We start from the raw sequence: 72,089 nt of genomic DNA, 5'->3' as shown, positions 1-72,089 counted from the left end.
ATTGGACAATTTACACCTAATTGAACAATTATATACACAATATCACACACATTCACACATTTGGCTGCCCAATTACGTACTTCACACACTTAGGCATTACTATAGTATTTCACATAAAGCTATTTTATTGGCCAACTTTTTCATTTGTCACACATTCATTCTATCCATATAGACTTATAATCAATCTCTAGCACATAGCATTGAAGTTCATCTCAAACACACATATATACATTTAATAGGGCTAAAACTCAAAATTTCACATATTCACATTCATGAGCTTATGAACAAATATTTGTTCATATGGAAACTTATATTCAAGTACAAAACCATTATAACACAAATTTATTACACCAATTTTTACAATGGGCTTTTACATGAAATCTCTAATCTCAACCTAAATCCTTCCTTTAGCACCATTAATGTTAGAACCTAAAAATTGTAAATAACCACAGGTGAGATCAAAATCTTAGTAACCAAAATAGCTTATTAAATGCTCATTAATATATAACCACATATAAGTAAACAAAACTGAAATAATAGTTTATATAACAGTAGTAAACATAGTTTTTCCCTCTTTTAAACATTTTCACGCAACCACAACTACTAGCATGATCAACTATCTACTAAAGCTCCTCGACTTGAAACCATAGGCTCTAATGTATCAATCACATATTGACCTGAGAGCACCTTCAATGGTAGAAATACCCAGCTAAAGGTATTTTATCCCACTTCTAAACTATAGTTTCACCCTTCACACATGTGATAGGGATGCCATTGACTTCTCACCGCACCCTAATGGGCACTGGGGACTTGCTAGACTACTCGAATGTCCAATGGTAATAGTCCCAATATTATGCTACACTAGATTTTCCATAGTTCCAGCCAGATATAATTTGCTACACTAGATGTCCTATATGCTAGGCCAACCATATAGGTTTACTTACTTACATCTTTACACACACATACCACATATACCTAAGTGAACTCCCACCTCCTATGATCATGCTTTTCACACATGAACCACTAATTCTTTATGTTTTGCACCATATATATAGATGTATGTATCTATATAATTCATTTGAAACCAACAATCATTCAACATTCATTTCACAATTTACTTTTACAATGTAAAGCTATGCATAGAAAACTTACAAAACATTGAATTCATAATTACACATTTTCTTTCACACAGTTATAATAGTAAATAAACATAACAAACTATATGGTTACCTCAACTCTTCTATTCTAAAGGAAGGTTACTCGTGTTACACTCTTTTACTTGCACTTCTTTTGCTCTATTCACACGCTACACATGAAAATGTACAAAAAATTGATACCTTATGTCAATTGCCACAATGACTAATAGTATCAATTATAGCAATTAAGCACCTAAATGCTATCATTTCCCTTATTCAAATGCATCTCCACCTTCTATACATAATCTATAACCCTCCCCTATATCCATTAGATATAGGAAAAGATTAACTCAATCACCACCATAATAAACTAAATCATAATCAATCACTTTGTTTGAAAAACTTAGACCTAAGACTTGTTTTACAAAACCATCAAAATCGTAACATATCACAACCTTATTCTGTTGAAATAAATCATATGCATTCATATCAATCATTTCACACTTTAAAAATAAAGAATTAAGGTCTAATTACAGGCCATGCCTTAAACTTCTCTGTACCATGTGCCATGGTATGATATGCCATGTGTTGTGGCGCACATACCAGTTTTTGCTTAAATGACAAACTTTTGGCATGCGTCATTTTCACATACAACTTTAAAGCTAACTAATGAGACAGATTTCGACACAATCTAATAGTCCAATCAAAATTCGGACACCCAGGTGCAAATCTTTGTATAAAAAAATTAACACACCTAAGCACTCAAATCAATCCTTTAATCTCATTAGACCATTCTAGGACTTAAACCAAGTCCAAAAGGACCTATTACACCTAATTGACCACAATATATCATATATATACACACATATCAAAATTTGGCTATTCAATAGCCCATTTTGACCTTCACAAACTTTTCACCGCTTAGCCTAAACTAGCTCGCTTGGCTATTTTCACTGCAATATGACAACTTTACATATTCACAACATATTTATAACTAAATCTTAGCCCCTGTCAATAATTTCACCACACATTTCCACATATAGCTAAGATTCTTTCACCACACATTTCCACATAAAGGTTAAGATTCATAAAGTCACTACAATTAGTCACACTTCACAACTTAAACATTCATGCAATTCCTTATGGCAACTTATATACATAACATAAAGAAAAGTAATGTTCATTACACAAAACTCAGAGGCTGCACGGCCATGACACTACTCTGCTGGTCCTAACCCTTTCCCTGTGCCTTGATCACTACTTTGTCTTGTAAAAATGAAACCACGATGTGAGATAATAATTTTAGTAAAAGGATAACTCTCTACTATTGACTATCACATGCAACTATAAGAAAGTATAGCATAATATACAATTAAACATAGCATATAACATATGTTTACTCTAAATTTCATTTATATAAATCATTTCACTTCTTTACCACCATATTCATCAATTTTTACCACTTTTTAGCATATAGCATGATCATTACCGACCGAACCTCCAAATCACCCCGACTTGAAACTATAGGATTGACTTAGACTAATATACACTCTTATTAACCTTGAGCTCACTTTCAGTGGTAGAATCACCTGGTCAAAGGTGTTCTATTTCATGTCTGGATTATAGTTCCTTTAATACAAACAATGGGTGTCGTTGACTCCAACACCACATAGTCCAAATCTCCAACACTGCACCTCAATAAGTACTAAGAAAATAATTTCCAACACCGCACCTCAAAAGGTACTAAGGAGATATAATTCTCTAACATTGCACCCTATTGGGCACTAAGGAGAATAATGCCATATAGTCTTTCTCTACATCTCCACATGGGTGAACTCTCACCCCTATAATCATGCTTTCCATACCAATCATAGCATTTATATTCATACATGTATCCTTAATGCATAATATATACATATACATACACACATATAAAGTATGAAAACACATGTGTTAACTAGCCCATTTGATCAAAAGCCCTTTTCATGTAACATTCACACAATGCCATAAAACATGCTTAGTTAAAACAATTTTCATACACTAAATAGCATACTTTCACACAGTTATAATAAATAGTCAAACAAAAGTTATTTAGTTACCTCAACCTTCTATCACTAGAAAGGTTACCCGTAGATTTAACAACCACTAACGCTTCACTACAAGCCTCTTTCCACACTCTACCCATGGATTATGCCAATCTATACACAATTGGCATTGTTAGTCAATTGGTTTAATTAACCCAAAAATACTTAATTATCAATTAAGGCCATAACTAGCCATTCATTCTTTTCTACTTAGCCATTATAGGTTCATTACCACTTAATTACTGTAATATCTACCTTGACATTACCAAAATTTACCACACAATCACAACAAACAATCAAAATTAAGAGCAAGGATTTGCTCCTAATCTCACATTATCTATAAGGGTTAAAACTAATAATTTTTTTAAAAATAATTGAGGAATAATTGGGATCCCATAAAAACCCTTTAAATTGATAGTTTAAGCTCAAACTTAATGATTTATATAGGCATTAGAAGCATGGAAAAGTTTTGGGAAGCAAACTACTTCAAAATAGGGCTAAAAATGTCATTTTTAAGTATTTTAGTCCACGCGCCACCACTCATGGTCCATGCGCCACAACTTGTGGCATAGAATGCCATGTTTTCTCTCTATACCATGCACTGTGGCTTGCATAAAATGTGCCGTGGCGCACTTGTCCATAATAGCAATGCTGTCATGATAGCTTTTCTGGATGAACTTCAAACACACGCCATTTTCACATCTGATGTCTGATTGGAGTGATTCAAGTACCCACGTAAAGCTTATTCAATAAGCTAACTAATGGTACAAGTTTCATTACAATCTGACACCATATGGAAATTTTAGATACTCGGATGCAAAAGTCAGTTTTTCAAAGAAATTTTCAACCATCCAAGTATCCAAAACTCATAACTTATACCATTAACCCATTCTAAGGCTTGAACCAAGTCCAATAGACCATAATATACTTGAGTAACCAATCAAACACACAAAATATATCAAACATAAAATTTGATCACTCAATGGCCATTTTGCCCAATATGGCCAAAATGCACAATTAGCACTACAAGCACTATTTGGCCTCTATTGCCACATAATACACTACCAATACATTATCACCACTTAGATAAAACATTCCTTGTACTTGTATTAGTATTTTAGCCTATCACCATAAAAACTCCCACATATTCACATCACATACTATATTGGGCTAAAATACACAACAACATAGTATGAAAGTGCAACCTGTAACATCCTAAAACTTCAAATCTAGAAAAATAGATTAATTAAGGGATAAATTAGTTAAAAATATGATTAAATTATTTAATTATGTTTTGGGTGGCTAATTGGATTTTTAGGTCATATTTAGCTCTAAATTAAGATAGGATGAAAGTCGAATCAAGTTGGGAGGCATCGGGGGGAGAAAAATCAAGTTGTTACTTGCTGTACCATGAGCCACAGCTTACATGGCATGTGCTGTGATGCACGGTACAGCAGGCAACTTAAATTTTCAAGAATCAGTAGAAAAACTCAGATTTGGTGGTGGAAAACCTAGAGCACGAAGGAGGCAACTTTGGGCACTGCTAAGATATCAATTTAGAAGGATTTTAAAGATCATATAAGCCTTAAACTCTTGGGTAAGTTTCCTACCCTTCTCCTCTACCTTTTCATCTCATTTTCCATAGGATTTAGAAGAGTGAGATTTTGATCTAATGGGATTGAGCCATGGGTCAATGTTTTGAAGGTTTTTATTGACTCTAAAGGTTTAATTTAGGTTTATTTATCTTAGATATGTGGTAATATGAAGCTACTTTATTGTTTAGTTGAAGTTGGATCAAGCTTTATCTTGATCATAGGGTGTTGAAGTGTGATAAGTTGAGATATTGAATTTTATGTTGTGATAGAATTAAAAGGAGACTTGAAGGGATGAAGTAAACAAATTCTAATCTTAACAAGTCTATTTATTGAGAATTTGAGTGAGAAGTAGGAGAATTGGGAGGTTATTATTAGCTAATGGTGCTTGTGTTGATTAAAATTAACATATAGTACTTGTTGTTATATGTTGTTGTAGATTATGGTGTGGGAAGACTTACCTTGACATAAGAAGAGAATTAGTACCATGGGTAACCCTTTCAGTAACAAAAGGGTTGAGATAACTAGATAATTTGCATTGTTTATTACCTTGTATAAGTTATTCTCAAGTGCTTTTCTATGATTTGTTGAGTATATATGTATAAATTCTTTAAAGGTTATCTATTTTAGAAAAAGTGGATTATTGGTTTTGTAAAATTCTATGTTTTTGAAATTAATGGAAAGATTTTGTTATACTTGCTTGGAAAGTTGATTATTGATGGTCAAGTGGAGATATATAGTGAAATGTGGCATATTAAAGGGTAGGAGGTCACCCTAGTGGAGATAGTGAAGATTTAAGTCCATATGGCATTGCTAACACCTCGGGACGTCAGGTGTAGCATTTACTCTCCTTAGTGCCCGAAAATAGGTGCGGTGTTAGAGACTTATTATCCTTAGTACCCAAAAGGGTGCGGAGTTAGAGACTATGCTCCTTAGCATCCGTAGGATGCGGTATTGGAGTAACGACACCCAATTACTTGTAATAGGGGGAAAGAGTAGTTTGAAAGTAGTTTAGGATACCTTGGCCAGGTAGTCCTACCATGGATGGTGAGCTTAGGGACCATACATGTGGTTTGGTTCCGTAAAATAGCTTACTGGTTTGGTCAGGAGTATTGGAGGACCAGATGGTTAAGGATCATGCATGCAAATTTATGGTGATATTATATGATGTGATTATATTACTCATTTTAATACTTGTTTATAACTTGGCTTGTTAATCAATAATGTAGATTATCTTAGTTACTGAGTTTTGATCTCACCCCATGGATTATCATTTTACAGGTGCCACCAGTGAGACTGAGCTAAGGAGGGAATCGAGTAGGGGCTAGCATATCTGTTATACTCTTTGTAAAGCCTGATTTTGGTTTGAGTGGTGTACATAAACTTTTTATATGAAATTATATGTTGCCAACTAGGAATGCATATCATTTTGATTGGTTGCACTTGTTTCATACTATGTTATTGTGTATTTTAACCCAATATAGTATGTGATGTGAATATGTGAGAATTTTTATGGTGATGGGCTAAAATACTAATACAAGTGCAAGGAATGTTTTATCTAAGTGGTGATAATGTATTGGTAGTGTATTATGTGGCAATAGAGGCCAAATAGTGCTTCTAGTGCTAATTGTGCATTTTGGCCATATTGGGCAAAATGGCCATTAAGTGGCCAAATTTTGTGTTTGATATATTTTGTGTGTTTGATTGGTCACTCAAGTGTATTGTGGTCTATTGAACTTGGTTCAAGCCTCACAATGGGTTAATGGTATAAGTTATGAGTTTTGGGTACTTGGATGGTTGAAAATTTCTTTGAAAAACTGAATTTTACATCTGAGTGTCTAAAATTCTCACACAGTGTCGTATCATAACAAAATATACCATTAGTTAGCTTATTGAATAAGCTTTATGTGGGCGCTTAAATCACTCCAATCGGACATCGGATGTGAAAATGGCGCACGTTTGAAGTTCGTCTAGAAAAGCTATCATGACAGCATTGCTGTCATGGACAGGTGAGCCACGGCACATTTCGCGCAAGCCGTGGTGCATGGTATAGTGAGAAAACATGGCATTCTGTGCCATAAGCCACAGTGCACAGACCACGAGCCGCGGCACACGGACCAAAACACTCAAAAATGACATTTTTGGCCCTATTTTGAAGTGATTTGCTTCCTAAAACTTTTTCATGCTTCCAATGCCTATAAAATCATTAAGTTTGAGCTCAAACTATCAATTTAAAGGATTTTTATGGGATCCTAATTATTCCTCAATTATTTTTAAAAAGAGTATTAGTTTTAATCCTTATAGATGATGTGAGATTAGGAGCAAATCCTTGCTCATAATTATGATTGTTTGTTGTGATTGTGTGGTGAATTTTGGTAATGTCAAGGTGGACATTACATTTTGGTATCAGTTTCTCAGGTTATGAGATCTGGTTGTGGTGATGTGTCTATTGCATTCATTCTCATTAGTTGGCAACTTTACGTACACAACTCTTTCCCTTTGTCTCATTTCCTTTACTTCCCACTAATTTTCCTTTTCTACTTGGTTTCTTCCTGAGGAGGGGAGAAAATGGTTAGAAGAAGTAGTCGAAATGTCAGTAATTTACTAAAAAATAACGGGCCTATACTAGAGGTATAACTAGAGATACAAGTGGAACAACAACAAAGGCCTCAGGGTAATGATGCAATTCTAGAGGAATTGTGGGATATGATGAGGAATATCCAGAGGACTATTCAAGACCACGATGTTCTGCTTCGGAATAGAGGTCGTGAGGAGGAATAAAGGAGGTAAGAGGAAGCTCATGAGAGCATATTAGAACCATCTCATGGTTCTGGTAATAGACCTAGATCGTTTGGGACAAGAGCGGATAGAGATGTTCAAGGGATGGCTATTAATCGAGCATGGAGGACTTTCCCTCGATTTAACCCTCCAACCTTTAATGGAACTATGAAGGAAGAAGAAGTGGAGAAATGGATAGAGAGAGTTGAGACCATCTTTGAGGTGGTACTATGCTCTACAAAACAGAAGGTGATCATAGCCACAGTGTATTTAGTTGAGGATGATAAACACTAGTAGAATTCTGCATGACCAATAGATGGACGTCAGCTAATATGGGAACAATTCAAGGAAATGTTCTTTGAGCATCATTTTCCTCCAGCATTTAAAGATGAGAAAGAGGCCGAGTTTCATGCATTTTGGTAGGGAGATCTTGATGAGGAAGCATTTATTCAAAAGTTTAATCAGCTGTCAAAGTTTTCTACTTATCTGAATGACACAAATGATAGCGAGTGGAAGGCCAAGAGGCTTTTGGAAAAGATGAGGCCTGAATATAGACAACAAATTGCTCTGCTAGGAGTAACCACATACGCTGACATGTGTAATCGGCTCCGATTGCAGCAAGAAAGGGTCAGAAAGTAGAAGTAGAAAAGAGATGAGATAGTCATGGGAGGTTCTCGTCCTCCTTAAGCCCTTCGGGTGGAGTCTTTAAGAAGACGGGTTGTAGCTTGAGTAGTTCTGAAGTATCAGATAAGAAGAGCTTTGTTAGAGGATCTAGACTTGTGGAACATTTTAGAGGGGTGGATTTAGGAGTTTTGATATTCCACAAGCATCCCGACAGGCTTTTAATTTGCCTGCCCTAACCTTGAGTACAGCTCGACCACCACCATGTGCTAAATGTGCACGATCACATCTTGGGAGGTGCTGGGCATGTTTTAAATGTAGGAAATCTGGTCATCTAGCAAGACAATGTCCTGAGGGAAGAGTGGAGATGGCAGAGCAGAGATTTACCATTCCAGGATGAGTCTACATACTATCTCAGGAGGAGGCAAGAGCGTCGCCGAATTTGATAAAAAGTATTATTTTTATCTGTGAGCAGAAAATTGAAGCATTGTTTGATTCTGGTGCTACACATTCATTTATTTCATATGAATGTGTAGAGGGGTTGGGACTTCCTTTACAAGAATTGCCTTGTGTGATTAAAGTGTCTATACCATCTAGGTCATCTGATATGACTAGTAAAGCATGTTTGAATATAGAAGTGAGGTTTGAAAATCATTCGACCACTTTAGATTTGATCTGGATTCTTATGAAGGGTTTGGACGTGATTATTGCTATGGATTAGTTGATGGCAAATAATGCTACCTTGGACTGTGCTAGAAAGATAGTTTTGTTACTAGTACATACTACACCGGCTAATATTCCTAGTGAGTCTAAGTTCTTATCAGTGGTACAAATAGAGAGATTGATGCAATAAGGGTGTATGGCTTATATGGTTTTCTTCTCAGTGCATGGGGTCTACGATGGAAGTATTGATAAGATTGGGGTAGTGAATGAATTCCCTAAGGTATTTACGGATGATATGTCTGGTTTTCCTCCAGAAAGGAAAGTAGAGTTCACCATAGACCTAGTGCCAGGAACTGAACCAATCTCAAAGGCACCATACCGGATGTCACCAACGGAGTTAGCTGAGTTAAAGAAGTAGATAGAGGAGTTACTTGAAAAAGAATTTATTAAACCTAGTGTATCACCTTGGGGATCACTTGTGCTCTTTGTTAAGAAGAAGGACGGTAGCTTATGGCTTTGTATTGATTATAGACAGTTGAATAAGGTGACGGTGAAGAACAAATATCCTTTACTAAGGATTGATGATTTGTTAGATCAATTAGTGGGAGCTTCGATTTTCTCAAAAATTGACCTGAGGTCAGGATACCATCAATTAAGAGTGCGCTTGGAGGATGTGCCCAAGACGTCTTTTCATACCAGGTATGGGCATTATGAGTTTCTAGTCATGCCATTTGGGTTAACAAATGCGCTTGCGATTTTCATGGACTACATGAACCGCATATTTAGGCCTTACCTAGATCAGTTTGTTGTGGTATTCATTGACGACATTCTAATATATTTTGAAAATGAGGAGCAGCATGCGAAGTATTTGAGAATTGTGCTACAAATTTTGAAGGATAATAAGCTCTATGCCAAGCTTAGCAAGTGTGAGTTCTGGCTAGTCTGATTTTTAAGACATGTTGTGTCAGCAAAAGGGATTGAGGTAGATCCACATAAAGTGGATGCGGTGTTGAAATGGGAAAGACCTAGTTCCGTGATTGAAATATGAAGTTTTTTAGGATTGGCTGGATATTATCGAAGATTTATCTAGGGATTCTCCTAGATAGCTTCATCATTGACTAGGTTGACCCAAAAAGATCAGCCATTCATTTAGGATGACAAGTGCGAGATCGCATTTTAAAAGTTAAAGGAGAAATTGACTACGGCACTGATATTGATTATTCCTAATCCACGATTGCCATATGAAGTGTATATAGATGCATCTTTAAAGGGTCTGGGATGTGTGTTAATGCAAGATGAGCGGGTAGTGGCTCATGCCCCTAGACAGCTCAGGCCACATGAAGAAAATTACCCTACTCATGACTTAGAGCTTGCTGCAGTTATGTTTGCACTAAAGATTTAGCGGCATTATTTGTATGGAGCAGTGTTCAGTGTTTTCAGTGACCATAAGAACTTGAAATATTTAGTGGATCAGAAGGAACTTAATATGAGGCAGAGAAGGATGGAGTTCTTAAAGGACTACAGCTTTGAAATTAAATACCATCCAAGGAAAGCAAATATAGTTGCAGATGCCTTAAGTCGAAAGTCATTACATGTTGCTTATCTAATGGTGCGAGAGCACAAATTGCTGGAATCCTACTTGGATATTCAACATGACTCACCGAAATTTACTTTGTGTAGCCTACATTCTACAGAGATTACTAATGAATTTTTGAGAGAGTTAAGGATAGCACAGCTTAAGGATGAGTATCTGTTCAAAATTCGAGAAGATGTGGAGGAAAGGCGAACCACAGACTTTGGTTTCAATGATGATGGATATGTTATATATCGAGATCGGGTTTATGTACCAAATGAGGGTGATTTGAAAAAGAAAATTTTGAATGAGGCACAAAAGAGTAGATATACAATTCACCTTAGAGCAATTAAGATGTACCAGGATATTAAGCGGTATTGGTGGAGGCCTAGAGTGAAAAGGGATGTTACAGATTTTGTGTCTCGGTGTTTAATTTGTCAAAAGGTTAAAATCGAGCATCAGAGGCCAGCAGGAATGTTACAGCCACTACAGATACCAAAATGGAAGTGGGATAGTATATCTATGGATTTCATTTTGGGATTACCAAGGACCCAATCTAGTCATGATTCTATTTAGGTGATTGTAGATAAGTTGACAAAGTCAGCCCATTTCTTGGCAGTGCGAATAAGTGATTCATTAGAGAAGTTGGTAGAGATCTACATTCGAGAAGTTGTGAGATTACATTGGGTGCCAAAGGACATTATCTCTAATCGTGACCTGAGGTTCACCTCGAACTTTTGGAAAGCATTGCAGAGAGCAACGGGTACTGAATTAAGATTCAGCATAGCGTATCATCCACAGACTGATGGACAGACAGAAAAGACTATATAGACTCTAAAGGACATGTTAAGAGCTTGTGCCTTGGAACTAAAAGGCAATTAGGATAGCCACCTTCCTTTGGCTGAGTTTGCCTACAATAATAGTTTCCACTCCAATATAGGGATGGCTCCTTATGAGGCACTATATGGAAGAAAATGTCAATCTCCTCTTTGTTGGGTTGAATTGAGTGAGAGAAGCATTATGGGTCCTGATCTTGTGGATCAAACGATGCAAAAGATTCAAATGATAAGGCAGAAACTTCTAACGGCTCATAGTAGGTAGAAGAGTTATGTGGATAAACGGCGAAGGCTGTTAGAGTTTGTGGTTGGTGACCATGTTTTTCTAAGAGTTTCAACTGTGATGGGAATCGGGAGGTCAATTAGAGCAAAGAAATTATCTCCTCAATTCATGGGTCCATTTGAGATTCTCAAGAAAGTTGGGTCGGTTTCCTACCAAATCGCCTTGCCACCACAATTATCTGGGATTCATGATGTTTTTCATGTTTCTCAATTGAAGAAATATCAACCTGATCCATCTCATGTGATTCAACCCGAAGAGGTAGAGCTGCAAGAGAATATGACGTATCGAGCTGAGCCATAATGAATAGTAGATGTTAAAGATAAGCAATTACGGAACAAGACTATTCGACTAGTTAAGGTGGTGTGGAATGGAATGGCTCCTGGTGATGTTACCTGGGAGATAGAGGACAAAATGAAGCAGTAATATCCTTATCTATTTCCCTAGGTATGTATTATGGTTGTTCTTGAATTTTGAGGGCAAAATTCCTTTAAAGGAGGGGAGAACTGTAACATCCTAAAACTTCAAATCTGGAAAAATGGATTAATTAAGGGATAAATTAGTTAAAAATATGATTAATTTATTTAATTATGTTTTTGGGTGACTAATTAGATTTTTAGGTCATATTTGGCTCTAAATTGAGATAGGATGAAAGTCGGATCAAGTTGGGAAGCATCACGAGTAGCAAAATCAAGTTGTTGCTCGCTGCGCCGTGAGCCGCAGCTTGTGTGGCGTGCACTGTGGCGCACGGCACAGCAGGCAACTTAAATTTCAGGAATCAGCAGAAAAAATTAAATTTTTAGGGTTGAAAACCTAGAGCATGAAGGAGGAAACTTTGGACGCTACTAGGGCATCAATTTGGAAGGATTTTAAAGATCATTTGAGCCTTCAAACTCTTGGGTAAGATTCCTACCCTTCTCCTCTATGTTTTCATCTCATTTTCCATGGGATTTGGAAGAGTGAGAATTTGGTCTGATTGGATTAAGCCATGAGTCAATGTTTTGAAGGTTTCTATTGACTCTAAAGGTTTGATTTAGGTTTATTGATCTTGGATATGTGGTAATAGGAAGCTATTTTCTTGTTTGGTGAATTTTGGATTAAGCCCTAACTTGATCATAAGATGTTGAAGTGTGAGAGGTTGAGATATTGAGTTTTATGTTATGATGGAGTTAGAAAGAGACTTAAAGGGATGATGTGAACAAATTCTAATCTTAACAAGCCTCTTTGTTGAGAATATGAGTGAGAAGTGGGAGAATTGGGAGGTTATTGGTAGCTAATAGTGCTTGTGTTAATTGAAAATTAACATATATTACTTGTTGATATAGATTGTGGTGTGGGAGGACTTACCTTGACACAAGAAGAGAATTAATACCACGAGTAATCCTTTTAGTAACAAAAAGGTTGAGGTAACTAGATAATTTGCATTGTTTATTGCCTTATATAAGTTATTCTCAAGTTTCTTTTCTATGATTTGTTGAGTATATATGCATAAATTCTTTAAAGGTTAACTATTTTAGAAAAAGTAGAGTATTGGTTTGTAAAATTCTATATTTTTAAAGTAAATGGAAAGATTTTGTTATACTTGTTTGAAAATTTATTTATACATGGTCATGTGGAGATATGTAGTGAATTGTGGCATATTAGAGGGTGGGAGGTCACCATAGTAGAGATAGTGAAGATTAAGTTCATATGGCACTGCTAGCACCTGGGGACGTCAGGTGTAGCATTTTCTCTCCTTAGTGCCCGAAAATGGGTGCGGTGTTGGAGACTTATTCTCCTTAATACCCAAAAGGGTGCAAAGTTGGAGACTATGATCCTTAGCATCCGTAAGATGCGGTGTTGGAGTAACGACACCCGAATTACTTGTAATAGGGAAAAACAGTAGTCTAGAAGTGGTTTAGGACACCTTGGCTGGGTAGTGTTACCATGAATGGTGAGCTTAGGGACCATACATGTGGTTGGGTTCTGTAAAATAGCCTACTGGTTTAGTCAGGAGTATTGGAGGACCAGATGGTTAGGGATCATGCATGCAAATTTGTGGTGATATTATATTATGTGATTACGTTACTCATTTTAATACGTGTTTATAACTTGGCTTGTTAATCAATAATGTAGATTATCTTAGTTACTAAGATTTTTATCTCACCCCGTGGATTATCATTTTACAGGTGCCACCAGTAAGACTAAGCCAGGGAGGGAATCGGGCAGGGGCTAGCATATCTGCTACACTCTTTGTAAAGCCCGATTTAGTTTGAGTAGTGTACATAAACTTTTTATATGAAATTATATGTTGCCAACTAGAAATGCATATCATTTTGATTGGTTGTGTAATGTCCACCTTGACATTACCAAAATTCACCACACAATCACAACAACCAATCATAATTAGGAGCAAGGATTTGCTCCTAATCTCACATTATATATAAAAGGGTTAAAACTAATAATATTTTAAAATAATTGTGGAATAATTGGGATCCCATAAAAACCCTTTAAATTGATAGTTTGAGCTCAAACATAATGATTTAAATAGGTATTGGAAGCATGAAAAGGTTTTGGGAATCAAACTACTTCAAAACAAGGCCAAAAATGTCATTTTTAAGTGTTTTGGTCCGTGTGGTGTGGCTTGTGGTCCGTGTGCCGTGGCTTATGGCCCAAAATGCCAAGTTTCCTCACTGTACCGTGCACTGCGACTTGCGCAAAATACACCGCGGCGCACTTGTCCATGACAGCAATGCTGTCATGACAGCTTTTCTGGACGAACTTTGAACGCGCGCCATTTCACATACAATGTCTGATTGGAGTGATTCAAGCACCCACACAAAGTTTATTCAATAAGTAACTAATGGTACAAGTTTCATTATGATCCGACACTGTATGAGAATTTTAAATAGTCAGATGCAAAAGTCAGTTTTTCAAAGAAATTTTTGACTATCCAAGTACCCAAAACTCATAACTTATACCATTAACCCATTCTAAGGCTTGAACCAAGTCCAATAGACCACAAATTAGGGTGTCCTTACTCCAACACTGCATCCTACAGATGCTAAGGAGCATAGTCTCCAACTCCGCACCTTTTTGGATACTAAGGAGAATAAGTCTCTAACACCGCACCCATTTTCGAGGACTAAGGAGAGTAAATGCTATACCTAGCGTCCTGAGGTGCTAGCAGTACCATATGGACTTAATCTTCACAATCTCCACTAGGGTGACCTCCCACCCTCTAATATGCCACATTTCACTATGTATCTTCACATGACCATGCATAAACAACTTTTCAAACAAGTATAACAAAATCTTTCGATTTACTTCAAAAATATAGAATTTTACAAAACAATACTCCACTTTTTCAAAAATAGTTAACCTTTGATGAATTTATGCATATATACTTAACAAATCACAGAAAAGCAACTTGAGAATAACTTATACAAGGTAATAAACAATGCAAATTATCTAGTTACCTCAACCCTTTTGTTACTAAAAGGGTTACCTGTGGTACTAATTCTCTTCTTGTGTCAAGGTAAGTCTTTCCACACTATAATCTATATCAACAAGTACTATATGTTAATTTTCAATTAACACAAGCACTATTAGCTACCAATAACCTCCCAATTCTCCCACTTCTCACTCATATTCTCAATAAAGAGGCTTGTTGAGATTAGAATTTTTTCACATCATCCCTTTAAGTCTCTTTCAAACTCTATCACAACATACAACTCAATATCTCAACTTCTCACACTTCAACACCTTATGATCAAGTTAGGGCTTAATCCAAAATTCACCAAACAAGAAAATAGCTTCCTATTACCACATATCCAAGATCAATAAACCTAAATCAAACCTTTAGAGTCAATAGAAACCTTCAAAACATTGACTCATGACTTAATCCAATCAGACTAAATTCTCACTCTTTCAAATCCCATGGAAAATGAGATGAAAACGTAGAGGAGAAGTGTAGGAATCTTACCCAAGAGTTTGAAGGCTCAAATGATCTTCAAAATCCTTCCAAATTGATGCCCTAGCAGTGTCCAAAGTTTCCTCCTTCATACTCTAGGTGTTCCGCCCCAAAAATCTAATTTTTTCTGCTGACAATTGCCTTAAACTAGACTTTTGGGTTTTTCAACCAACTAAATCCCAGAATTTAAGTTGCTTGCTGTGCCGTGTGTCGCAGCGCACGCCATACAAGCCGTGGTTCACGACGCAGTGAGCAACAACTTGATTTTACTCCCCCTGATGCTTCCTAACTTGATCCAACTTTTATCCTATCTCAATTTAGAGTCAAATATGACCTAAAAATCTAATTAGCCACCCAAAAACATGATTAAATAAATTAATCATGTTGTTAACTAATTTATCCCTTAATTAATCTATTTTTTCAGATTTAAAGTTTTAGGATGTTACAATTACCACTTTACAACACTTCAAACAATCCCATTTCACTTTTACACAACTTTTTACTCTAATTTCTCTTTAAGCTTAGAGCAAATAGAGCCTACAGCTTTAAAGCTCTATCGTTTAATTGCAAACCAGTTAGAAAGCTCTAACTTAACTACGAAGAGCCTTTTTATTACTATAAGGTAAGAAACAAACCCCTTAAATTTTCTTGATTTAATTTCTCTATAACTCATACTAAGATAAGTTAGAGTAGACTTGGAGGTAAGGGTCGTATTAAGCTTACCCAATAAGTTACTAGTTGGAAGTGCCTTCCAACACTCCAAAAATTCTTGCCCTAGCTAACCTTTTTTCTTTCTCCTCTCCCTTTCATGATTTCATGACTTTTGAAGTCATTTTTTAGTCTATGTACCACAGCGCAAGCAGCCTTGTGCCATGGTGTGTGGCACAGTGAGGAAAATCCTCATCACACAAGCGTACTTTGCCTCGAAATGCAATTCTTTCACCCATATCTTTCTATTCAACATCTCAACGAGTCAAATTATCAAGCAATCATCTAAACTCCTAAGCATTCACTAATCACTAATTTACCCCTAGTTAATAGCTAATCGCAAGATTAAGAAATCAAGATGCTACATAGTCATCACTCAATACAAGAATTAACACTCTCATTTCTAAATTTTCCCCATTTTCCTCTTTGTAAATTCAACCAATTTAAGCCTACAGCTTTTAAGCTTTATTGTTTAAACTCAGATCATGTCGCAAAGTTTTAATTTAATCTCAGAGTACCATTTTATTAATATATAGTAAGAAATCAACTCCTTGAAACTTCCAAATTCAATTTCTCAATAGCTTAAACTAAGAGAAAATAGTATAGAATCAGAGGTTAAGGCAGTATAAGACTTATTCGATAAGTAACAAGTCAGAAATGCCATCCTTGCTCCTGAAAATGGCTTCCCTAGTAGAGGTCCCTCTCTTCACCATTCCTGCATGCTCTTATCCTCTATTTCTTTCTATTTTTTATAAGTTGGACATGTTCTTATCCATTAATTTTTTACACCATACGTCATAGCACTTCTATCATTAGCCACAGTGAGTGGCATAATGAGGAATGTAACATCTTGATTTTTCAATCCAATAACTAGTTGCTAATTAAAGGTAAATTAGTAATTAGTGAGTGATTAGAATTTTAAAGGAAGGAATGATCTTTTGATTAATTGGGATGTTAAATGAACATATATGGTGAAAGAATTGCATCTCGGAATGAATTGTGCGTGCGAGGTAAGGATTTTCCTAGTTGTGCCACCCGTTGCAACACAAGCTGTATGTGCTGTGGCATATAGACTAAAAAATGAGTTTATAAGTCTGAAGGAGACTTATAAAAAATAAGGGAAAATAAAGAAAACCAAGCAAGGAAGGGAAAAAGGAACAAGTCTCTATTAAGGCATGAATTTTTGAAATCGAAGAAGAATTGTTAGACCAATAGCATATCAGGTAAGTCTTGTACTACCTTTAGCTTTAATTTTATTATAATTTCTCTTAGAATAATTTATTGAGAAATTGAATCGAGGGATATTAAGGGGTTTGTTTCTTAACCATCTGTAATGAAAAGACTCTCGAGAATCTAATTAGGGTGTTGCAACTGGTGTAGGGTTAAATGAAACGGCTTTAAAGTTGTAAGCTAGAATTTACCCTAGACCTAATAAAGTTAAGAGTGAAATGGAGAAAGAAGTGAATTGGGGTTTATAGAAGTAATAGAAAGTGGTAAAAGAGTGGTGATAGTCTTAGATTGACTAAGCTAAAGTGAATGAATGGCTAGATATAGCTTAAGGTAATAATTAATTATTTTTGGCCAGATTGGTTAATTGACTAATAGTGTCAATTGTGTAGATTTTCATATTATATGTGTAAGTAAGCAAGAAAGCATGTAGAGAATCATAAGGCATATAAGAAATCCACAAGTAACCTTTCTTGTAATAGAAAGGTTGAGGTAATTGAATAACTTACTCTATTTGACTATCTATTATAACTGTTTGTAAGTATTATAGCTATTGCATAAAATTATTTTAAACGAGCATGTTTCGAGATAGTTCATGATTATGCATGAAACAGATTTTAATTGTTTAAGAAAGTAAAAACATGCTACTATATATTATATATGTAGTTTTAAATGTAAACTTGTGTTTGGCACGCAAGCATGATCATAGAGGAGCGAGAGTTTACCCATTGGGAGAAGTACCATATTGCAGATTCTCCTTAGTGCTTGACTGGGTGTGGTGTTAGAGAATTTCATCTCCTTAGTACCTATTGAGATGCGGTGTTGGAGATTGTAATGCCCTCACTGACATTACCATACGATCCTCCACTCAATCTACTGATCAATTTTAAATAATTTATTTTGGAAACTTTGGCATCCCAATTAAAACATTTCTAAAATCATTTCATAAATTACTTGAATTATAAAAACCCTACATAGTAAAAGCAATATGCAAAAGTGCATTGAAAACTAAGAAAATATGTGCATTTAACCTAATTGTGTTAAACAGGGGCCATGGGCAGTGGCACGTCCCACATGCACCATGTAATGTCCACCTTGACATTACCAAAATTCACCACACAATCACATCTAACAATCTTAATTAGGAGTAAGGTTTGCTCCAAAGCTCACATTATATATAAAAGGGTTAAAACTAATAATCTTTTAAAAATAATTGAGGAATATTTGGAATCCCATAAAAACCCTTTAAATTGATAGTTTAAGCTCAAACTTAATGATTTATAAAGGTATTGGGAGCATGGAAAAGTTTTGGGAAGCAAACCATTTCAAAATAGGGCCAAAAATGTCATTTTTAAGTATTTTAATCCATGCGCCGCGGCTCGTGGTCCATGCGCCGTGGCTAGTGGCACAGAAAGACAAGTTTACTTGTTGTACTGTGTGCCACGGCTTGCGCAAAATGCGCCACGGCGTACCTGTCCATGATAGCAATGCTGTCATGATGGCTTTTCTGGATGAAATTCAAATGCACACCATTTTCACATCCGATGTCCGATTGGAGTGATTCAAGTGCCCACGTGAAGCTTATTCAATAAGCTAACTAATGGTAAAGTTTCATCACGATCCAATACTGTATGAGAATTTTAGACACTCGAATGCAAAAGTTAGTTTTTTAAAGAATTTTCAACCATCCTAGTACCCATAACTCATAACTTATACCATTAACCCATTGTGAGGCCTGAACCAAGTCCAATAGACCAAAATACACTTGAGTGACCAATCAAATACATAAAAACATACCAAATACAAAATTTGGCCACTTAATGGCCATTTTGCCTAATATGGCCAAAATGCACAATTAGCACTACTAACACTATTTGGCCTCTATTGCCACATAATACACTACCAATACATTATCACTACTTAGATAAAACATTCCTTGCACTTATATTAGTATTTTAGCCCATCACCACAAAAATTATCACATATTCACCTCATATACAATATTGGGCTAAAATACATAACAACATAATATGAAACAAGTGCAACCAATCAAAATGATATGCATTCCTAGTGGCAACATATAATATCATATAATAAGTTTATGTACACCACTCAAACTAAAATTAGGCTTTACAAAGAGTGTAGCAGATATGCTAGCCCCTGCCCAATTCCCTCCCTGGCTCAGTCTCACTAGTAGCTCCTGTAAAATGATAATCCACGGGGTGAGATAAAAGTCTCAATAACTAAGATAATCTATATTATTGATTAACAAGACAAGTTATAAACAAGTATTAAAATAAGTGACATAATCACATCATATAATATCACCATAAATTTGCATGCATGATCCCTAACCATCCGGTCCTCCAATACTCCCGATTGAACCAGTAGGCTATTTCACAGAACCAAACCACAAGTATGGTCCCTAAGCTCACCTTCCATGGTAAGACTACCTGGCTAAGGTGTCCTAAACTACTTCTGGACTACTGTTTCCCCTATTATACGTAATCGAGGTGTCGCTACTCCAACACCGCATCCTACGGATGCTAAGGAGCATAGTCTCTAACTCTACACCCTTTTAGGTACTAAGGAGAGTAAGTCTCCAACACCGCACCCATTTTCTGGCACTAAAGAGAGTAAATGCTACACTTGGCATCTCGAGGTGCTAGCAATACCATATGGACTTAAATTTTCACTATCTCGACTAGGGTGACCTTTTACCCTCTAATATGCCACATTTCACTACATATCTCCACTTTACCATGCATAATCAACTTTCTAAACAAATATAACAAAACCTTACCATTTACTTCAAAAATATAGAATTTCACAAAGCAATACTCCACTCATTTTTAAAAATAGTTAACCTTTAAGGAATTTTATACATATATACTCAACAATTCATAGAAAAGCAACTTGAGAATAACTTATACAAGGTAATAAACAATGTAAATTATCTAGTTACCTTAACCCTTTTGTTACTAAAAGGGTTACTGTGGTACTAATTCTCTTCTTGTGTCAAGGTAAGTCTTCCCACACCACAATCTACAACAAGTACTATATGTTAATTTTCAATTAACACAAGCAACATTAGCTAATAATAACCTCCCAATTCTCCTACTTCTCACTCAAATTCTCAACAAATAGACTTGTTAAGATTAGAATTTGTTTACTTCATCCTTTCAAGTCTCCTTCTAATTCTATCACAACATAAAATTCAATATTTCAACTTATCACACTTCAACACCCTATGATCAAGATAAAGCTTGATCCAACTTCAACTAAACAACAAAGTAGCTTCATATTACCACATATCCAAGATCAATAAACCTAAATTAAACCTTTAGAGTCAATAAAAACCTTCAAAACATTGACTCATGGTTCAATCCCATCAGACTAAATTCTCACTCTTTCAAATCCTATAGAAAATGAGATGAAAAGGTAGAGGAGAAGGGTAGGAAACTTATCCAAGAGTTTGAAGGCTCAAATGATCTTTAAAATCCTTCCAAATTGATGTCTTAGCAGTGCCCAAAGTTGCCTCTTTCGTGCTCTAGGTTTGCTAACACAAAATCTAATTTTTTCTGCTGATTCTTGAAAATTTAAGTTACCTGTTATGCCGTGCACCGCAGGGCATCCCACGCAAGCTGCAGCGCAGTGAGTAACAACTTGATTTTTCTCCCCTTGATACTTCTCGACTTGATCTGACTTTCATCCTGTCTCAATTTAGAGCCAAATATGACCCAAAAATCTAATTAGCCACCCAAAAACTTAATTAAATAAATTAATCATATTTTTAACTAATTTATCCCTTAATTAATCCATTTTTTTAGATTTAAAGTTTTAGGATATTACACACCATAACATGTGGTATAGAGACCATAGTTGCCTGCTCTATGCCATACACCGCAGCATGTCGATACATGTGCCAAGGTGCACACACCTGATTCTAGTGTCACATAGCAGTTTCTAGTACGAACTTTAGATGTGCACTATTTTTTCATCCAATGTTCAATTAGGGTGGTTCAATTGCCCACACTGTAACACCCAAAAATTTTAAGTCTGGAAAAAATTGACTAATTAAGGGATAAATTTATTAAAAAAGATGATTAATTTATTTAATTATGTTTTTGGGTTGCTAATTTGCTTTTTAGGTCATATTTAGATCTAAATTGAGTTAGGATGGAAGTCAGATCAAGTTGGGAGGCATCAGGGGAGCAAAATTAACATTTTTCTTACTACACCATGAGTCACTGCTTGTGAGGCATGCGCTGCGATGCACGGTACAGTAGGCTACTTAAGTTTTTAAAAGTCATCAGAAAATGACAGTTTTTGTGGTGGGAAACCTAGAACACGAATTGGCAAGCTTTGGGTACTGTTAGGGTATCATTTTGGGAGGATTTTGAAGACAAATTGAGCCTTTAAACTCTTGAGTAAGTTTCCTACCCTTCTCCTCTACCTTTTTATCTCATTTTCTATAGGATTTAGAAGTGGAAGAATTTGCTCTAATTGGATTAAGCTATGAGTTTATGTTTTAAAGGTTTCTATTGACTCTAAAAGTTTAATTTAGGTTTACTAATCTTGATCATATATGGTAATATAAAGCTACTTTGTTGTTTGGTGAAATTTGGATCAAGTTCTAACTTGATCATGGGGTTTTGAAGTATGATAAGTTGAGATATTAAGTGTTATGTTATAATAGAGTTAGAGGGAGGCTTAAAGGTATTGTGTGAACAAATTGTAATCTTAATAAGCCTCTTTATTGAGAATATGAGTGACAAGTGGGAGAATTAGGGGGTTATTGGTAGCTAATACTGCTTTTGTTAATTGAAAATTAACATATAGTACTTGTTGATGTAGATTGTGGTGTGGGAAGATTTGCCTTGACACAAGACGATATTTAATACAATGGGTAACCCTTTTAGTAACAAAATGGCTGAGGTAACTAGATAATTTGCATTATTTATTACCTTGTATAAGTTATTCTTAAGTTGTTCTTGCATGATTTGTTATGTATATATGTATGAATTTTGTAAAAGTTAACTATTTTAGAAAATGAGCGGAGTATTGATTTGTAAAATGTCAAGTTTTTGAAGTAAGTGGTAATATTCATTATATTGGTTTAGAAAGTGGTTTATGCATGGTTAAGTGGAGATATGTAGTGAAATGTGGCATATTAGAGGGTAGGAGGTCACCCTAATGGAGTTAATAAAGATTAAGTCCATATGACAATACTAGCACCTTGGGATGCCAGGCGCAACACTTACTTTCCTTAGTACCCAAAAGGGTGCAGAGTTGGAGACTATGCTCCTTAGCATCCATAAGATGCAGTGTTGGAGTAACGATACCCCAATTACTTGTAATAAGGGGAACCAGTAGTCCAGAAGTGGTTTAAGGCACCTTAGTTGGGTAGTCCTACCATGGATGATGAGCTTGGGGACCATACATGTGGTTTGGTTCCGTAAAATAGCCTACCGGTTTGGTCGGGAGTACTGGAGGATCGGATGGTTAAGGATCATGCATGTAACTTGTGGTAATTTTATATGGTGTATTCATTTTACCTGATTTAAAGCTTGTTTATAACTTGACATGTTGATCAATAATGTAGATTATCTTAGTTATTGAGATTTTTATCTCATCCCGTGGTTACCATTTTACAGGTTCTACCGTTGAGACTGAGCAAGGGAAGGAATCTGGCAAGGATTAGTAAATTTGCTACATCACGAATAGTAATGCCCAATTTTGGTTTGAATGGTGTATATAAACTTGTTATATGATATTATATGTTGCCAATTAGGAATGCATATCATTTTGATTGGTTGCACTTGTTTCATACTATGTTATTTTGTATTTTAGCCTAATATTATATATGATGTGGATATATGACAACTTTTATGGTGATGGGCTAAAATATTAATACAAGTTCAAGGAATGTTTGATTTATGTGGTGATAATGTATATATAGTGTATTATGTGGCAATAGAGGCTAAATAGTGTATATGGTATTAATTTTATATTTTGGCCATATTAGGTGAAATGGGCATTAAGTGGCTAATTTTTATGTTTGGTATGTGTTTGTGTGTATGAATGTCCAATCAAGTGTATTTTGATCCATTGGATTTGGTTCAAGCCTCAAAATGGGTTAATGGTATAATTTTTGAGTTTTGGGTACTTGGATGCTTGAAAATTACTTTAAAAACTAACTTTTGCATCCGAGTGTCTAAAATTCTTATATGGTATCAAATCATAACAAAACTTGTACCATTAGCTTATCACATAAGCTTCGTGTGGGCACTTGAATCACTCTAATCAGGACATCGGATGTGAAAATGGCGCATGTTTAAAGTTCGTCTAAAAAACCTGTCATGATAGCATTACTGTCATAAACACGTCGTGGTGCATTTCACACAAGTCGCAACGTATGGTATAGTAAGGAAACTTGCTTTTCTGTGCCACAAGCCATGGCACATGGACCACAAGCCTTAATGCATGAATCAAAATACTCAAAAATGACATTGTTGGCCCTGTTTTGAAGTGTTTTGCTTCCCAAAACTTTTCCATACTTCCTATATCTTTATAAATCATTAAGTTTGAGTTCAAACTACAAAATTTGAAGGGTTTTTATGGGATCCCAAATATTTCATAATTATTTCTAAAAGATTATTAGTTTTAACCCTTATATATATAATGTGAGATTAGGAGCAAACCTTGCTCCTAATTATGATTGTTTGTTGTGATTGTCTAGCAAATTTTGGTAATGTCAAGGTGGACATTATACACATGAAGCTTGTTTTAAAATCTAATTATTGACACCTGTTTTGTTTCAATCTGATATCTAGTTTATAAGTTAGACACCTAAGTGCATTTTGATCATTTTATGTCAAAATTTGTCACTCAAGTATCACTAATTGAAACCATATGTCATCAATCACTTCTAAGGCCTTGACTATATCCAAATGATAATATACATCTGATTGACTAATTACATAAACAATATAACACACATACATGTAGTTGGCCTATAAACGGCCCATAAAACACTTTTTGGGAAAAAATCACATTTCTTAATGTCATTTATACAAGGCCAAATTTTCCACATATATATCTCATATATTACCATGCTATAACCCCATATACTCAATCAATAGCCCATATGGCCATTCTCACTGTTTATACACACAAACACACAAAGGTGCTAGGATTTCAAAATCACACATACACATACATATTCACAAGTCATGCACAAGTGTTAGTTCGTATGGCAACTTATATGCACATTTACCACTACTTATATACAAAATTCATTACACTGATTCTTACAAGGCTAAATGAAGAAATCTCTATTCTCGACCTAGTTCCTTCCCTTTTGTACTACAACTACCAGAACCTAAAAAATATAAATAACCACGGGTAAGATCAAAATTTTAGTAACTAATATAGTTTATTTAATGTCTATTATCACAAATAACCATGCCAAAGTAACAAAAACTAGAGTAATAGCAATTATATTTCAAAGTATATTGGAATTTCATCTTTTTAAGGTATTTCCACATAAATACCACACTAGTAAGATCATCTAGCCACCAAACCTCTAATGCTCCCTGACACGAAACCATAGGCTCTACTATTACATCCATTTGCATCAAAACACATCCTAAACCCTTTAAAGAAGCATCAGTGTACAGAGTGTACGGCACCACAGGGTCAGAAGTAGTCAATACTGGAGTAGTGGTTAACCTCTTTTTCAATTCTTGGAAAGCAGCTTCACATTTGTCAGTCCAAATAAATGGGGCATCCTTCTTAGTTAGCTTAGTTAAGGGCATCGCAATTTGCGAAAATCCCTTAATAAAGCGACGATAATAACCTGCTAAACCTAAAAAGCTTCGTATCTCTGTAATAGATTTTGGCTGTTCCCACCTCATCACTGCATCAATCTTGCTAGGATCCACTGCAACTCCGTCTCTGAACACAACATGGCCCAAAAACTTTACTTCTTGGAGCCAAAATTCACACTTGTTTAATTTGGCATAAAGCTTATGTTCCCTCAAAACTTGCAAGACGATTCTTAAATGCTCACCATGAGCCTCCTCATCCTTTGAATAAATAAGAATGTCATCAATAAACACTACTACAAACTTATCTAAATAGGGTCGAAAGATCCTATTCATGTAATCCATGAATACCGCAGGAGCATTCGTAAGTCCAAACGGCATCACCATGAATTCATAATGCCCATATCTCGTTCGAAATGCTGTCTTAGGTATATCCTCTGCTCTTACTCTCAATTGGTGATATCCTGACCTTAAGTCAATCTTCGAGAAAACTGCTGATCCTACAAGCTGATCTAGCAAATCATCGATTCTCGAAAGTGGATATTTGTTCTTGATGGTTACTTTGTTCAATTGTCTATAATCAATGCACAATCGAAGGCTTCCATCCTTCTTCTTCACAAAAAGAACTGGAGATCCCCAAGGTGAAACACTTGGTCTGATGAAACCCTTCTCAAGTAGCTCTTCAATTTGCTTTTTCAGTTCCGCTAACTCTGAAGGGGACATCCGATAAGGAGCCTTAGAAATTGGCCCTATACCGGGTACCAATTCAATTGAGAACTCTACCTCGTGCTTTGGGGGTAAACCGGAGACTTCGTCTGGAAATACATCCGTAAATTCTTTGATAATTGGGATATTCTTCACGCCTTCATCAATCACAGCTTGGATAGAGAAGAAAACCATGTAGGCTTGGCAACCCTTCTTCATACATCTATCAACTTGCGCCGCCGATAAGAAAACATGATCTTGACTCTCGACTGGGGTCACCCACAAAGAAGATAAAGACACACTCCTCTCTCTACAATCTAGGATAGCACCATTTGCAGCCATCCAATTCATTCCCACAATTACATCCATACCTCTCAGTGGTAGGATAATTAAGTCCATAGTTGTTTTCCTATTTTTAAACTCGACTACTAGGTTAAGGCATGCCTTAGCAATCCTTACAGATTCTCCCGCAGGAGTAGACACATTCATATCAAAAGGTAAAATACACACAGGCAAATCAAGGTTCTTTACACAAGTTTCAGAAATAAAAGAGTGTGTAGCACCTGAATCAAATAGTGCAACAATATCATAATGAAGGATTTTGATGTTACCTCTAATGGCATCTGGGGAGTTCATGGTGTCCTGAGTAAGAGCCAACACACGGCCAGAGACAGTAGGATGTTGGGAAGGGTTCTTCATATTTGAGCCCTGGTTGTCCCCACAAAACTTTGCAATGTGACCGGGTTTCCCACAAATGTAACAGACCCAGCACTGTTCGAAATGACGACGCCCGCATTTAGTGCACTGTTGAGAGCTCGCTGTACTCGGGGCAGGGGTAGATACTGTTGGGCTCCTCTGTGACCCGTGATAACTACTATGATAGCTCCTCTGTCCTTGGCCCCTTTGAAATGGGCCCTTCTGCCTTCCTTGGTTCCATGAGCTACTCGAACCCTGATAGTTTTTCTTCATAATGCTTCTGGTGGGTCGAGGGTAGGTTGGGGGTCTACTATATGAATAACCCCTCTTCTCTCTCTCGACCTCCTTCTTACTGCGAGCTACTACTTGTAGTTTTATGCACATTTCGTCATAATCTCGGATATCTAGATGAGCCAATTGCTCCCTCAATTTTGGTCTAGCCTTCTCCAATAAGCGCTTGGCCTTCTATTCAGAATCATCTCTATACTGTAGGTACATGGAGTATTTAGATAACTCCTAAAACTTAGCAATGAATGTGTCCTCATATAGGTTTCCTTGCTTAAGCATGGAACTCAGCTTCTTTCTCAGACCTTAACTTTGATGGAAAGTAATGCCTGAACAATTTTTTTTCCTTAAACTCCTCTCATGTGAGTGTCGAATCATCCTTGGGTCCCACTGTCTCCTACCAATCTCTTGCTCCCTTCACCAGGAGCACTAATGCTACTTGCACCTTCTAATTATTAGTGTATGTGACTACTCGAAAGATGGACTCGAGTCTTTTCACCTATTCCTTTACCACAGATGGTTTAAGGTTACCGTCAAACGTGGGAGGGTTAAACTTCCTAACAGTTTCCCACACATCAATAATGGTCGGTGGGGCTCTTTGTTCCTCTTACCTAGTCTCCTCCCTTCTAAGCTCATAATCTCTCGGAATGGTAGGATGTGAGGAACTGCCTTCCCTTACATGACTCTCAACATGAGCCCTATCTCCATTCTCAGCGAACTTTGTCTTTTTAGCTTCGTCAACTCTCGTTCATATTTTTGAACCTTGTATGTTAACGTCTTTACAAGCACTCTCAATTCCGCCAAATCAGGCTCCTCATTTGGCGGTGGAGGTGGTGGGTGCTCATATTGGGATCCTAAGTTACTGCGAGTAACAGGCATTTTCTCTCCCCTCCTAAGGATACAAGATATAAATAATAAAATTAGCCTAGCTATATAATGGCCATACAATGAGAAGCACCATAACAATGTATATTGCCAACCGACTATATGCAATGCACCACACATAATAAATACATATTAAATTCACACAAGTAATAGTTTCAAACAAAAGTTTAAATAAGTATTACTAAAATAGAGGCTCGAAACATGATGCTCTGATACCAATGTGTAACACCCTCAAATTTACAAATCGATTTTTCGTAAATTATTAATTCAAGAAATCATTTTTTTTTCTTTTTTTTTCATTGAACCCTTATCATACCCTTATCATGGTAGAAAAATTTCTACCATGATACATCCAAGACAATATACCACAGGTCTTAAATATCTCAAAAAGCAATTAGAACCATGAGGGATAGACATGATCCTCATAGCATGTTATTTAAATTAGGTCATGAATCAAAAGGGACAGACATAATCCTCTTGGACATATAAATGCATTTAATAAAAAGGATTAGAGTTTACATGCTCCATAGACAAGATATATCCTAAGTTGGCATAAGATACATTGTATAATCCAAAATAAGAGGCAACGTAAAAGATGGTGTCTCATACACCATAATTACACCTCTGGTGCTTTCTCGGCCGGATTCGCTCCTGTAAAAATATTAACCACGGGGGATGAGACTTAAAAGTCCCAGTAACCAAAAATTAATATGTAATGATGCATGCGGATGTAACTAATCATGCGATTGCTAAGTGGGCACACAAAACATTTAACCGAACAATATTTTCAAACAAACCGAACAAGTATTTAATTGTATGACTGCACCTTATATCCTTCTTTCACCATGCTCGGACGCCAAATCACCCGGCCAAAGGTGAGTTGGACCAAGCGACACGCCACTCATTGGGTCCAACGAGGGCTTACCACGTGGTAATAATTAACCGAACAGAAATTCCCATTAACACCATACATTAAAATACCCTGACAAGTCATGCATCATTCAAATGTCCAAACAGGAATATATCCGAACAATAATATCTCATCATGATAAACAAAGATAAATTTTTAACCCACTTGGCAATAATTTCAAACAAGTATATACTGTATTTATTTTTATAATTCATAATTTTTCCAAACAACAAAACAACACATAACCATTTACAAACACACTCATCACAACACATTAATAATGGTTACCTTGTGTCTTGAATAACAAGTTCCCCTTCACAACTCCTTTTTCACCACTATCTTTGTCAATATAATCTACATAATTATTTCACAATACTATATATTAATTTTACATTAAAATAAATAACTCTAATTTAAATAGTTAGAAAGTCTTAGATCTATAATCCATATTAATACTAATTTAAGATTTATGCCTCATTTAACTTTCCAAATTCTTTTCTAAAATTCTCGTACCCTAATAAACTATTTTTTTTATCCTCAAATCACTTCTAGTATCACAATTTCATCCTTCTATATTCTAAAAATTCGTTCAAAAATAAATTAAAAATTTTAAAATTATCCTGAAGCCTCAAATCACCTTTCTATAACCTCAAAAATACCTATTCATACTTAAATAAATATTTAATAATCATAGGTTTATCCCTACATCTCAGATTCCACATAAATTCAACCATATAGATCTAGATTTTAACGTAAAAATTCTTAAACATGAGTTTCAACCTCAAGAAAATATTCTATAATATTTATTATATCCCTAAGAGTTTTAACCTATATTTTTAATCCATCATATCATCAGATTAACTATCCTATAGAAAAAAATCCTAATCAGAATATTTACTCTATCCTATAAAATAATCATATCACTAGAAAGCTAATGTTATTTAGAAAATAACTATAAAATTAATTTTGTAATTAAATAAATTTTTAAATGCTAATCTAAACAAGAAAGTTAGAACATACCTGAAGAAAAAGAAAATAATCCCCCCTTGCGAGAAAAACGCCGAGCAACGTGAGAGGAAGAGAGAAAAATAATATAAAAATGGGATTGTGAGTCCCAAAATTATATAAAAAAAAACTATAGGTTTGAATTTAATTATTCAAACATTTGGGCCAAAAGTTGCAATTTTCTCTAAATTGCATCTTAGCATCTCATGCTTCCTAATGCACACACCCCTCCTTTTTATACATGAAGGCACCTCTTCTCTTCCCTCATCTAACCAATGTGGGACTTAAAAACAACAACCTTCCACCCCCCCTTTTTTTTGTTCCTTCTACCTTCTCTTTTTTTTTTAACACACACATAAAAAAATTATTTATGTATTATATCTTAACTAAATATTGCTTATGTGATTTTAAATTTAAATTTTTAAATTTATAATTAAATACCTAACTATAATATCATTTCTAAATAACCTCAAATAATATAAATTTCTATTATTATCATTTTTTTCCTCAAAACCTAAATTCCACAATTTCTTTATTATATAAAAATCAGGATGTTACATCATCCAAATCTCTAATCCCACATTAATTACCACTTCACCCTCAATTAACATCTAACCTCAGGATTAAGAAATTCAGGATGTTGTAGTTCTCCCCTCCTTTTAAGAATTTTGTCCTCAAAATTCACAAATTATATATACACATACTTAAGGAAAAAAATGGGGATACTTCTACCTCATCCTAACCTCTGTCTCCTAAGTAGCATCACCAAGAGCCATTCCTCACCAAAAAACCTTAACCAATCATATGGTCTTATTCCTCAATTGCTTCTCTTTCACATCTAGTATCCGTTCTAGCCTAACTTTATATGTTAAATTCTCCTAGAGCTCAATCTCCTCTAGTTCTATCACATGTAAAAGATTAGGTTAGTACTTCTTGAGTTGCGATACATGAAACACATTATACACCCAAGATAACTTCAGTGGTAAAGTGATCCTATAGGCAACTGGTCTAATTCTCTCTAAAATCTCAAAAGATCAATGAATCAAGGAGTTAATTTCTTAGCTTTAATTGACCTCTTGATTCCTATCACTAGCGTAACCCTTAGAAATATATGGTCACCCATTAAGAACTCTAACGACTTTCTATGCCTATCTGCATAACCCTTCTACCTACTCTAAGCTGTCAACAACTTTTGCCTTATTAACTCAATCTTTTGAGTCATCTAATCCACAACATCCGGTCCCAACATGCTTCTTTCACTTAACTCTGTCCAATAAAGAGGCAACCTACACTTTCTTCCATACAATGCCTCATATGGTGCCATCTAAATATTGGAGTGGTAACTGTTGTTGTAAGCAAACTCAACTAAAAGGAGATAGTTATCCCAGCTACCTCTCAACTCTAATACACAGGTTCTCAACATATCCTCTAGGGTCTATATGGTTCACTCTATCTGTCTATCTGTATGTGGGTAATATGTCGTACTGAATCTCAACTTAGTACCTATAGTACACTGTAAAGCTCCCTAGAACTTAAAAGTAAACCTTAGATCTCTATCAAAAATTATATTCTTCGACATACCATGTAGCCTCACTACCTCTCAGTTATAGATATCTGCTAACTTTTCTAGACCCCTAATTCAAATCACTAGGAAATAAGCCAATTTTGTGAGTCTATAGACTATAACCCGAATAATATCATGCCCTGACTAAGTTCTTAGTAACCCGGTTATGAAATCCATGGAAATACTATCCCATTTCCACTTAGGAATATCTAATGATTGCAACACTCATACTGGTCTCTAGTGCTCTATCTTAACCTTCTAACAAATCAAACACTAAGTCACGAACTCAATAACATCTTTCTTCATACTAGGCCACCACCAATATCGCTTTACATCCTTGTACATCTTTATAGCTCCTAGATAGATTATGTACTTACTACAATAATTTCACTTAGTATCACTCTCCTCATGTCCATATCATCAGGCACACAAATCCTATCCCAATAAACCACAACCATCATCATTGAAATTAAATTCTATAGCTTGATTCACTTTAATCTCTTCTCTGATCCTTTGAAGACTATCATCCTCTAGTTGTGCCATTATCAATTCTCTCTAAAAATCATTGCTGACCTCTGTAGAATAGGCACCAACTAATGCCTTTAGTAATGCATCCTGCTATGACTCAATAAACAATTACATCAATCTATGCTCCTTTACCATAAGACTTGCCATATGTAAAGTCTTCCAGCTCAATGCGTTAGCAACCACATTAACTTTACCCAGGTGGTATTTCAATTCAAAATTATAATTCTTAAGAAGCTCTATGGACCTTCTCTGCCTCATATTTAGCTCTTTTTGATCCATTAAATATTTTAAACTATTATGGTCACTAAACACAACAAACAATGCACCATACAAGTAATGGTGCTAAATCTTTAAAGCAAACACCACTATTGCAAGCTCTAAGTCATGCACAGGATAATTTTCTTCATGTAATCTCAATTGCTGTAAAGTATAAGCTACAACCCAACCATCTTGCATTAAGACACAAAAAAGACCTCTCAATGATGCATCCATGTACACCTCATAAAGTAACCTTAGATTAGGGATAATCAGTATTGGTGCTATGGTTAACTTCTCTTTTAGCTTTAGAAATGCCACTTCACATCAGTCATTCCATATATAAGGCTAATATTTCTATGTTAGTCTAGTCAAAGAAGAAGCTATCTGGGAAAATTCTTGGATAAATCGTCAATAATACCCAACTAATCCCAAAAAACTATGTATCTCTATAACTGAACTGGGATGTTCCCACTTCAATATTGCAACAATCTTATACAGATCCATAAAAATCTCATCCGCCAACACCACATGTCCTAAAAGTTAGACTTCCCTCAACCAGAACTCATGCTTACTGAGCTTAGCATACAACTTCTTATCTTTTACAATCTAGAGCACCATCCTTACATGCTTCACATACTGCTCCTCATTGTCAGAATAGATTAGGATGTCATCTATAAAGACTACTACAAACTGATCCAAGTACAACCTAAATATATGGTTCATATGATCCATGACCATTGCAGGTGCATTGGTCAAACCGAATGGCATAACCATAAACTCATAATGGCCATGCTGAGTTTTGAAATCTATCTTAGGTATATTTGCTGCACTAACTTTCAATTGATGGTACCCTGACCTCAAGTCAATCTTAGAAAAGAATGAGGCACAAGCCAATTAATTTAATTAAAAGATCATCTATCCTTAGTAAAGGATACTTGTTCTTCACAATTTCTTTGTTTAACTATTGGTAATCTATACAGAGACGTAGACTACCATCCTTCTTCCTCACAAGCAATATCGACGATCCCTAAGGTGATACGCTCGGTCTGATAAATTCTTTGTCTAGTAAGTCTTTAATTTATTTCTTTAACTCAACTAATTTTGATGGTGACATTCTATACGTGGCCTTTAATGTTAGTTCAGTTTCAGGAAGCAAATCAATCGAGAACTCAACTTCCCTTTCAAGAGGTAATCCAGTCACTTCATCAAAAAATACCTCTGGGAACTCACTTACTACCCCAAGCTTCTCAAATCCATCATCATACACTATGCTAGTCATAAAGAATACCATATAGGCATCTCAACCTTGCCGAATCAACTTCTCAACACTCATTACTAATAGGAACATAGGCTATTTTGAAGAATCCATTGCTGCAGCCAACACTGATAGTAAAACTACCTTTTTGGTACAATCAAGTATAGCATTATTTGCTGCTAGCCAATCCATACCAATGATTACATCTATTCCTTTCATAGGAATACAAATCAGATCGATCTTGAAAACTCTATCCTAAAATTGAATCTCTATATTTTAACAAGCTCTACTTATAATATTAGTGATCCAAAAGGTGTTGTCACTCTAATGAGCATAGGAAATTCTTACAATGACATATTTGATCTATCCACACACTCCTCAAACATAAAGGAATAAGTGGCACTTGAATCAAACAGTGCCTCTACTTTGTGACTACTAATAAAAATCATACCTCTAATTAGGTTTGGAGACGTTCTGGCCTCTTTTATTATAACTGTAAACACTTGGCCAAGAAGTGTAGATCTCTGCTTAGTCCTCTCTACTCTACCCTTTAAGTACTGCCTCACTACATGTCCTGACTTGCTACACTTGAAGTAAGCCCAACATCTTCCTAGATGAGATCTGTCACAAATGTTGTACTGGGGTGTCCTTCCAGTACTTAAAGTCAGAGCTAGACCATTTAATGCTTGCCTCGAAGACTGTGGAGGCCTAATTCTCACACCCCCACCTCTCTGCATTGACCTTCTATGCATAGGTCAAGACTAAGATCCTTTATTGAACCCTCTCCTTCCAGAAGAATTAGAACTGCTTGCATTAAACCTAGGCCTCTTAGAAATTTTTCCCATCAAACATAAAGGCAATGAAAACCTCCCTATACTATCTCACCTCCTCTCGGCATCCACCTTTCTACCTCATATAGCTGCTATCCTCAACTTATGGCACATTTTCTCATAAGTTGTCATATCAAGCAATGCAATCTGCTGGCAATACACAAGTCACATCTTTTCCAATACCCTTTCAGCCTTCCACTTTATATCACTACTGTGTTACAGATATGTGGAGTAAGCCAATAGATCATTAAATCTCCTGATGAATTCCTTTTCATCTAGATCTCCTTGCCTGAATGTATGAAATTCCTCTTCCTTCTCGATTCTAAATGAGATTGGGAAATATTGATTAAAGAAAACTTTCTCAAACTCATCCCAGCTCAACTGAATACCACCCAAAAGCCTCACAAACTCCCACTACCTCTTAGCAATACTTACTAGTTGCATGGTGGCTAAGATAACCTTCTGCTTCAGGGTATATATCACCACCTCAAAGATAGTTTCTAGTCGCTCAATCCATAATTATACTTCCCCCTCTTTCATACTACCATTGAAAGTAGGGGGTTGAACCATACAAATATCTTCCAAGCATGATCAATAGATGGATTAGTGCTAGGAATCTCTTGACTACTACTCGAACCCTAAGATGGTCAAGGTCTACTGTGTGCTTCTTCATACAATAGAATATTCTGAGCTTTAACTCTCTCTTCTTCCCTTCTACCTCTTAGGATCGTGTTATGATCCCTAATAATTAGCTTCATGTCTATCACCATATCCCTGAGTTCTTCAAGTAGCTCATCATGCCTATCTCTTCACGGCTGAACCAGTTGAACTTTTGGCTCTTGCTCCTCCTCAACAATCTACCTAGACATAGTAGTTCTAGCACGAGTGCCTCTCATATTGTACTATTTTCTCCCCTCTTAAGGATGAAAATAAGAAAAATAAAGGACATTAGGGAAAGAGTTGTGTAATGAACAATTATGAGTTGCCATATCTTTAAATGAGTGCGTCAACCATAATTAGGTCTCAAAACTCAAGAAACTGATACCAAAATTTTGTAACCTCCTCCTATATTCACTTAATATAGGAGAAGATTAATATAATCACCATATCACAAGTCAGTACAGTAATCAAATATTTTATTTAAAAAGCTTTGGCCAAAGGCTTGTTTGTAAAATCATTAAAACTCATAATATATCAAATAATACATAGCAGAAGCAAATCATACATTCGTCTAATGCGCAGTGGACATAACCCACCAACATTTTGATTTCAGTTGCATGCATTTAAAATCACAAAATCAGGTTGGGATTTTGTTTGTGTACCATAGCATGTAGTACGTGTGCTGCGACATGTGGCACAAATCCACATGCCTGAACTTTCTATGACGTGCACTGTAGCATGTGACACCATATGCCATGGCATGCTTGTCTAAATTTTAGTGTCATTTTGACAACAAAATGATGAACTTTTAACGTATGCCATTTTCACATACGATATCCAATTGAAGTGATTCAACTGCCTATATAAAGCTTAGCTCATAAGTTAACTAATAAGATAGTTTTGGATACAATCTAATGGTCCGATCAAAATTTAGACACCTGAGGTATAAAAAGCCACTTTTTTTGAAAATTCATACACCCAAGCACTCAAATCGATCCCTACCTCTCATTACACCACACAAGGCCTTGAATCAAGTCCAAAAGGATATAACATACCTGATTGACCATACTATATCACAATTATACACATATATCAAGATTTAACCTCTCAATAGTCAATTTTCACATCTAATAAACTTTCACAAATTGCTAATACTTAGCACAACTTAGCCTAATTGGCTCTTTTCTCAACATAAACATATACGTTCACATTCATAACACACGTATTACACAATCATAGCCCCAAATTACTCATTTCATCATAATTTCTCCCTTGTGCTTATGATTTACTAATATCAATAATAATTTCAACACAAACATACTTAAATCATAGCCCTCGATTCATTTTATCACATATACATACAATTAGGCTAAAATTCCACAAAATCACTACTCAAGTCATGCATGTAACCCTATGGCAACTCATTTACACATATATACACAAGTTTCTTAGTTCATTACACAATATTAGAGCATACATGGCTTTAACAACTCAAGCCGATCCAGACTCTCTTCCCTTAGCCTAATAAATGCCTTGCCCTATAAATATGTAACCATGGGAGTTGAGATAAAAATCTCAATAATAGAATAACTTACTCCTATTGACTATCAAATGCAATTATATGAAAGTAAAGCATATTATATCATTTAGTATAACATATCACATATTCCATTTTTAATTTACAATCACATATATCCATACATCACTTTTCACCACTTTCTCACATATAGCAACATGTTACATCACATAGCATTTCATAGCATGACTACTATTAACCAAATCTCTAAATCACAGTGACATGAAACCATAGGCTCGCCTTAGACCAATGTACACTCTCATTGGTCCTGAGCTCACCTTTAGTGGTAGAATCACTTGGCTAAAGGAGTTCTATCTTATTTTCGAACTATAGTTTCCCCCAATACACATAATAAGGTGTCATTGACTCTAACATCATATCATACAGACACTAAGGAGTCTCAAATCTCTAACATCATACCTCAATAGGCACTAAGAAGCTCTTCTTCAACACCAACCTTAAAAGGCATTAAAAGGTATTACTCCAATGCCGCACTCGGTCGGGCACTAAGGAGAATATGCCATGTGGTCTTATCACCACCTCTCCATTCAGGTGAACTCTCACCCCTATGATCATGCTTTTTAAACCATTCAAGGTTCCTTATTACCACTTCATAAATTTTCTCATACATAACTTATATATATTATCATACCATTTGAAATCACTTATTCCAATGCTTATATTCAATCAAAAGATATTTCATGCAACATTCACATAATGCTATGAAAACATGTTTAGCTCAAAACACTTTTATGCACAACATAGCATACTACCACATAGTTATAATAAACAGTCAAACAAAGAAAATTATTCAATTACCTTAACCCTTCTATCACTAGAAAGGTTACCCATGGATTTCAACTACCACTATAGCTTATCTCAAGCTTCCTTTCTCAACTTACATTTCAATATGCCAATATGAACACATTTGGCACATTTTACTTATTTGGTCCATTTCGACCAAAAACCCATATTTACTACATAGGGCTATATTCATCTGTAAATTCTTATTCATTTATCCATTCTAAGTCTATTACTACTCGATTACTACTTTACGTTACCTTAACCGATCATATCTCACTCAAATCAAATTTTTGCCCTAAAATTTCTCTCTAAGAGCCAAATTGAGCCTTTGAGTTCAAAGCTCTACTGTTTAATTTTAAACTAGTTGCAGAGCTTTAATTTAACTCTTAAGAATCTTTTTATTATTATTTGGAAAGAATTAAAGCCCTCAAATTCTATCGATTCAATTTCCCTATAACTTATTTTCAGAGAAATTTGTGTAGAATGGAAGGTAAGAGTTATACATAGCTTACTTGTTAAGTTATCGATTAGAAGCACCTTTCAATGACATAAAATAGCTTGACCTAGTACCTCAACCCTTCTTCTCTCCTTCTCTTATATGTTTTTAAATTTTTTTCTTTTAAAAATCACCTAGATTTCACTACTTAAGGGGTCATTTTCTAGTCCATGCACTACAACACATGCAACACAAGCTATGGTGTGTGGCATAGTGAGATCTATTCTTACATACGCACTTGCTTCAACTTGAAATGCACTACTTCTACCTATATCTGCTCACAACATTCTAATGAGTCAAATTAGTCATCATCCAAATGTCTAATCTCACACTAATTACTACTTTACTCTTAATTAATAGCTAACCTCAAGATTAAAAAATTTAGGATGTTACATCCATCCTCCATTACGGCACATGGCACGGTAAGGAAAAACCTCACTATACTCACATGCTCTACTTCAGGACTTTACTCTTCTACTCATATCTGTCTATATAACATCCCAACAAGTAAAAATAACATTTCACCATCCAAATCCTAACCCCACATTAAGTCACTAATTCATCCCGTAATCAGCCATTAATACAAGATTAGAAATTCAGGATGTTGCAGAGATTATTTTCTTAGTACCCATGAGAGGTGCGATATTAGAGATATGAGCTCCTTAGTATCTATGTGATATGGTGTTGGAGTAATGACACCCTAATCGGTATGTGATAGGGGGACACTATAGTCTGGAAGCAGGACAGAATACCTTTGGCTAGGTAATTCTACCACTGAAGGTGCGCTCGGTCAATGAGAGTGTATTGGCCTAATGTAAGCTTATAGTTTTAGCTGGAGTGTTTTGGAGGTTTGAACGGTAGTGATCATGTTAATAAAAGTGGTGATTTATTATGGAATATGGTTTCTAAAGTAAATCTTATATCAAATGCTATATTTTAAATATATATTATGTGATACTTGCTTATGTTACCTGTGATAGCTAGTAATAGTGAGTTATTCTATTACTGAGATTATTATCTCACACCGTGGTTATATTTTTATAGGTTAAGATAGTGAGCCTAGTAAAGGGAAACATTCAGAGCTAGCTTAAAGTGGTTAAAGCCATTCATAAACTGGAGTTTGTGTAATAAACTTAGTGTATTGTGTATTTTATAAATAAAAGTTGCCATAGGACTTGCATGAGTTATGATTTGTAGTAATTCAGAAAATCTTAGTCAATGTGTGTGGTGATTTATGTGGCAAAAGGCTAAGATTTTATTGTGAATATAACAGTAGTGAATATATGTGATGAACGTGTGAAGAAATGGTTCATAATGTATAAAGAAGTAAAATTTTGTAAACTACTTTATCATGTAATTAGGCTAGTAAATGGCCAAACTTTGATTTATATGTCCGGTTGCTATGAATGGTGGTCAATTATGTTTATATTCTTGTGGACTTGGTTCTAAGCCCAAAGCAGCTTAATAAGACTAGTTGTGTGATTTGAACACTTTAATGCCTAAAATTTTAATAAAAATGACTTTTCACAATCGAGTGTCCAAATTTAGATTGGATCATTAGATGGTGTCCAAAATTATCTCATTAGATAGCTTATGAAACAAGCTTCATATAGGCACTTGAACCACTCTGATCAAATGTCATATATGGGAATGGCCCACGCTAGAAGTTTGCTTTTGTAAACTTTCAAATGATAGTAAAAATTGTCATTGTGCACCGTGCCTTATGACCTGACATGCCGCGATGCATGACACAGAAAAGAAGAGCTTGTGGCTCTATCCCACATGCCGCAGCTCATATGGTGCATGCCGTGGAACATGCCTTGTTTTCAGATTTTGTTTCTATGCTTTTAAATCATATGTTAGTTGTGATGAATGCAACTATTAGCTTTTAGTTGTGAAATGTATGAGGTATAATATTTTAAAATGCTTTTTCTCTAAAGAAGTCTTAGACCTAAGCTTTTCAAATTGATATTTTCTTAAGTATGGTTTAATATTATGATGTGGTGATTGAGGTTAACCCCTTCTTATATCTGATTTATGTAAGAGACACAGTTTTGTATCAGGGAGAGCTTACAAGGAAACTCCTCACCGTGCTCACATGCTCTACTTCACAAAGACATTCTTCTACTCTATTTTATCCATATAACATCCAAAATAGCCAAAATAACATTACACCATCCAAATCCCTAATCTTACATTAAATTACTAATTCACCCCTTAATTAGCATTAATGTAAGAATCAGGAATTTAGGATGTTACAGTCATCCTTAAATGGACAGTTAAACTAAAGTTACTAATAGAGTTCTTTATAATCTTCTTCAAAGTTTTGTGGGGAAGAACTTGAAGCAGTAGGACCTTATTCTTGATCAAGTTGAATTTGTCTACAATGATTCTGTCAACTAAGCAATTGGTACGTATTCATTTGAAGTTGTTTATCACACTCATCCACTTAGTCCCCTAGACATTACTCTTTCACTTGATAAGTAAAAATATAGCTCTGATGTAGATCAAAGGACTAAGAAAATCAAGAAGTTGCATGAGTAAGTTTGTGAACAAATTTAGAAGCAAAACTTGAGGTACAAGACTCAATTTGACAAACATTGAAAGCAACTGATCTTTAATGTGGGATATTTGATTTGGATCCATCTAAGGAAGGAGCATTTTCCTAAGCAATCCAACACCAAGCTGTCTCTTAGAGCTGATAAACCCTTTAAGATTGTGCAAAAAATCAACAACAATGCTTACAAGGTGGAGATGCTTGGATCTTATGGTGTGTCGGCTACCTTTAACATGGCTTATCTATCTCCTTACTTGGATGAGAGTGCTGAATTTGACTAGAGGACAAGTCCTAGCCAACAAGGGGATGATGAAATGACAGTTTGAATGCCTTTTAGTTACAATATAACATTTTTGTTTGACCATTTCATTCCTTGTGGCATAACGTACTCATAATAAGTAATAAACATGGTGGAACTCCTTATGACCCCTTCATTTCCATTTAAATGATGCCTCTTCCCTATGGAAATATAAATAGGACTCTTGTTATCATTGTAAAACTCCTCTATTTGAATAAAGCATTTCCTTCAAAAAAATTGTTCCTTTCTGGTTTTTATACCAGTTTCTCCCCTCTTTCTAATTCTGGAATGATATTCTTGTGAATTAATATTATGAAAATTATTGTGCTTTCAATGATTTAGATATAAAATTGTGTAATGATTAGAATTTATTAGATTATTATTTCTTATGATTAGAGTGAATTTATGCTATAGTAAAAATATAGGAGAATTTTTGTAGATTGGAGGTGATTTTTTAAATCATATTGATCTTTTATTTTCAAAAGCATCTTCAACCTAAAAATATACCTCCCTTTTTCTTTAAAAAAATATCACTTTAATTTCTACACCGGCTCAATAACCAGTGTAGAAGTCATCAATCCTAGGTCTAAACTTTTTAATTTTAACTTGTGTAAAAAGTCATTTATGTAGTAGTAATATACCACTCATCAGTCCTTGAATCATAAAGGTGGTTTGCGAGAATGGGTGCCTTGCCTAATGCCCTGCTCCACTATATCTGCATGTTGTGGTTGTGCACTTGTCCTTGTGGTCCATAAAGTCATTCTAGACCTTCACCGGTGGATGCTTGCTCCAACTCAATATCCACGTCCCAACTCAACTTCTGAGTCAACATTCATAATATAATCATTCATAAAAATTCTTTAATTTATAAGGATATGACTTTTCTAAAAAAGCATTTCTTTATTTTAAAAATACATGCCAACATAATATTGAGTTTGTCAACAAAGTAATAAAAAATCAACTATTTTAGTTGATTAATTATCTAAATATAAAAAAGAGTTAAAGGGCATTTTTGCCCCTTAACTATGTACTCAAGAGCATATGGTATTCTAAACTTATATATGATGTAATTTTTTTATTCAACATTTGATAATGGCACACTAAATATCTTGCCATTAAGAAAGTTAACTTTCACAGTTAGTTGTCTGAAAAATTACAAAAAATGACTTAAAAATTATAAAAAATGACTCATGAAATTGCAAATAAGTACCTTATAAAAAAATTAGTATCAATTAAGTGTCTAAAATAATAGTTTGCCAAAAATTGTATTTTGGCTTTTACATGAGTAAAAAATAATAGTTGTTTCTTATTATTTATATATAATTTAGAAGACTTAATTTATATTAATTTCCTCATAAAGTACTTATGTGTAATTTTCTATAATTTCTTAGGTTCTCTTTTGTAATTTTTTTTCAATTAACTAACAGTCAAAGTTAAGTTTTTTAATGTAGGGTGCCTAATGAAGAGCAAACTTATATTACATATAAGTTTAGGATACTAGACACTCATGAGTTAATAGTTAAAGGGTAAAAATAACATTTAACCCTATAAAAAAAATTAGAGAGTATCATTATTATTGTTTCTTAGAAACCATATTTTATTAGAGAAACTCAAATATTTTTTTATATATTTTATAAGTTTATACCATTTATAAGAATAATATGTGAGAGAAAATAACATTCTTAAATATACAAGCATTGAATATTAAAAAAGTGAAATAAGGGTAAATGAATTTTATGTTTGGGGAAGTCAGAAATATCTAATTATCTTAGGGCTGAACATGAAATTGCCCCCTTATCCTTAGCTAGGGTGCGACCTATGATCGTACCACACGTCCTTGAGGGCAAATTATTGGATGAGTTGAAACAGAACGTACTGTCCGCTCAACCCGTCTTCTAGTGCATGGGGAAAGAATATAAGCCATGGTGTATCATTATCTCGATTCTCAAAAGCAATTACTTGAGCAAAGGCAAAGGCAGGGTGGGGAAGAAAAAAAAAAAAAAAGAGCATGTGAGACAGTGAAAACAATCCCCCACCCATTTCGGCCTTTTTCATTCATGTCACTTCCATCATTACAAGTCTAGATTCCAAAGTAAAGAGAAGGCAACATGTTACATGTGCAGAAACAAAAATTTTTATATGAATTAACAGGTTGTAAACTCTGATGATTTGTCTTTAATAAGTTCATACTTAACTATCAATTTTTTTTTACTTACTTTTTTTTTTCAAATTATAATACAAGTCATTTTTTTATAGTTTTACTTAGTTTAAAATATAAGACACTGGGTGAATGTTATATATATATATATATATTAATTATATATTTATTTTATTGAGTAATTAATGAAAGTGTTTTGAATAAGTTAAATGTTATATTTATTACACTTAAATGTATGGTTGGAAATATGTAAAAAATTTTAAAAAATTAAAATCTTAGCCAACTTTTGTTTCATATGCATAAATTAATTAGTTAACAATTACTTATATTGTGGTCCAAAGTAACTGTCTTAAATATAATAATAACCTATTGAGTTATGGAGTAAGTAAAGTCTATATTATTTTTAACATGAAGATCTTCATGTTTTACGCATCAATATAATCTCATTAATATATAATATGATTTAGACTTTTACATGCATTCATGCATAAAAAGTAACATATAAATACCATAATCATATGTATAAATTTCATGTAAATTGATCTATTATTCTTTTTTAAGTACATCATACTCTCTTTGATCCTATTTATAAGGCAGAGAGGCAAGATTTTTTTTTGACATATTTATAAGTTATCTCATTAAATTTTCATCGCAATTTTTCTCAATTAATATCCATTAAATGTTAGAAAGAGAAAATATATTGTTAATATATGTATATTTAATAGAGACAAAGTTGAAGAAATATTAAATTTCTAAATAAATTTAATGAGTTTAAATTTTTTTTATTCTTGTAAAACATATTAAAAGTGTTTTATAAATAAAATTATGACCCAAAGGATTATGTACATAATTATATTCATGCCCATGTATTAGATTTAGATTCAATGAGGTGATTTAAGTCTACTAACTTAATGAATATTTTACGTGGCATGATGATAATCATTTAATTTGATTGAATTGTTGTTGGAAATCTTGTCATATAATATTCAAAAAATGCCAAATCTCAAATTTTTAAAGGGGATGACATATATGAGGAGTGTTTTAATAATAAGAATTGTTTTAAATTTTTGAAGAAAAATATATATATATTTTAATAATTTTTAAATATTAATAAAATTTAATTATTATAATTAAGAAGAGTTGATTAATATTTTCTTCAAATCCAAATACATAAATATAGAGACGCAGAGGCGTGACAAGGGTACTACTGCGTAGAGCCGGGAAAACGGGCTCAACCCAACAGGCCAGCCTATCAGCCCACAATTTTTTGCAGATTGGATTGGCAAAATGAGCTCGTTTTAGAAAATGGGTTGGATTGGCTCGAACCATAAAAGCATGCAGGCTAAACGGGCTAGCTTGCTATTTTTTAAAAAAAAATTGCCAAGGCATGAGACTACTTTGGCATGGATTGAGCTTCCTAACTTTGTATTTTTTAGACCATTTGATCAAATCAATTCTATATATAAGTTGAATCAATTATTTTCATTTGATTAATTATTATGAACATGATTCAAAGCTAGCCACTGAATTTCTTGACTCTAGATTTGCATGAACCCTAAGTGTGAAATATAAAAATAATTAAGATCAAGCAAATATATATAGATATAGTTGACTACTGATAAGAAATTAGTCGCTTATCCTCAAAATTACACTAAAGCTAACCCTAATGCAATACAGGGCCAACCCTAGGTCATCTCCCAAGGAATGGTTTTAAGTCTAATTGAAAGTTATCTAGTGAAATAAATCAACCAAAGTTTGTAGGAATTTAGTTACCTAACTAATTATCTAAACTAATTACCTAATGTGCAAGTAATTAAAATGCTAGTGAAAGTGAGTGAAATGAACTTTCCTTTTTACAATAATGGAACCCTAGAGATTAGTTGATTTTAGACTCATTATCTTCTCATGATTAGGCTAAGTTTAGCTTCCCTTTCCTCTTGACTAAAGCTGTCATGACTTAAGAAAATTATCCTAAACCAATTAACCTAATTAGCTAACCTCCCTAGGTCTTAGATTAAAGTCCCTAGTTCAATTAACCAATTGGTGAAGACATTAGCCAAGTGATTCACTCAAAATCCTCTCTCAACAGCCATGGTCAAACACATAAATTGAGCAACCACAAGATTATGTCAAGCTACTCAACAACACAAGCATTAACACCACAAGATTATGCAATATTAACACAAGAAATTCACTAATTGAAAAACACAAGATTATGTGCCAAACAAAGAGTGGCAAAATTCAGTCTTGACTGTCCAAGGAAGAAATTAAATGAAACAATCCTCTCTCTTTACATCAACATCAAATTCAAATTAGAATTTATAAGCTAAGATGAGTAAACCCTAGATTAAGGAATCTAACCATCTAGTAAAAAGAGAAGAGGATAGGAAACAAAAGAACTTAGCCAATTTGAAGCTCAAGACTCATCCTCCATCTTCATCTCTCTAGGATTCCACAAAGAAACTTAGCCAATCTTCATCTTCAAGAACCCTAGTGATTGCTTGTGAAGGCCAAACTCCATAGCTCTTGAATGATGGAAATGAGCTTCAATCCTTGTGAAAATGGAAGGGATGGAACGAAAATGAAGAGAGGAGAAGAATGGTATGAGTTTTGTGGAGGTTTGGTGGCTGAAAATGGAGGTTTGGGTGCTGGAAAATGAAGAACAAAAGAGAGAAAATGAAGAACATTATGAACAAGAGAGAGAGAGAATGTGGATGATGAATGAGATATGTGTTGGATCTCATTTGGGACTTAAAATGGCGTGCTCCTTGGTGTCTCCCATCAGCTAAAGCTTAATTAAAATAAGGAAAAAGAAATTAAAATGTAAATGGGAGCCTTGTCATACTTGCAAGGTGGCAACTTCCTATTGGTTTGTAGATGATTCCAATGTGTGCCTAATTTTTCATGTGTCATCCACATCATTTTAGCTGATCTAATCCCTCAAAATAATCATAATTCACGTGCAAACCATCAGCCATTGACCTCAAGGAGTGTTGACCTCAATTGCCCAATTGATGCATAAGTCACATGCCACCTATGTCACATAAATCACATAATTCAATTAAATAGCATATGATATAATAAAATCTAATTCATGTCCATAATTAAATTCATAATTAGAAGGGAGAATTTATTAAATTAACTAAGTTTCAGGCTGCACAAAATTATATAAAAATTTTCACACAAAGACAAATCAAAAACTAGGACAAACTAAGACACTTAAGAAAGTGTTGACTTTTTTATTTAATTACTCCTAAACTAAAATGAATTTTAAAAATATAATTTCATCATTCATCAACTGGACATAAAATGCACTTTGTCAATTTTTCTTGTACATTTTCTCAAAAGTTCATTTTTTGGACCAAAATGCCCCTAGTGCACTGAACCTAGAAACTTAGGCAAAGTTCCAAATCTAATGCAATGTGTGCACTTGAAGGTGATAAATCATTAATAAAATGATCCTAATTGACAAATAAAAGTGGGTAACAAATGTGTTCTATCAACTACCTAACTCTTAGTTAAGGTTAATAAATGAAGGGGTCAAAAAGAATTGTTGAGCATATTTTATATAATATAAAAATAATCCTATCTAACTAGCTAAGAACACATACAGATTTAGACTCAAGGAATAGTTATTATCTAAATAATTGCAATAATAATTAGAATAATAAGAATAAGGTAGATTGAGTATTTTGGGAAGAACCGAGAAAATGCATTTATATCATTATTCTTTAATTGGACTAGGTGTCTATAAGTGAGGGAGTAATTGGAGGATAGCTTGTAAATTTATTGCATTTTGATGAAGTAAAAAATGAAACACACACATTTTAGTTTATATTAAAATAAAAAATAAAGAAAAAATTAAAAAAGAAAGAGTTATTAAAGTATATAAATATGTATAGATATTAACACTTGTTAGAATATGAAAAGAACAATTATATATATATATATATATATATAAGTTTATATTATATAAATTTACTAATTTTTTAAAATATTTGTGTGTGTTTTACGGGCTAGCCTCGAGTTGGCTAACCCATCAGTCAATAGGTTGGATTAGGTTTTTCAACCTGTTTTATGTAATGAACTGGTTCAACCTAATTCACTAATGCCAGCCCATAAATTTTCACGTTACTATATAGTAGTATTGGGTGCCTGCCATATATGTCTTGTCGGCTTTCATATTTCACGATTAAAGTCGACCACTTACATCAATATTCTGAGAATTTACATGTCACTATTGTTTTCCTTTGCTGATGATATAAATATATTATTTGGTCGTCCCTTTGTTGTTCAAGGCAATCATGCCTTTCTCACATTCAGGCTTTAATTTTCTGATCTGCTGACAAAATTTAGTTTAGTTCAATTCAGTAAATTAATAATCATTTCTGAACACGCGCGAGAGAAGATACAGCAGCCTTGAGAAAGCGAATCATTTCTTCTCAAGTGATTAAATTTTCACCATTCCCTCTTCGTTATTTTTCCTTCACACACACACACACATATTCTTCTGCTAATGAGCTGATCTGAACCTGTCTCTTGATTGGTTAGAACCTGCGAACATGAACCATTCGCCGGAGATGGATCAGTCACCGAATTCAACAAGTGGTGGCGGTGGCTCGCCCTCACAAAAAATCCAACCGTAGTGTTTCTCATCATTTGCTTTTCCTTAAATAATTCCACCACTCATTCTTGCCATCCCATCATGCTTGCATTATGCACAAACACACGTGCACAGAGAGAGACTCACATAGATTAAATTGTGAGCGTTCACGCATGTCGAAACAAATGACTGCAACCTCTAAAAAAAATTAATTGAAGACATTAATTAGTTTCATTTTTAAAATAAATAAGTTCTTTTTTGAAAAAATTATAATAAAATGTTCGAAATTATATGGTTAAAATCAATACGTTTTAATTTTACCAAAAACTATATAAAGGATATCGCATTAGGATAGAGGTTAAATGGGGTTTAATCCTATATATAAGAGAGGAAGGCTAACATAGGTCCTCAACTCTTTGTTTCATCTCAAAGTGGTATGGGATTCATTGTTTCTTCCCACAGTTTAGGATTGGTTTACAATTCTCCAATTGAAGGATTTCTTTGTAATGTTTTATCAAGTTCTTCAAAGAAAGATGTTCAATTTTCTTCTTCTTAATTCAAGTGTTGACGGGAAAATTTTAAATTAGTTATTTAACTCATACACTACATATCTCTTCTACAAGGTGAAAGTTCTCTAGAAGATGAAAATTCCACAACATCATCCACACCACCTCTTCAACCACACATTCCTTATCAAACGGAAGGTAAGTTCCTAGGAGAAGATGGAATTTCCACAACTTCTTTATCACAACCACTATTTTATAAGGACCCGTTAAGTACTTTTTTTTTTTTTTGAGATTAAGGAAGTTAATTATATGTTAAATTTTTTATAACTTTCTAAAGGATAAATTGGTAGTCCAAAAAAACTTGTGCCAAAAAAAATATGGACTAAATTTTTAAAAATTTGAAAGTATGGCCAGTTCATATTGAAAATGTTGGTGACACTGGCAGTAGATGTGAACAACGAACTTCAAATTGCTTGAGTCGTGCCCGGAAGGACATTATCCTTAAGAACTATTCCGGCACACTTGGACGACGGACTGGCAGTTCCCTAGGATTAAACAAGCACTTCCTGCAGCGGAGCAAGGGAACAGAACAATATAGACTAAAAGTAAACATAGACGAATAGATGAACAGAAGGTAGAAGGAGGAGAAAATTGCCCCGAAAACTCAAGAGGCTGGTGCCTTGTTCTGTTCGCTCCCATGGCTATATATAGCTCGAGGAAGGAGACATAAACGTTGGCTCATAATCATCGGATTAAAGCTTCGGTTACATTCTCATAAATCATGTTTAAGCACTTGTCTGGGGGTTACGCAAATGTAAATCTCAGTTAAGCCTCTGTCTAGAAATGTTGGCAGACAAAAGGTTTAAAATATTTACTTCACAAAATCAGTTTATCTGGAGACATTGGCAGACAAAATATTTAACTCACAAAATCAATTTTAAAAGAGGTTTAATGCTGAAAAACTACCAAAGCTTCAAATTCAAATTCGAAACAGTAAAATTAGAGGTTTTCAGGTAAGCTTAAAATAATTATTTATTTAATTATTTTGTAAAAATAACCCGATAAAAGGAACCCATTGCCTTTTGAACTTGCACGCAGGGGGGCGAATCTGCTGATTTCAACTACGATTGCCCTGAGTTGACCTGTCTCATGTGTGGAAGGCCACTTCTTCTCTAAGCTTATTTTACTAGCCAACTTCATTCCTTAGTATATATACACTAGGAGATTCCTTCTTTTAATCAATGTAGAACTTTGACACACATACTTTTGACACACATACAACAATCCCCCACATGTGTCAAAAGGATCTATGTTCGTCTATGTTATTCACACAGAGGATAATCACTTCGAATTTGGTGTCTATTGACTTGAACCAAACCTAGACTAATAAAACTTAGCACACAGAAAAGTCAGTGTAACTTTGTTATTGAACCAACAGATCTTGAGCGTGTGCTAGAGGTCTTATTAATTAGATTATACCCCCACAGTCTCTACTATTAATGATAGTTTTGCACGTTATCAGCCATGCGCACGCCTGGTTTTAACAAATGCTCTAGAAATTTCACCACAATCTCATAGGAGCGGCCCCACTCCATATTTGTATAGGTATTTTCATCAAGTGTTTCTATAATGAAAACACCATCTATAAGGACTATGAAAACATTAAGAGCTTTTGCTCAACCTCCATTCAATGCATTCTAGCACTTTCTCAAGCCATATGAAGGGACAAAGTTCAGTGCTAGCAGAACTAACAAGTGACTTGTTCTTACCCATTGAACCTTCTTCATGGGATCTCCAATCACAAAGGTTGGGTTGCCATCACTGTTAATTTCAAACCCGTCAGATTCAACTTTGATCTCACATAATCGATTGAGATGACCCTATCTTTAAGCAGCTACCTTATAATATTATGTCTCAATTGAATATGTCTACTTTTGCCATTGAAGGTCTTATTTTTAGCCATTGCTATTGCAAACTAGCTATCACAATGTAAAGACACTGATGGTGTAGGCTTTTCACCTATTAGAATACTTGCTAAGAAGTTTTTCAACCACTCAGCCTTAGTCCCAACCAGCTTTATAGCAATGAACTTAGAATCCCTTGAGGATTTTGTGTTGATTATCTATTTTACAGACTTTCAAGTTATTGCACTACCACCAAGAGTGAATATATAACCACTAGTGGATTTTGTCTCTTCTGAATCTGAAATCCAGTTAGCATCACTGTATCCTTCTAATACAGCAGAAATCTACTATACAATATTATACCATAATTCATGGTACCTTTCAAATATCTCAAGACTCTCACCAGAGCTTCCCAGTATTTAGTGCCTGGACAGTGGGTATATCTGCTCAATCTGCCTATAGCATAAGCTATATCAAGCCTAGTAAAGTTCATCAAATGCAACAGACTTTCAATAATTTGTGCATACTCAGATTGAGCAACTCGGTCACCCTTGTGCTTTTTTAATTGCACACTCGAATCATAAGGAGTACTTAGAGGAGCATCTTCAAGATGTCTAAACTTTTTAATAATTTTCTCAATATAATGTTCTTGGAAAAGCAAGATTCCATTTTCATTCATTATGATTTGTACACCCAAAATTACCTTGGCTTCACCCATATCTTTCATATCAAAATTTGAAGAAAGAAAATTTTTTGTTTCATTAACAATGCACATACTAGAGCAAAAAATTAGCATATCATCCACATACAAGTATATAATCACACAATCATTATTCACAAGCTTTGTATAAACACATCTTTCTACTTCAACAGCATAAAATCCACCAGTTGTCAAAACTTGATCCAAGTGTCTCATGCCATTGCTTAGGTGCTTGTTTTAAGCCATACAAAGACTTGACAAGTTTACAAACTTTATTTTCTTGCCCAGGAATCACACATCCCTCAGGTTGTACCATGTAACTTTCTTCTTCCAAATCACAATTTAAAAAAGTAGTTTTAACATCCATATGGTGAACAAAAAGTTTGTAAATTGAAGCCAAAACAATAAGAACTCTTATAGAAGAGATTCTAGTCACAGGAGAAAATGTGTCAAAATAATCTATATTTTATTTTTGAGTAAAACCCTTAGCCATAAGTCTTGCTTTATACTTATCAATTGAACCGTCTGGAAAATATTTTTTCTTAAAAATTCATTTACACCTAATAGCCTTAGCTCCTTGGGGCAAATCTGATAAAACCCAAGTTTTATTTTTCCTTAAAGAATCAATTTCAATTTTTATTGCTTCTTTCCAAAATTAGGCATCAAGAGAAGAAATAGTTTCATAAAAATTTAACGGTTCATCTTATACTAAATAAGTGTAAAAATCATCTCCAAAACTTGTTTCTTTCCTTTGCCTTTTACTTCTCCTTAAAACCAAATCCTCATTTAAATTTTGTTTAAATTCTGAATTCTCAATAGGTTTAGAAATATGCTTAATTTTCAAGGGAAAAATATGTTCAAAAAATTCAGCATCCTTAGTCTCTACAATTGTATTTTAGTCTAAAATATCACTTTTTAAAACTAAAAAGTGATATGCTGCACTTTATTCTGTATACCCAATAAACATACAATCAGAATTTTTAGAACCAATTTTTATCTTTTTAGGGTCAGATAATAAAACTTTTGCAAGACACCCCTATACTTTCAAATATTTTAAATTTAAGGTAAACCCTTTCCATAACTTATAAGGTGTTTTCTTTGTTTTCTTATGAGGTATCCTATTTTGTAAAAAATATATAGACAAAATAGCTTCACCCCACAAGTTATCAGGTGCAGAAGAACTCACAAGCAAAGCATTTATCGTTTCTTTTAAAGTTCTATTTTTCCTTTCTATAACACCATTGACTCGGGAGAATAAAGAGGTGTAATCTCATGTATAATTCCTTCTTTTTCACAAAAATCATTTAACAAAACATATTCTCCACCTCTATTAGATCTAACCCCTTTAATCCTTTTGTTTAACTGATTCTGAACCTCTGCTTTATATAAAAGAAATTTTTCAAAAGCCTCATCTTTATTTCTTAACAAGTATACCTTAATATATCTTGAAAAATCGTCAATAAAAGTGATATAATATTTGTTACCACCTCTAGTCATGGTTTGTTTTAAGTCACCTAAATCTGTGTGAATTAAAGATAGTAATTCAGATTCTCTTTGACTAGAAAAGTGAGGTTTTTTACTTTGTTTAGTTTCTGCACATACTTCACATTTTCTAAAATCATTGTTTTTAATTTCAGAAAGTAGTCCAAGTTGTCACATCCTATTTATATAACCTTTAGTAGCGTGACCTAGTCTAGCATGCCACAGATCAAAGGAATCAACCATATAAATAGGCATATACTCAGAAGATTCAGTCTTATTCATTTCATCAACATTCAAAACAAACAGTCCTTAATTACAATACCCTTTGCCCACAAACACATTATTTTTTGTCATTACAATCTTGTCAGATTCAAATGACACTTTAACCCTAACTTTCCCTAAAAGAGTAATTGACACTAAGTTAGCTCTAACTTCAGGCACATGCAGAACATCATTTAGAGCCAGAGTCTTTCCTTATGTGAGTTTTAAGACCACTTTCCCTTTTCCTTAAACTTTAGTATTTCGGGAATCAGCAAGGTAAATATGGTCTTCCCCTTCCTTTATAGGATTATAGGAGGTAAATATCTCTTGGCTGGCATATATGTGCCTAGTAGCCCCGGAGTCTACCACCCATTTCTTCACATCATAAATCAAGAGAGCTTGTGACACCACTGCAGCAATGATGTCATCATCACTGTCACCATCTCGTTGTACCAAATTTACATTTGGCTTCCGAGGCTTACCACGGTTTGCTCTCTTCCTACACTATGCTGCATAGTGTCCTGGTTTACCACAGACAAAACAATCTCCTTTCTTCTTAAAAGAGGGGTTAGAAGCATTAGGTTTGTAATCAGATCTTCTATTCTTCTTATCTTTAGGTTTAGAATCATACCTCTTGTTGTGAGGCTTTGTCTCCACCAAGTTGGCTTTGGATGTCGTTTCTTTGGTTTAGGTTACACGTATTGCCTTGCGATTGGTGTCTTTGATGATGATATAAGTGATTAGGTCAGTCAAGGATAGCTGCTTCTGTTTATGTTTTAGTTACTGTTTGTAATTAGACCAAGATTCTGGCAGCTTCTCAATCAGGATCCCAGCAACGAACTCATCTGGAAGGTTGATATTTTCAACACGAAGCTCCTCCAGTAGCTTATGATATTCGTTAATTTACTCCTTCACATCCTTCTTCTCGGTTATCTCTCATTTGTAATAGTTGCCCACAATGAACTTTTGTTTGCCAGCATCTTCAGTAGTGTACTTTGTCATCAAGGACTCCCATATCTTACAAGCTTCCTTGTAGACACAGTAGACATTAAACAAATCATTAGATAAAATGCTAATAATAGTGTGTCGGCATACCTTGTTTACATGAGTCCATGCAACTCTTTGGGCCTGATCAGTATCAGCAGGAGGCTCAGATTGAGCAAGGGCAGCAGCCACACCATACATTTCAAGAATGGTAAAGACTCATTCCTACTACTGTTTGAAGTTCCTGCCGTTAAAGACTTCTATCTTTGATATGTTTGGGAACGGCCTCGGTAGGGGGACGGCAACAGCGATAGGGACATACTGACCTCCAGCCGAACTATTGGGCACACCTTTGGGAGTGACATTCTTAGCACTGTTGGTTGCCATTAGGTTGGCTCGTTCTTAAGATTATTGGTGACACCGGAGGCAAACATGAGCAGCGAACTTCAAATTGTTTGAGTCGTGCCCGAAAGGACACTGTCCTTAAGAACTATTCCGGCACATTTGGACGACAGACCGGCAGTTCCCTAGGATTAAACAAGCACTTCCTGCAGCAGAGCAAGGGAACAGAAAAATAGAGACTAAAAGTAAACACAGACGAATAGATGAACAGAAGGTAGATGGAGGAGAAAATTGCCCTGAAAACTCAAGAGGCTGGTGCTTTGTTCTGTCCGCTCCCATGGCTATATATAGCCCGAGGAAGGAGAAATGAACGTTGGCTCATAATCACCGGATTAAAGCTTCGGTTACATTCTCATAAATCATGTTTAAGCACTTGTTTGGGGGTTACGCAGACGTAAATCTCAGTTAAGCCTCTATCTGGAAACGTTAGCAGACAAAATGTTTAAAATATTTACTTCATAAAATTGGTTTATCTGGAGACATTGGCAGACAAAACATTTAATTCACAAAATCAATTTTCAGAAGAGGTTTAATGCTAAAAAACTGTCAAGGCTTCAAGTTCAAATTTGAAACAGTAAAATTAGAGGTTTTCGGGTAAGCTAAAAATAATTATTAATTTAATTATTTTTGTAAAAATAACTCAGTAAAAGGAACCCATTGCCTCTTAAACTCGCACTCAGTGGGCAAATCGGCTGATTTCAACTACGATTGCCCTAATTGGCCTATCTCATGTGCGTGAGGCCACTTCTCCTCCAAGCCCATTTTACTAGCCCACTTCATTCCTTAGTATATATATATTAGGAGATTTCTTCTTTTAATCAATGGGGGACTTTGACACACACACACACTTTTGACACACATACAACAGAAAATTCAAAATTTAGAAGGGTTTATTATTGATATAATAGTAAATCATTGACAAATATAATGAACTGACTATTGTGCAAAATATAATAAATGTTGGATTGTTTGCTTGGTTTGATCCTATAATATAGGTTATATTTGCGAAAGCTCCCTTTCTAAAATCGCTTGAATTAAGGGCTCATTTGTCTAAATTGAAAGATAAGTGCTTTTTAGATAATTTAAATATTTTATTTTAAAAGAGATTTATTTTGCAGATATTTTGTAAAAATTAGACATTATTTTATGTTTGGATACGGTAATAAAAAATGATTATTAGCTAGTTATTTTAAAATTTTATGACATCTTTCTTGATTTTTATTTTATAAAAATAATTTATTATTTAATCATTTTTACTGCATCATATTATTTTCAGAAGATACTGAAAATATATTCTTAAAATAATAAAAAATTTACTTCTTTTATTTTGATTATTTTCAAAATTAATTTTTTAGAAATAAATTATGTTTTCAAAAAAATAAGCTAAAAGACCAGCCCTAAATGCATTATTTAAGGTTAGAGTAAAAAAGAGACAACGGCATTTTTGAAAATGAGTCAAATATTTTATTACCATTTATAGAGTGATGTACGATTTTATAAATAGAACTAAAGAAGCAGTTAATAACTCTTTCACTCTGTGTCTGCTGTGGAATTCAAATCTCTCTTCGGCCCTAAACATGGACCGGTCGCAAGGGATTCAGCCACCAGATTCAACAAGTGGGGTTGGGCCATCATCACATGTAATCGGAATGTGATGTTTCTCATCCTTTTCTGTTCTTTAAACAGTTCCACCACCCATTCTTGCCATCGCATCATGCCTGCGTTATACACAAACACATGCGCGCGCTGAGACTCACATATCTTAAAGTGCACACAAATACACACGCGAAATAAATGACTGCAACCTCAAAAACATTTTAATTTAAGATATTAATTAGTTTCATTTTTTAAAATAATTAAGTTCTTTTTTTAAAATATTATAATCAAATGTTCGAAATTACATTGTTAAAATCAATACATTTAAATTTTTAAGAAGTTAATTATTTATTCTGAGATTTTAAAAATTTTTAATTATGAGATATTTTGGAATATTATATCGGGCACCATATTGTTAATTGATGTCCCTAAAATCTATGCAATATTGGGCACCATATTGTGTTAGAGGTGCACCAATGGTTCCACCCAAAGGCTTCATTAATTGTTCCATCCCATAGTATAATTTGGGATTGGTTTATAATCCTTCGAGTAAAGGATTTCTTTATAATGTTCTATCGTTTCAATTTTCTTTTCTCTTAATTCGAGTGTTAATAAGAGAAATTTAAATTAATTATTTAACTCATACAATATAGGGAGAACGTTACTGATGAAGGACCTGTTCAGTCAATCACTCCTTCACCTCCTCAGACAGAAGGTGGAAGTTCCCAAGGAGATCATGAAGCAGAATGTTGAAATTCGCCAAGTAGATATGGAATTTCGACAGCTTGATCATCACAACCTCTATTTCATAAGGCCCCGTTACCGATTTTTTGAGATTAATGAAATTAATTAAATGTCAATTTTTTTATCACTTTCTAATTGCTCTTAATAAAGCTAAGGTCCATTTGTTTAAAATTAAAAAAAATTAATTTTTAAATAAATTAGCGGTTTTTATAGAAAAAGATTTATTTTGTAGAGATTTTATAAAAAAGTAGATATTAGTTTATGTTTGGTTAATTACAGTAATAAAAAAGTGATTATTAACTAGTTACTTTTAATTTTTATGATATCTTTCTTGATTTGTGTTTTAAAAAATTATTTATTATTTGATTATTTTAAAATTTATTCTATTTTCATGTATCCCACATTTTGAAAACGTTTTCTCTGCACAAGATTATTTTTAGAAGTTACTTTAAAAATAATCAGATTTTGTAATATTTTCATGCATCCCATATTTTTAAATCATTCTCCCTCTTTCTCTTCTGCTACATGAACTTATTTTCAGAAGTTACTTTAAAATAATCAAAAATCTGTTTTGTTTTTGGATTTTGATTATTTTCAAAAATTTTAACAAATATCATAAAAACTCACAAATTTTTTTTCAAAAAATAAATGATTTTTTTTTATATAAGCTAAACGAAATAGACCCTAAATGTATTATTTATTATCCTTACCATTTGTAAAGTGAAGTACACTATTTTATAAATAGAACCCAAACGAGCAGTTATTAACGTTTTCATCCTGTATCTACTGCGGAATTCAAATCTCTGGTTTATGGCCGTCCATTAACTTCTTTCCGTAGTGCAAAGAGAAAGATGCCTAAAGCTTTACAATGTAGCAAAGGAAGGTAATTGGGAAGTAGCATGGGGCATCTTAGCGGATGACTCAACGTTCCAGTTAACGCCGACTTAACGAATCGTCGAGAGACGATCCTCCATGTGGCCACTTAAGCCAACCAGGTTCACTTTGTTGACAAGCTGGTGAATAATAATATAATGAGTGAAGCAGATATGGAAATGCTAGACGTAAATAGGAACACTGCGTTTCCGTTCGCTGTATCATCTGGGAATATAAAGATCGTTGAAATAATGGACAGCCATCATACGAGGTTGAGAACGATAAGGGGTTCCGAAGGAATCACTCCTCTTCAAGTTGCTGCTTTGCAAGGAGGGAGTGAAATGGCAAGGCATCTAAAATCCGTTGATAACGGATTTCACGGTGTTGGTGACTTAAGAAATCTATTATTCTACTGTGTCAACTCTGGAATCTATTGTAAGTAAACTATATATATATATGTTTGTGCTGTGAACAACAAATATCAAGCATACTAGAGACGCTGGGTTTCAATTGATAACAAAGGGTCCTGAGCTCCTTTACCACAATTCACTTAGATGTAAAAAAATACAAGACTTTGGTAGAACAAGTGTTTGATTTTTATTGAAATGCGAAAAAGTTACAAGTTTAAACTAAAAGATTAACTAATAAACTACAAGGCTAAGAAGTGTAAAAATGCGAGTTTTTGGTTGAGTGTTGATTAGTTTCTTCTGTGTTTTCTTCTTCTATTTATAGTGCTAGAATAGTAACCTCTTTCTTAAGACCTAGCACGTTTTGCTAAAAAATCAGGGATCTCGTAAAACTCATGGCACAGTTTTTATTTCATACTCTCTATTTTGAAAATTAGCTCCTTTCACCGTGATACTTGGGCGTGAAGTCCGTAGGTTTTGACATTACTTAAGATTGTGTCTTTTCGTGCCAACAGTCCAATATTTCTAGTTGACGAGATTTTGGCATATTTATTTATTGTGACCTTATCGAGCTTCAGGGTCGATCCTTTTAGTTTATATTGGGCTTGATGTTTCAGTTACTCAACCCAACTAACCTTGTGACTTACCTTGAGTGATATTTCATATTTTATCCCAAACAATATATAAACAAGAAAAAAATGAAAGGACATTTTTGCTCATGAACCATTTACTTAGGAGTATGTGGTGTCCTAAACTTATACATGGAATTATTTTGTTAAAAAAAAAAAAGATTGACAATTGATTAATTGACCAGAAAATTACAAAAGCGAACCTAAGATATTACAGATAATGACATAAAATTACAAAAAAGTACTTTATAAGATAATTAGCATCTGATTAAGTTCTTAAAATAGTGTGATAATTTATAAGTCCTCATACAAATAGTATTATTTATAAATAAATGTATTTTTTAAACTAGCTATATATATATATATATATTTGAAGGAAGATTTATAAATTTTTGAGGAAGACATATACATTATCACACTACTTTAGGGACTAAATTAATATTAATTTGTTATAAGATACCCACATGTATTGTTTTTGGATCCTTTTATGTAATTTTGGGGGTTCTTCTTTGCAATTTTTAACTTAACTAATGATCAAAGTTAAGTTTTTTTTAATGCTAGAGTGCTTAGTGCACTATTTTTTAATGTTAAAGGAAAAATTGCATCATATGTAAATTTAAGATATTAAATGCTTCTGAACAAATAGTTGTGGGGCAAAATGCCCTTTAACCCTAAACAAAACACACGCTCAAAATAAGTGGCTTTATAAGCGTAATTTGAAGTTTGATATCATATACTGTGTTAAACTTGTAATGGATACAACTAAGACTTTATTTATTTATTGATTCATTTGTCCAGACATAGCCATGGAGTTGCTGAATGAGAACTCAAATCTAGCTTTCGAGAGGGATCAAGAAAGTGAGACAGTATTGCATATACTGTCTCGTAAACATTTGGGCATGTGAATTCGTTTCTTTATTTTTCTTTTTCTTTTCGCAATTCCTATCCATTGATCTATAAACTTTTGGCATGTTCTTTTAGCTAATAATGATGTTGATTATTAATAGTAAAATATCATTAGAACCCTATCAATATCACATGCATGTTTGTTTTATCGGAACCTTGTTGGCATTCAAATCAATTCGCCTTTGTTTACTATTTTTATAGTTTAGCTGTACAATTGCACTTATGACATTAGGGAATTTTTTTAAATGACTGTAGATTTAATTTCCTGTAATCAGAAAGAAAATGGTGATATGTATTGAAAATAAATACCTTATTATTGAAGTTTTCAAATTTTTCAGTTTTGTATCTCTTAGTTTCTAAACTAATTGAAGGCTCCTATTGTGTTTCTTTTAGGTTTGACGAAAACTCAACAACTTGACCTTGTAAGAAATTTAGGGGGCATATTTCTTAACTTGAATGACAAGAGACTGTAACCCTCTCTTGTATCCACTTGATATAGGTAAAGATTAACAGGATCACCACTAAAATACACCAATCAGAAATTAAAGAATTTGTTTGAAAAGCTTTGATTAAAGACTTGTTTTACAAAAATAATCAAAATTATAATACATCTATATGAATGCGCAGTGGACACAATCCATAAACATTTCCATCTCAATTGCATGCATTCAAACTAAGGAAATTAGGTTGGAATATGGGTAGTGCACCGAGGAATGTAGTATGTGCACTACGGTGTGTCGTATAAAGCCACATGCCTAATACTCTGAGACATGCATCGCGGCATGTGACACCATGCGCCGCAGCACACCTGTTTAAAATTTTGCTGTCATTTTGACAGCAAAGTAACAAACTTCTAGTGTGTGCCATTTTCACATATGACGTTTGATCGGAGTGATTCAAGTACTCACATGAAGCTTATCTTATAAGCTAGCTAATGAGATAGGTTTGGACATAATTTAATGGTCTGATCAAAATTTAGACACTCAAGTACAAAATGTCACTTTTTCTAAAAAATTTGCACACCCAAGTGCTCAAATCGATCTCTTTCTCTCATTAGACAACACAAGGCCTTAAATTAAGTTTAAAAGGACCTAGTATACCTGATTGACCAAATATATCACAATTATACACATACATTAAAATTTGACCCCTCAATAGCCAATTTTCACTTTTCACAACTTTTTAACAATTTGCCATTACTTGACACACTTGGCCCTTATCTCCACAAATTCACATAAAATCTCATCTATAATACATTCACAATATAATCTTAGCCCTAAATTACTCATTTCCTCATAATTTTACACATGGGCTTAAGATTCATCAAAAACACAACATTCTCAACTCATACACATTTAACTCTTTAGCCCTTGATTCATTTCATCACATATACATACAATTGGGCTAAGATTCTACAAAATCACTACTTTAAATATGCATGAAATCCTATGGCAACTCATATACACATATAGACCCAAGTTCTCAGTTCATTACACAAACTTAGAAATTCTACATGGCTTTAGCAACTTTAAGCCGATCCAAACTCTCTTCCCTTACCTTGATCGTTGCATTGTCCTATAAAAATGTAACCATGGGGTGAGATAAAAATCTTAGTAATAGAATAACTTACTCCTATTGACTATCACATGCAACTATATGAAAGTAAAGCATAACATACCATTTTATATAACATAATCACATATTCCATTTCAATACACAATCATAAGTGTCAATTCATTTCTTTTACCACTTTTATCACCTCTTTTCACCATTTTCTCACCCATACAACATATAAGATCACATAGCATGATCACTGCTGACTGAACCTCCAAATCACCTCGACACGAAATCATAGGCTCACCTTAGACTAATGTACACTCTCATTGGCCCTGAGCTCACCTTTAGTAGTAGAATCACCTAGTCAAAAGTGTTCTATCTCACTTTCAAACAATGGTTTCCCCTAATAGACACAATGGGGTGTCGTTGATTCTAGCATTATATCACACAAACACTAAGGAGTTCGATATCTCCAATATCGTACCTCAATAGGCACTAAGAAAATATTCTCCAACACTACAGCTTAAAAGGTACTAAGGAGGTATAATTCTCCAACATTGCACTATTGGGAACTAAGGAGAATATGCCATATAGTCTTATCACCACCTCTCCACTCAGGTGAACTTCCACCCCTATGATCATGCTTTTCGAACCACATAAGTTTCTAATCACCACTTTATACAGTTTCTCATACATAACATATATAGATTTTACATATATTTAAAATCACATTTTCCTTACTTATTTCTTTACTTAAAAGCCATTTTCATGCAACACTCACAATGCTATCAAACATGTTTAGCTCAAAACACTATTATGCATTACATAGCATACTCACACATAGTTACAACTATCGCATCCGAAAAAAATATGATGCGGATGGCGCACGAGTGGAGGTCTCGACCTTTGCAGTGGGAACCGGATCGAACGAGGAGTTGCCACCAAGATTTTGAGGGCAATCTCGGGAAACCGTTTAAAAGAAGGATAAGGGTGGTCTGCGAAATTAGAGAATGGGTTCGGGAGTCGATTGAGTGTGGGGAAGGTGTTAGACACCCCACAACACCCGTTCGTCAGAACAGTTGCCTGGAGTTTATTGTGCTTCGGTAATATGGTTTTATAATTATTTTAATTATCCCTTTTATATTTATGTGTTTGATAAAAATGATAAGAATTAAGTGAGAAATATTTATTTATTTACGAGGGAGGACGGACTTGACTCAGAATCTGACTCTGAGGCCTACGTACCCTGTGATGGGGATCAAAGTCCACGTAGTTTGGGCTTAAAAGTTTGTTGGTGAAAATATTTTTGAATAGAAATTAATTAAAAATAATTCATCATTTTGCAAATAAAACAATTTCTGAAATTTTGGTATGTGTTTTAAATTGCCAAAGATAATTTAATTTTAATTATTTTCTCTATTTTTGAATTTTTGGAATAAAGAAAGGAAAGAGTTTAAAGTTATTTTTTGTTTTATGTTTTGCGAATGGGAATTTAATTGTTACACCTGCAGAGCCTTATTGGTTCATATGGTAATGCAATTGTTCTAAATATCTGCAGAGATTCTAAAACCTCACATGATAAAAGAATTTGATAATTTAATTTATTATTTTTTTATATTCTTATGTACCTTTTTAAGTGTTGATAATAAATTTTTTTTAGCATGCAGATACATATTTTAAAGAATTTTAATCAACATACCTGCAAGGCCTTACTGACTTATACGGTAATATGATTATCCTAAATATCTTTGGAGGTTCTAAAATCTCACACGATAAGGGAATTAAATTTAAATGTCTTTAATTTAATTATTTTAATATATAATTTATATGTATTTTAATAAACTTAATTATTATATCTGTAGAGTCTTATTGACTCACACGATAATATGATTATCTTATAAGTCTATAGAGATTCAAAAATCTCACATGACTAGAAGATATAATTAGTAAATATGGTTACAATTTAACTACATTAATTTGGATAATTAAGTTTCTTAAATTGTATATTATATGAAAAATCACTTATCTATAAAAATTAAAAATCACTATATCTACGAGGACTTATTATCCCACACGATAATGTGATTAATTTAAGTCCCTATGAAGATCTTTAAAATCTCACATGGAACTTAAATAAATTATTAATTTGGATTATAAAAGGAGAGTTAATTTTAACATATAAGTTTTGCTCTCATATCTGTGAAATCTTATTGATTTACATGATACGAGATCGCTTTAAATGTCTGAGGAAATTCTTAAAATCTCACATGACAAGTAAGTGATTAGAAACAATTTTCTCTTTCTTATTTTATGTTTTTTCAATTGGGTAAGAATCAAATTTTCTCTCCTCCTCCTTTTATAAAATAGGCTTGTCATAATAATTGAAATCGTACATGCGATCATCATAGAAAGTGTCATACAATATGAGTGTAATATTATTGACAAATAAAGGACTTTATGACTAATGGAAATGAAAGACATGCCCACACATATTAATACGTGCTTTCATGCTAAACACACATTTAAAGACCCTGCCTAATAATTGCACTAACTCTTTCTTTATTTGAAATGAGATTATGCCTAAAATTGCATTAAGCTTAGTTATGATAGCAAACAAAATTATTATTTGCAATCTCTTTATCCTTCTTTTTCATACTCTCTCTTTTTTATTTTTTAAGAAAAAGACAATTACGTTGATTTTTACTTAAGAACTAAAAAAAATGAGGGACAAGTATTTAAACATGAAATTTGTTTGGAAATTAATAAACTGAAATCAAACTGAGCATTTCAAATTTTTAAACAAGAAGACTAATAAACCAATATGTAGCACATCTCAGCTCCGTCTCACCAGTCCAGCAGACTCCTCCCTTCCTGATCTCGTTTCCTCTTTCTCTCTGTCTCTGTTTTCAGCTTTCACATTCACCTTTCTTCTCTTCTCTTCCGTCCATCCTCATGCTCTTCTCCTCGATCTCCTACTCTAGATTTCTACTCCGTTTTCATGTTCCTGTTTCTCCTTCTCGATCTCTCTCTTCTTGGTGTCTGTTTCTTCCTCCCTCAAACTCTCTCTTCTCCTTCAGTTTTTCGTGCTTTGTTTTCTATTTCTTCTGTGTATATGTTTCTCCTTCTTTTCTCCAGCCAAAAAAAAACTGCCCTGCCTCTGTTTCACACTCGGTCTTATATAGGGGATGGAAGAGGTGAATCATTGCTCTCCTGCTCCGCTTCTTCCTTTCTGCTGCATTTTTCTATGTGCACCGGAGTCTCTGCTCTGTTTTTCTTTCTTTTTCTGTGTTGTTTTGTCTTTGTTTTTTCTAAATTTCTATCTCTATTTCTTCTCATTTTTCTGTGCTGTCCCATCTGCTTTCTCTGTTGTGCCGTCTCCTGCGTGCGTGCGTGCGTGTGTCCTTGGTTCTGTTTTTTTTCCTACTAGCCGAAACCATATACGTACATGTTCTGATTGCTTGCTTTTTTTTCTGCTTTGTTTTGCTTCTTCTGTGCCCGGCCGAAAGTGTACGTGCGTGTGTGTTCTCTTTTCTATGTTGCATGTGTATGCTCTACACTTGTTGTTTTTTTCTACTCTGTTTTGCTTCTTCTACGTTTCGTGTCTACTGTCTCTTTGCTTTTCCTGCTGCCTAGCCAAAAGTGTGTGTGTGTACGTGTATTTCATGTGTCCTGATGATGCTACATGTATCTGTTCCTTCTTCTTCTTTTTCTTCCTTTTTTTATTCTTTAATGACTCTTTTTCTTTCCCTTTTTTTTTATTAATTAGATTGAGGGAATGAAAGAAAGTCTAATTTTAAAATATATATTTTTAAATGAAAAACAAAAGATTTAAGGAGAGAAATTTAAGGATAGTTGAGTCTCAAAAATTGATTCCCAATATCTTTGTATTCTCTTTTTTTTTTTGAAAATATAATCCTAAAAAAGGATTTTCTTTATTTTTATATTTATCATATTTTTGATTATTTATTATTAAAAAGGAGTCCGGACAAAATACAGTGTTCACAGTTGCCCCTCTTTAATTATTTCTGATGTAAGTACATGAAAAAGTGTGTTTTTAAATTCTTACGTATTTTGGCCGGCCATGCAATATCTATGAAAAGACCTAATTGCCCCTAACACAACAAGATATGATTAAATGTAAGGCTATTGTTTAACAAAACACAGTAAAATGATTTTTTTTTAGTTTTTTTTTTTTGCAATGTGACATGAATGAAAATGACTAGATGACAAGGATCCAAACAAAATATATGTTGACTAGATGCCCCCTCTTCATTTAATTTCTAAGTGAGAATTTCATGAGAACATATTCTTAGCTTAGAAATAAATGAAGAGAAAAACATGTATTTTATTTAGAGGGGCAAGACTCTTGGGTACCTACAACGAAACAAAACAAAAACCAAAACAAAAAAAAGTGACAAAACGAAATAAAACAAAGAGTTTAAAATGAAATGTAATTTAGGGAATAAACAAAACAAAACCTCAATGGGGATGAATTGCTTATGTTCTAAAAGATCTGGTGGATGCTTGCTTTTACAAGGCTTGGAGGGTGCCTGCCGTGACAGGGCTTTAAAGAATTATGCCAGTCGGTATTGGGCTTTAGGGTACCTGCCATGATAGGGTTTTTGGGTACCTACCATTACAGGGCTTTGGGGTGCTTGCTGTTATGGGGCTTTTTAAGAATTGTGCCAGCCGGTACTGAGCTTTGAGGTGCCTGTCGTGACAGGGCTTTTAAAGAATCGTGCCAGCCGATACTGGGCTTTAAGGTGCCTACCGTGACAGGGCTTTGGGGTGCCTATTGTTACAGGGCTTTTAAAGAATCGTGCCAGCCGGTACTGGGCTTTGAGGTGCCTGTCGTGATAGGGCTTTGGGGTGCTTGCTGTTACAGGGCTTTTAAAGAATTATACCAGCCGGTACTGGGCTTTAAGGTGCCTATCGTGACAGGACTTTTAAAGAATCGTGCCAGCCGATACTGGGCTTTGAGGTGCCTGCCGTGACAGGGCTTTAGGGTGCCTGCCGTTACAGGGCTTTTAAAGAATCGTGCCAGCCGGTACTGGGCTTTAAGGTGCCTGTCATGATAGGGCTTTGGGGTGCCTGCCATTACAAGGCTTTTAAAGAATTGTACCAGCCGGTACTAGGCTGTGAGGTGCCTGTCATGATAGGGCTTTGGGGTGCCTGCTGTTACGGGGCTTTTAAAGAATCGTGCCATCCAATACTGGGCTTTGAGGTGCCTGCTGTGACAGGGTTTTAGGGATATGTGAATAGGTTGTATCTCACGTGGAAAATATGAGAAATTCACAGGTGAGGTTTGTTATTTCTTCTCTTACTTCCTCAAGTTTTTTTTTTTAATTTTTCTTTGCCCCAATCCAAATGAGGCATATTTTTATGACAAGGAATGCAATGTAGTAATGCGCCATGTATGATTTTTTCATAGGTGCTAAAAATATGTACAATACACTATGGACGAATGATTTGCAATGTAAAAAGGTTGGAACCTTTGTTTGTCTCAATTTATGAGACTTCTTTTTGCGATATATGCAAAGGGTAAGACACGCTTATTTGCCCCAATGCAAATGTATTGCAAAAATTTTTATTGGAAGGCTTGATGTTGACAACTATCTTACTATTTATTCCTTTTTGAAAATTTTTGTGCATATTGAATAAATCATTTCGAACATAAGGTAATACCTCCAAGTCCGTTATTTAACCGTTAGTCATTAATAGGTGTAGTATCACAGTATGCCGTTGCCCCTCTTTAGAAAATTCAAATGACCAAATTCTCATCGCTTGATCTTGCCTTCAAGTTAATGAGATCAACTATTATGACTAAATATTGATAGCACACATGCTCTTATTATCATTTTATACCTACGTGATGATCTTGATACCTCAAGGGCCAAAAGTAAGAATAAACATACCAGCATTTTACGTCAAGTAAATGTATCAATAAATATTGTTCCTTGAATATGAACTTGTTGTAATATATGGGATATGAATTTGAATATGATAACATGAAACGAGGAGAAAGATGGTCTCAAAGGAGCAGGGGTGGAAAATTCATTCTCTAATGCCAAAATTCATAGAGGAATGGGAATATCTTAGTTTATGAGTACAGAAGGCCTAAGCGCAAATAGGATATGTGGATCCGCTTAATCACATCTCTCCTTTGGCTTTTCAAAACCCCAACAAGCGCTTCACTGAGCTGCCATTGATATGCATAGTATGAGGGACAATGGAGTCAACTTTCCTAAACATAGATACTTAACTTCTTATGCCTTCCTTTCTTCTCCTAATACATCCTTTTTTCTTGGTAAACTCTTCTTCTTCTTATCATTGCTTTGCTTGTTTTGTGCTCTAACTTTTGCTTAGGTTGCCTTTACAGATTTTTAACCCAACGAGCTATTCTTTTTCATTTTCTGTTTAAGCAAAGTAATGCTTAACATCATCCACATTAATGGGCTTTGCTAACTCTTGACCGTCCATGTCAGCTAGGATCAGTGCGCCTCTAGAAAAGGCATGTTTAACAACATAAGGTCCCTCATAGGTCGGAGCCTATTTGCCTTTATTATCTTCTTGGTAAGGGAATATTTTCTTAAGTACCAAATCACCAGTATTGAATTCCCGTGGGCGAAGTTTTTTATCAAATGCTCTTGCCATTCTCTTTTGGTATAATTGTCCATGACACATTGCAGTAAGCCTTTTTTCTTCAATCATGTTGAGTTGCTCAAATCGGGTTTATACCCATTCATTTTCCTCTAAATCTGCCTCAGCCAATACTCTCAAGGATGGAATTTCCATCTCAATAGGTGTGACAGCTTCCATTCCGTAAACAAGGGAATATGGGGTTACCCCTATGGATGTGCGTACGGTAGTACGATAACCATATAAAGCATAGGGAAGCATCTCATGCCAATCCTTATAAGTTACTGTCATTTTTCCAATAATCTTTTTAATATTTTTATTGGCTGCTTCAACTGTCCCATTCATTTGGGGTCTATAAGGGGCTAAATTATGATGCTTGATTTGGAATTTCTCGTAAAAGTTTCTGACTTCTATTCCATTGAGATTAGGACCATTATCAGTAATGATCCTTTCAGGAATCCCATATTAGCATAAAACATTTATCTTCATAAATTTAAGGAACATCTTTTGCATGATATTAGCAAATGAATTTGCTTTTACCCATTTTGTGAAATAGTCAATTGCGACAAGGACGAAGCAATGTCCATTCGAAGCTTTTGGGTTAATTGGACCAATAATATCAATTCGCCACTTTAAGAATGGCCAGGGTGATACCAAATTATGTAATGGGATTGGAGGAGCATTTATCCTATTAGCATAGATCTGACATTTGTGGCATTTCTTGACATGCTCAAAGCAATCTTTTTCTATTGTTAACCAGAAGTAGCCACACCTTTGAATCTGTTTGGCCATAGTGTGACCATTCGCATGCGTGCTACATATGTCCTCGTGTACCTCAATCATGATTTTCTTTGCTTCTTCTGAACTCACACAACGAAGTAAGGTACCATCATAACCCCTCTTGTACAGAACATCTTTACTGATAAAGAATGTCCTAGCCAAACGACGAAGGGTTTTCTTTTCATTCTCAGTCATTCCAGTTGGGTATGATCTCTTAGTGATATAGTCCTTAATATTCTAAAACCAAGGATATTCTTCTTGATCTTCTTCAACATTCAGATAGTATGCTGGAAAGCTTCTAGCTTCTACTTGAATGGGTTGGACATGGACTCCACAATCAAGTTGGATCATTGCTGCTAAAGTGGCTAAAGCATCAGCAAAACAGTTTTTATCTCGATTCAAGTGATGAAAGCTAACAACCTTAAATTGCTTAATCAAATCTGTTAGGAGTTCTTGATAAGGAATCAATTTTACATCCTTTGTTCTCCATTCTCCTGTTACTTGATGAATAATGAGTGCTGAATCACTAAATACCTTCAAACACTGTATATCAAGGGTAATAGCTACTCGAAAACCATTAACACAAGCTTCATATTCTGCTATATTATTAGTACAATCAAATTCCAATTTGATGGCCATTGGAAATTGTTCTCCTTTTGGTGAAACAATTACTGCTCCTACCCCATTTCCATGCATATTGGCGGCTCCATCAAAATACATTTCTCATTCTTGCTCTTCATTATTTCCTTCATCATAACCTTCTTCCGTAGTGCATATACTTTCATCAGGAAATTGAAAATCTAATGGCTAGTCATCCTTTAAAGGATTATTGGCCAAGTGATTTGCTATCGCACTACCTTTGACTGACTTTTGCCTCATATGCTTTATATCATATTCAGATAATACAACTTGCCATTTTAGTACTCTACCTGCAATGTGCGGGCTCTCAAAGATGTACTTGAGTGGGTCCACTCGCGAGATTAGCCAGGTAGTGTAGTAAAGCATGTACTGCCTTAGCCTTCTGATTGCCCATACTAGTCCACAACAAGTTCGCTCAATGATTGGATAACGAGCTTCACAATCATTGAACTTCTTGCTCAAGAAATAAATTGCTCTTTCCTTCTTTCCAGAATCATCACGTTGGCCTAGTATTGCTCCCATTAAGTAAGGTAAAGTTGCCAAGTAAAGGATTAGTGGATGACCTGGTGATGGAGGGACCAAAATTAGGGGATTTAATAAATAATCTTTAATTTTATCAAAGGCCTTTTGACAAATCATCATCCCATGTCTCCTTGCAGTTTTTCTTTAATAGCTTAAACATCGGTTCACAAGTAGCTGTTAGATTAGCAATGAATCTAGCAATGTAATTCAATCAGCCCAAGAAACTTCTAACTTCTTTCTCTGTTTGGGGAGATGGCATTTCTTGAATTGCCCTTACTTTATCTGGATCTACTTCTATCCCTTTACGACTCACAATGAATCCTAATAACTTCCCAGAAAGAGCTCCAAAGATGCATTTGTTAGGATTCAATCTTAGCCAATATTCGCGCAATCTCACAAATAGCTTTTTAAGGACTCCAACATGACTCTCATTCTCTGCTGACTTAACTACCATATCATCTACATATACTTCAATTTCTTTATGCATCATGTCATGGAATAGTACTCTATAGCTCATTGATAAGTTGCCCTAGCATTTTTCAAACCAAAAGGCATCACCTGATAACAATAAGTTCCCTATTAGGTTGTAAAGGTTGTTTTCTCTTTATCTCTTTCATGCATAAGGATTTGATTGTACCTTGAATAACCATCCATAAAGGAATAACAATAGCTTCGAGCAGTATTATCGACCAATACATCAATGTGAGGTAATGGAAAATCATCTTTCGGGCTCGCATTGTATAAATTATGATAATCAACACACATTCGAATTCGACCATCTTTTTTAGGAACAAGAACAATATTTGCCACCCATTGTGGGTAAGTTACTACTTCCAAAAATCTCACTTCTAACTGCTTTATTACTTCTTCTTTTATTTGCAAGGACACCCCCGTATTCATTCTCCTTAACTTCTGTTTCTTAGGCTCAACCTTGGGAAGTAATGGTATTTTATGAGAAGCAATGCTTAGGTCTAGCCCAGGCATATCTTTATAAGACCATGCAAACACATCTATGTATTCTTTGAATAACTCAATCATTTGTTCCCTTTCAAGATTATCTACTATTTTGAGCATTCTTTGATCCTCCTCGGTTCCCATATTAACCATCTCAATCACTTCTTCATGTGGGCATATTCCCTTATCACTCAATTCAAGCATCTTAGAAAAGGTTTGGATTACGTCTTCATCATCAGACTCACAATCATGCATATCAGTGGCAACGAGTGAATCATCTTCAAAGGGTTTATTAACCTCTGGGTGAGAGATGGAATCAGAAGAAACAAAATCCCTAGACGATGAATATGGAATGAGATAAAAATAAGGAACAGGAATGGAATGGGGAAAAATGTATTGAAGTAGATAGGGTGGAATAAAGAGATAAACATGAATACAACTGAAATTCATTTTCATAAATTACGTGTATCAAAAGTTTACATTAGAGAATACCCAAGATCTATTACCTAAACGTGGGCTCAAAAGTGGATAACAAAATAGGAACAACATAATTGAAACAATTACTCTAAGCTAATGACATCATTGGCCTCTTCAAACTCCTAATTCGCCAGAACTTCACTGGAATCATCAATTGCAATTGAGGCACTTGTTCCACATGCTACATCTTCGTTAGAAGAGATCACTAAGACAATTGGTTCACATATCACCTTGGACTGGCCTGTGAAGGATTCTTTGATGTGTGGAATCTCCAATTTATTGGTCTTTTTGCCTTTCACCAAACTTGCTTTGTCTTTCATCTGGTCTTCTAGGGTAGGCTCATACCCTAACCCTTAGCGATTACAATTATCCAAAACCTAATTGGACACGTAATTCCTTATAAATGAGAGCCTAAACCTTTCCCTGGCATAAACCCACTCTTCGTCATGATTTTAGCCACGACAAAATTGATGTTATGAGTATTGTCACAAATACCCTTAACCTTTAAGCTTTGAAAGGAAACTCCATGATCTTTCTCTACAGCCTTAATATAAGGGAGTGAGCTTAGTTTGCTCACCATGATTTCCTCCTCTCCTTTAACTACTATAATTCCCCTATCACTGATAAACTCAACCTTTTGGTGTAGGGTAGAAGGAACAGCCCTAGCAGAATGAATCTATGGCCTTCTTAGCAGCATTGTGTAGCTTGGGTCTATGTCATGAGTTGGAAATCTGCCTTGAACTTGCTTGGTCCTATCTCGAGGGAGAGACAAACGGATCCTAATACTTGCCGTCTTGATCCATCGAATGCTCTTAAAAGTGATATGCAAAGCCTTGGTTTGATGGACAGCAGTTTTTGTAACTTCCTCTTTTGAAAAGAAAATAGTAGAGGAGGCTTTTACAACATTCATTATATTTGCCACCTTCTCAGGGGTTATATTAGGTTGCACAAAAGCTTGATTCAATACTTCTTACAATGCTTGGCGATGTGCTTTGGAATTCAAAATCAAAGAAAGTATTGAGATACGCGCTGGATTTTTCCTTAATTGGTCCACAACGTTGTAATCACTTTGCTTCATGATCGACAAAAACTCATCTTTTAATTTTTCTATTTCTTTGGGATTATCTTCCCCTTGGCATGTCAACATTTGTATTTTTCTTTTTACCATTTCCTAATGTAAGATGGTAAATATGGTTTTCCACTTCGAGTAACACCCCCTAGGTTTGCCATTTCATTGCTTGTCCCAGCAATCAACATTGGGTTTTTGTGGTTCTCCACAATGCTTTGATATCTCCACAGGACTACTCGATCACTTTCATAGGGAAAGGGATGAGGCGTGCTTATGGTCAATGTTGGTTGTCTTGCCTGAGGTGCAAGATCTACAGAGGCTTTATTGATCACAAAAGAGACTTCCTGGACTTACTCTTTTAGGCTTGAATTAATGACAAGCTCAATACACTTTTGTCTACCATGCACACTTTAGTGTCTCCCTTCTTTACAAACATAATCCCTAACACCATCATTTTTCTAACAGCTTCTTTAAACTGTTCACAACTTTCTATGTCATGGCCTATTTTCTCCTGATGATATTCACAGTATCCAGGCATTTGATCATTGATATTATCTATGAGGAGTATTTCTTGCATATAGCCATACTCCTTTAAGTGAGCATATAGCTCGTTCATAGGCATCTTGATCCTTATAGAGCTTTTGAAACACGCATCCTCTTCTTCAATAGCGTTGACTCGTTTTTCATGATTTGGAAGTGGATCAGT

The sequence above is a fragment of the Prosopis cineraria genome, unplaced genomic scaffold, assembly GCF_029017545.1.
Source record: "Prosopis cineraria cultivar Desert tree isolate PC_DT_omini unplaced genomic scaffold, ASM2901754v1 PC3, whole genome shotgun sequence".
Taxonomy (NCBI): Eukaryota; Viridiplantae; Streptophyta; class Magnoliopsida; order Fabales; family Fabaceae; genus Prosopis; species Prosopis cineraria.
Note: the sequence above shows the minus strand (reverse complement) of the source record.